Consider the following 72,089-nt stretch of genomic DNA (forward strand, 5'->3'; position numbering starts at 1 on the left):
GGGGGCTATACAAAAAAACCAAAGTAAGGAGAAACAAGGAAAAGAGGAAAGAAAGGTAAATCTAACTAGTAAAATACAAACATGAACAAAATGTAACTATAGTACAGTACAGGGGTTACCTATTTTCAATTTGAAATTTGATAAAGCTTCATATCTTGACAATTGTAGGTTAGAGGTAGCACTTCACCATCTAGATATGCCAATTTAAATGAATTATTTTTGAACTATTGATGAATAGTGAATGGGCCTTTCCACAAAGTATCAAATTTCTTATGCATACCTTTTGGAGCTCTTTGCTTATCCCATAGTAACACACTAGCTCCTATCATGAATTTTTGTGGTCTTGTCTTTTTATCAAACAAGTTCTTTGCATGCATTTGCTGTTGTGCGATGTGATTTATGACTTCTTCTCTTTGCTCTTCAAGTTTTCTCAAGTAAAAAATTCTCTTTTCTAAACCATCTCTTTAGACATCATCTTCAATTACTATTCTTGGTTTACTCGTAGCTAACTCCAAGGGTAATGGAAGATTAGCTTCAATCCCATAGACTAATTTGAAAGGAGATATACTAATTGCTCTCTTATAATAATCACTCTCTTAGGCATCATGCTATCTACCCATAGTGCCTTATGGATTTTCTTGTGCCAAGTTTTTTGATTATATGGCACTAGTTTCTTGACAATATTCATCAAATTTTTGTTACTAGACTCTGCTTAACCATTTCCTTGTGGGGAATAATCAGATGAATGGCTGACTGTGATGCCATGCTTGAAACAAAACTTGGTGATCTCAACTAAAGAGAAATATGTTGCATTATCCATCACTAGTTTGATGGGAACAAAAAATCTAACTAGTATGTTTTCTTTAATGAATTCACACACTACTTTAGAAGTAGTTTTCTTAGTCTCCTTGGCCTCCACCCACTTGGTAAAATAATTAGTCATAGTTATAAGATATTGGTGACTGGTGCTTGATATTTTGTTGATTGGACCAATCAAGTCAAGACCCCATTGTTGGAAAGGACCTTCAATGATGACAAGTTTGAGGGGTAGGGTGGCTAGTTGAGGTCTCCCAATGAATATCTTATATTTTTTATAGTTTCATACCCAAGAGTAGGAATCTCTAACATTCCTAGCTAGTAGTAACATTGTTTCATTATTTTGAAAGCTATGACTGAAGATGAGAAATTTCCACCACACACTTCATCATGAAAGGTTCTCAACAACTTTTCCTATTGTTGTTTGTCTATGCATCTAAGAAATGTACCATCAATATCCTTCTTAAACAAATTGTCATCCCAATTTATGTATTTTGTGGCTTTCAACTTGAGATCTCTTCTCTGTTTCACCGTCATGCCTTCTAGATATTCTACTTATGCTAGTGGGTAAGTAATGTTTTCAAACCAAAGATCTTGCATGCCTATTGCTAACACTAATTGCTTTTCTCCTAATTCCTATGGCTCTTCTGAGATCTTACTTTCTATGATTGCTTTGCATAAGGCATTACCTCTCATTAGCTTAGTAGGCTTGATTTCAATGTCATACTCTTGTGTTTTTTCTATCCACATTACTCTTGCATTGCACCCTATCTCTTGTTGTGTCAACACATGTTTCACTACTGCATCTAGTATGTAGACCATAGAATGCAAGTCCAAGATATAAAACTTGAAATTCTTGAGTGCCTTAACTACTGCAAAGGCATTTTTCCAATTTGTGAGTGTTTCAACTCATGATTTTTTAGAGGTATACTCATGAAGGCTATATGGGCTTGTATCCCTTCTTTTTTATCTTGAATTAGGATAGCTAATAAGGTGTGTTTAGAGGCATAACAATAAATGGTAAAATCCAATTCATAATTTGAATGGCTAGTACTAGAGCATTAGCAATAGTAGTCTTTATATTCTAGAAAGCCTGCTTCCCCACCTCATTCCATTTGAATTTCCATTCATCATATCCACAATAAACTTAGTAGTTTTTTCTAAATCTAGTACAAACCTTCTAAGGAAATTTGCTGGCCCAAAGAATAATTTAACTCCTAATTTGTTTTATTGTAGGCCCAATCTTCAAATACCTTTAACTCAATCAAGACCAATTATGATAACCTCCTAGGAAACTATATGACCAAGAAGCTTTCCCTCTATCACACAAAAAATGGAATTTTTGGGATTAAGTGAGATTCCGTGTTCTTGACACCTTTGTAAAACTTTTTTCAAATCTTATATGTAGTTTTTTTCTCTTCTTTGAAAACATAGTGAGGTCATCTAGGTATACGACTATAATCTGATCCTTTAGATCTACAAATATTTTACTCATGCATCTTTGAAATATGGCACCAATGTTGATGAGTCCAAAGGGCATTCTATGATATGCAAACATACCCCAAGGAGTGCTAAAAGCCATTTTATTTTGATCCTTCTCTTTTACTTTTACTTGATTGTAACCTAAGAACCTATTGGGTGGTCATTATGCACAAGGTCAATGGCAAGAATCCATTGCACAATTCCTCTCTTGAAAATCTAATCTTTAAAGGAACAACTCCAAGGTTTAGTATTTTCTTGTGACATACCAAAATCTACTTAGTTGAAGATAAATGTGATTGTTCACGAGGAGGCCTTTTCTGGTTCTATTATGATCTTGGAATGAAATAAATCTATTCGTTGTCTCAAAATAATACACAAAAGAACAATTTTTTTGTATTTTTTGGTTTTTCAATGAATGCAATTTTAACAGTGAAACTAAAATGAGTTCTTATTCTAACAAGGGGTTACCAAAGAAAATAAAGAAACTGAAAGAAAATAACATGAAATTGAAATAATTGAAATTGAAAACCTAACAGACATAAGCTATGAAAAACAAAATGTTGTGAGTTAAACTTTCAAAGAAATTGATAGAAAACCAATGGAAACAGGAGCAGCACTTCCTAGAATCCACTGATGCAATCATCGGTGAGAAACTTTAACAATCATATGATATTCCACCTTTTATCAAATTTTAAGGCCATAGAAAGTGCACTCATGTGAGACAAAAAGTTATGCAAGCACAATTTGATGATCTCTTCTCAAGCTAGATACATCAGAAGAATTTGTAGATCTGTAACAAACACTAGAACTAAAAGATCACATAACCAAAAAAAATCCAATAAACCTTTGGCTCAATCACAATCTCATGAATAAAATTCACAAAAAAATGACACATTCAAGAAAGAATCACTACACTCCAAATGCGAGTACCAAAAGCATAATCTTAGTGCATAATAACGGTGGCCATTGTTACATTTTACAATGGGGTATTTATAAGAAATTGTCTCCTCAATTTGTGTTAAGAGTGAGAGAGATCTCCATGCAATAAAAAGATTTTAAGACATTTTAAAAAACTAAATATATAAACTAATAATTAGTCTCATGCTTAGAGGGAATCCATCCATATTTTATTCATTAATTGGATGCATAAACCCTTTACATTTCAAAAATAAAGAAAATATGAGAGAGAAAGTAGGAGGAAGCCTTCAGTCAAAGTAGGAGCATTTGGAGGTGCCAAAAATAGAAACTAGACCTTTACTAGGTGTGTGTCAAAGTTAAACTATCATCATAATGCATTTATATTGCATAAAAAGTGCTATTTTTGGAAGAAGTAGTTAATGATAGGTGCCTCTCTAAATTGTGGAGCTACAGACCTATGCACCTGCGAAGCTGTAGAGCTACAAACCTCGACAGGGTCAAAAATCTCAAAATGTTACTAACTGTCAAAATTGAAATTCTAGCATATGGGTTTTGTTCTTCTTTATCCTAAAGCTATGATTTGATGTTTGCCCTTGAATTTCTCTATCATCTTAGTAATCTTAGCCACATCCAAAAGATCTAAAGCCTCATAATTGTCTTTTACCTTCTGTCTATAATTTTCTACCTCAATTTAGATATCAACAAAATCCTCGAGTTTGATATCCAATTCTAACAAGGCTTCTTCAGTCCTAAAGGCTTGTCAAATGTCCTCATCATTAGAAATCTCCACAAAAAACTTCCTAAAATTCTCCACTATTGTCTCTATAGGTAAGAACTTTTCTCATTCCTCATCTTCAAAAATATCCAAGCATGCATCAATGTACTATCTCTCTACTTCAAAAATTCACTCTCAGGCTTGGTCCTTGAGCTGATGAATCTCCTCATGTAATGTTTCCATTAGTTTATTGCTATCCACTATCTTCTCTATCCAATCATTGATCATATCTAATTCTTATCTAGTATATACATCAATCAAAACCTAGTATCTTTGGCCCTTTAGGGCTTGTAGAGTCTACAAATACTTACTCCAAGCTCATACCTCATCCATGATACTAAATTCTTGCTTCAAAATTGTTATGATCTTATTCACATTCTCCTACATAGCATGCAATAACTTCAAATTCTCTATGTTAATCTAGATACCTTTCTCCTCAAATCTTTGTTGCCACTCCTGACAAGCCTTCAAAAATGGGTCAAGTTGTACACCTCCCCCTTCTCTAAGTACATCATTCAAAGTTTTCTTAGGGTGTTCAGGATCAAGAGGACCAATGACTTTGGCTAGATATCCCTTTAGGATCTCAACCCACCTTCAAAGTACTTGGAGTTCAATATCCTCTTGTTCCATGTACTTGAGGACCTCTTTGACTCCTATAGTCATCATTTGTTGGGTTGAATTCCATGTAGGTATTCCCAACATAACCTTCTTTAATTCATAATCCTCAAGGCTAAGGCCTTCTACATCTATGCCTTCAGGAGGGAGAGCCACTTGTGCAAATAAATCTAGGTTCCTTATGTTGGTGAAAAATGCCAATGGAGTTGCCTCGTCTAATGGAGATTCCAATTTATTCACAATCTCTACAATATCAAAAATGTCTTCCTCGAAAGCATGAAATTGAGGCTTAGTACTCCTCATTATTTCCTTTCATATCCATCTAGGGATGTGTCGTATCAAGGACCTAGCTCTTGATGATGAAGGAGTGTGTTCTGCTATTTCCTTCCCCTTATCACTTTTGCTGGGAGTTGTATCCTATTGGGAGGGTTCTTCTTTTGTAGCCTTAGTCTCTGTGGATCCTATGGCTTGAACCTTTATTTCTTGGGAAAGTTATTGAGAATATTGCACTATTTGTCCCTCCTTCAACACATCATTAGTCATCATTTGTTCTGGTTGCTCCTCTAATGATGGCTCCTTTTGAATCTATTCCTCCTCAGACCTCTAAGGTGGAGGAGTCATCGACCCGTATTCTACCTTTGTAACTTAGGGTGGAGATGATGGAGTAAGATTAGGATCCTATGTATCTAGAGGCATTTGCATCCAGTCTTCCTATTGAGGTTCACCTATAGGGGTGTCCTTGATCTTATCCCCAATCAACTCTATACCTATGGTCATGAAATCAAAATATGACATTGAGAAAACATCATCACCCTCTTCACTTTGCTCATCCACCCACTACTATACTTCATCTTCTAAAGAAGAGAGTTCTAAGGGTTCTACTTGAGTGGATGGTGGGGTACCCATGGCACTCTTTCTCGTTTACAACACTGTGGCTCTAGCTAGCCAAGTTCTTCCCTATAGGGGCACTTGTTCCTCTTCCTCTTCTGATTCTTCTTCCTCTTCCTCTTCATCTCCCTCTAGAATACTTTTGGAAATAGATGGATTAGGAACTAATCTTCTACTGATCCTTTGCCTCTTCTTCATCCGAATCTTAATTATTTTTTTCTATTTCTTGGAGGTAGAAGGAGAAGCACGTTCATCTTACATAGGAGGAATGGAGACTTAGATAATCTCTCCCTCTTCTAGTTGGCTAGGTACAACAAGAGACAATTGCAGTTCATCCTAGACTTGAGCAGCTCTAGTGTCTTAGGACCCTTGTGGACTCTATTCCTACTAATGGGGAGGCACCTATTCTAAAAATTGTTTTGCCTGAATCCTCAAAGGAGAGGTTCTCTTTCTTTTGTTCTTTCCTCTCCTCTTAGGAGGGTGATAATATCCAACTAGGCGATCAAGCTAGTATACTATTTTTAGCCTAATAGGAGACTGAGTTGTGAAGGTAGGAATTGTGACTTTCTTTCCTCTACATCTTTTTGGATGAGCATGTGTGTGGAAGATCACTGTGTCAAGAATTGGACCAAGTGGAAAATTTTTCTTTATCCAATCCTTTTTCATTCTGATGATATGCCTCACTTGATGATTAATATCATCAGCCACCTCCCTATCAACCTCAGAATTCATAATGGTTCTTTCACCAATTTTGTCTACATTGAACAAGGGGTCCTATAACTCCTTAGAATCTTGTTGCTTTATCTCCTCTAGGATATTCAACTGGAGAGCCTTTTTTGCTAGATACAAAGTCATCCTACAATAGTCCCTAATGTAGACATCGTAGTTATTTATGGCATTCATCCAGTGATCTTGAACAACATCCTAATAATGGAAGTCCTTTCCTACTAGACTCTCCACTCTTCTAACATTATTAAATTAGGCTGAGGAGAGTTGTATTCTTCAAGGGGATAGTTCTCCCATTCCCACTCAAAGAACAAAATATATTTCTTCCTCTTTACCTAATATAGTCTAATGACCAATGGTCATACCCAACAAGGTCTCTGTTGCCTCTTTATCTTCTCATAAGCTAACTCAATATTTTGAGAAATCTTTAATAGTACCATTTTGTCACTTAGATATCTTGGGAGCTTCTTAGGATTGATGGATGCACCAGCTACCCATACATAGGTGAAGGTTTTGAACTAGATGAAATAGGCTCTCAGAGTTGTGACTTGTGCTTCAGCTTCATCAAATAACCTCTTCCCATAGTCTCCCTCAATGAATCAAATGATCCCAAAGATAAACACATCATTCACAATTATGTATTCCTTGCTCTACACTAAGAGTTTCTTCTTCACCAACTAGGGGTAGACTATGTATGGTCAAGCATTGGAATCATGCATACTATCTCTCTTGTACAAATCAGGATAGTTTTTCACCCTTACTGCAAGCACGTATACCATGTAAGAAGTTTTTCACCCTTACTGCAAGCATGTAAACCATGTAAGAAGTCATGTAAAACCTCTTCTTATCCTTCACTGTCCTCAATTGCTCACACAAGTTTTCACTTAGTGTGGTGGCCCAATCCAGTAGTATCTTTGCCTATCTAGTGGTGTTAATGAAATTGATCATGAATGTGTTGAGGTGACCCACTATGGGTAAGCCCATGACTCTACTAAGAGAATGATAGAATATCCAATGTCCTCTTTCATGTATCCTCAAGTCATGTCCACTTGTCCTATTATCTTTCCCCGAGGGGGCTTCTTAATGAGGTAAAAGGGCTGAATGATGTTAATTGATTCATGCTAGTGTTCCCTATACCATCTCTCAGTTGCTTCATATGAAAGCCTTATGAACTAATCCACTCTTGGTAGGTGGAAGACCCTCTCAATGTTGTTGGGTCTAAGATCCAACACAACTTCCCATGTGATGCTCTTGACCACCCTTTCATTAGGAACAAAATTTTGTGATAGGGCCACGATTAGTTCAACTAATTGTACTGACATAGGGTAAGACACTACATTTACCAATCTAGAATAGATCAACGTGGATACCAAGGTTGATCTCTGTACTAGCCTGTTGCAAATTCTCAAGAATTGTCCTAGATCCTTGTGCCCTAAATCAGTATCTCAAATTTTTGTGTGGTCATCATAAAATCTTGACTTTGAGGGTACAACTTAGAATTTAAAGACTACAGGTTTGGGTACTACTCCAGATGTGGATGCCATTTGATCACTTGCATGTCATGAGAAAAAAATCATTTATTACTCAAAAGATAAAACATAAAAAGTGACTATGAATTGAAATAAGAAAAAAGAAAAAATGCTCAATTTTGGCATTTTGTTTATTTTCTTATTTTATCCCTTTTTATTATTTTATTATATTTTTATTTGTTTAAATTTAATCATTTTTATTTGTTTTTAAAATTTAAATTTAAAAAAAAATGTATGTGGAGTTTTTGGAAGGCACACGTGGCTAAGTTTTCAAGGGGCATGGCCAAGCAAGTTGTGCATGGGCATGAAGCACTATCACGGGCACAAATTCCCACCATGGGCACTCATTATTCTTAGGCACCACACACATGAGTTATGGCACCATGGGCTTTGTTTTTGGCACTGCGGGCGCTGCCCTTTTGTGGTGCCACAAGCACTTTTTTTTTTTGTTGTATAGTGCCATGAGCTTTTTTTATCGTGCCACTAACTATGAAGTGCAATGGGTACATGAGGCACCACCACCACGTGAGTGTAATGGGAGGGCACGATGTGCTATGGTAGTAGTTTTGATAGTTGTGCTATATGTGGAGAGTGAAGGGCACGAAGTGTTGCAGTGACAATTTTAGAGGCCACGCTATATGATGAAAGAGGATGGCACAAAGCACCACAGAAAAATAAGTTTTGATGCCACAAGTGGGAGCACCATAGGCACAAGTGTCACTGATGTGAGCTTGGTTAGTGCCATGAGTGTGGATTACATTATGCACTAACTAATGCCCCAATGAAAATAGAAAAATTGTTTGAGTGTTTGAAGATAGGTATGGGGTTTTATAATCCCAATGTTGGGTGAGGTGCATGGCTCATGTACTCCACTCGCGTGTGCATGCTTATGCACAAATTGATTTTTTTTCACTTATAAAATTTTATAACTTTTTTTTGTTTTTCAATTTTCTAGTAACTCTAACAGTTTTAACTCTAAAATTTTTCTCTTGACTCTTGAATTGTGAGTCTAGGAGTTTTTTTAAAAGTATGGGGTTCCCATTCCTAGTGAGGAATGGGGCGTGTGTTATGGACACCACAATAGAACCCATTAAGCATGGACATCATTTCATCTTCAACCATTTTTTGTAGTAGGTAATCCATATAGGGAAGAGAAAAATTGTCTTTCAAGGATGCATGGTTCAAGTTCCTGAAATCAATGCAGATTCTTCTTTCTCCATTCTTTTTTCTAATTGGTACTATATTAGCTACCTAGGTGGAGTGATGAATAGGATAGATGATCCTTGCCTTCATCATCTTGTATACTTCCTAAAATATAGCATCTACTACCTTAGGATTGTAATTCCTTTGTTTTTTCCAAAAAATTAATTGCATCAAGTTTTAGGGGAATTTGATGTTTTATCTTTTTTCCTTTATAGCTTTTCGAGTCTTCATAACTCCAAGAAAATACATCTTGATATTCTATGAAAAGTTGCTGATCAACTTCTTTCTCCTTTGGGAACAACACTTTCCAATATTGATCATTTTAGGATTATGAACATCTCCAATATTCACTCCTTCATACAATTTTTCCAAAGATACAAAGTATGGGGGAATGATATTGCCTCATAATTGGACTTCACTAGTTTGATCTTCTTTTGGCTTATGATCAAAGTCTCCATTATTGTCTTCATTAGATTGATGTTTGCAAGTAGCCTTGTCATTTCCCAAGAACAACTGCAAACTCTTGTCATCTTTAAAGACTTACAAAAAATTTGCATTGTTAGGAACAAAAGCTTGATATATGATTTTGACCTAATAGTACTTATCTTTGAATTTTGGATGAGGTAACAACAAGGCAGCAGAAACAACCAATGAATCTACTTTGGCATTCATATCTCTTGGTACTTATTCAATAGAAAAAGCATCAAACCCTTCTATTTCATCCCAAATTCTATTTCTATAGTTTTTCAACTTGTGATTCTTTATTGATTATTTCCCTGTAATTTTTCTTTCAATGAGCTCTACATCATCGTGACCTTCAAGATCTTTAGTCCTTTCTCCTTCACTGCTATTATCCCTAGTATTAGGGCTTCATACTATGTAGTGTTATTTGTATTTCTAGACTCCACTTTCAAAGCCATGGGTTTTGCTTCTCCCTCAAGATGTATTAACACCACACCTATGCTAGATCCTAATGAACAACAACTTCCATCAAATTCCAATGTCCATATGGATGATGACTCTTTTTCCTCACTAGGGGCTTTTATTTCTAAATCTTCAATTTCTTGCTCATTTAGGGTATCTTTCATTAAATAGCATGTAATTGCCAAACTTTAGTTCTTGATAGAGAATTTTGGCCTTAAGGTCATTTAACTTCAAGATAGTAAATTTTTCCTTCTCCACAGCTTCCAATTTGATATTCTTACTCCCTATAGGTATGACTACTTGAGACCAATCTAACTTTTTCTCACCACCTAGATCTCTACAAAAACTTCTGCTTAAGAGTAGTCCATAGCTTGCCAGAATACCTACAACCAGAATAATCAGTAATAGTTTCCTTTTTGGATGAGAGGCTAGGGCTACTTGAGCATCTTTAATTTTCCCAAGTAATAGGACCTACTTAGCATCCATTGAATAACATCTTCCATGGACTTTAGTAAGGGTGAGACCCAAGGCTTTAGCCACAGAAAAAGGCATCACATTGTTAGGTGCACCTGAATCAATTATGCAGTTGCTCAAGTTGCACCTATTAATATATAATGAGATGTAGAATGGATAAAGTTTTTGATATGAAAGGTTGTCAATACAAAGGAGTCCTCTTGATTAAATAGATTAGATGTCAAAGGCTCATCTTCTTCCTCTATGGTGACATTATGATTTAAATCTAAAACACCTCCTTTGCAATGATCTACTAATCTTTTCAACTCAAAAGGATGGGATGTCAAATAATCTAAAGGGAAAATTTGGATCTTTGACTCTTTATAGAATTGAATAAAATCAAAAGGCTTCTTATCCTTACCTATTTGATATGTCGAAGTACCTTGAGCAATATGAGTGTTATTTGATAGACAGGTGGGATCATTTATTGGAACATGATTTGAAGATTGATTCTTGAGCTTTTGACTTTGGGTCAATGTTGTGTATGAGGTTCCATGAATAGTTGCATAGCATTCACCCTTAGGTTCAGAATTTGACTCATAATCCAAAAAATAAATTTCTAAAGTTGCCATTTGAGTATGAATCTGACTCCAAACAAGGAGTTATAGTATTCAATTCATTGGTGGATAACAACTGCATCATACAAGTAGTTTTTAGATAGCTCTCACTATCATGATCTATTTTCAAATGAAACACATAGATGTTTCCTTTGTTTGGTGTAGTCTTAATTTTCAACCTTGGTTACAAACCTTGTAGAAATTTCCTAGCATTATTCCTTCCTAGCAGATTTTGATAGTTTTGTTGGTAAGGTTGATTAAACCTAGGCAATTGTCTCTTCACTACCACCAACCCATTTGATAGCTTTTGAATCATTTCATCATATGTGTTGGAAATATGTCCGATCAATTAGATAAGGTAAGTCATAGTCATCATTTATGGCAACATATTTCTTTTGTAGATTAGCCCTATTCATTTGCAAGAGAAAATTGTCTAAGTATTAGACAATATTATAGTAGTAGGATAGTTTTGATGATAAAAAAATATTCCCTTAGAATATTCTCTTGCATAGTTAACCAAAGATGCATGATGTCATAATGATGATGTATACCAATGTGCATGTCTGTACACTAAACTAAGTTTGAGTTATGAAGGAATTAATGATGCAGTGATGACACAACATAGAATGGAGCATATCTATAGAATGTGTTAAATGACTTGTTTTAATGTATAATTCCTTATTGAGCTGACTCTAATGATGTTATGTGAGTTGACCATGGAATAATTTACTAACATGTTCTATATAAGCAAAGAACCCTTCTTGTGAAGTTAAAGTGAAAGAAAAGGAGAAGAGTGAGATATGATTTTATTGATATGTGATCAATAATTGAAAATTTGATATGATCTTGTGAAATGACAGTAACAAGTGAATATGACTTTTTGATTTATGATGTGAAGAATTGTTATGCTTAATGTAATGCAAATTAAGTTGTGTGTAGTCACTCTTGTATGAAGAATTTTCAATCAGGAGATTTGCAAAGTACAAGAAGTATCTCAAAACTATATTTATACTTATTTCCTAAAGTTCTCATTGTATAGTTGCATCTTAGGGCAGTGGGCTCTTTTTGCATAAAATTGTATATGATCCACAAACACCTAATAGGGTTGAAGCAACTCCTAGTAGAGTTGAGGCTTCTAACAATGTCTAGTCTCCTAACAAGGAATCGAGACACTATACATGCTTGATAGACTCCTAATAGGGTTAATATCCTTAACAGATTCCTTTATATATAGTGAATCATCTTTTGGGTTTCATCCCCACTAGGGTTTTCCCTTGGCTAGGGTTTCCCTAGTTAAAAAAAAATGGTGTTATTATTTTTCTTTGTGTATGGTTGTTTCTACTATTCACCACTATTGGTTTAATTTTTTATGCATGTGGTAAAGTAATTAATAATATTTAGTTGTGAGTAAAAATATTGAAAATATTGATTCACCGCCCTCTCAATATTATCTATTTCTAACTATAGACGCTAAAAAATGGTTCGCATCTACAATTTCATCACTTTTTCATACTAATTTGCCCCATTTTTTTCATTCTACTAACTTTGATCTTTTGGATAGATTGACCATATTTTGTCATTTGTATCCTCTTTCACATCAATTTCATGTCAACTCAGAATCATATCAAATCAACTCAAAACCATTTCAAATCAACTCGAAATCACCCCAAATCAACCTAGAATCACTTAGAATCAATCCTAATCAACTCTAAACATATCAAACATCTCAAATCAATCATAATTTATCCACTCCTAGGCATTGTTGTGGCTTTTAGTGCTTTGGAAACCTATCAACTTATCAATCTTATCAATCTGACCTTAGTACTGTCATGGCTCTTAGTGCTAGGTCAAACTATCATTCATGTCATTCAATCTTTGACATTGTTGAGAATTTCAATGTTAGATCATGGCATCATTGACCATTTTAATAACATTGACAATGTCTGTCAATGTTATTATGATCAAACCTTATCAATCAATTTCAATCCTATAGCATTTACAATGTCGGTTAAATGTTACATATCAACCAATTCATGTCATGTGTCCTTGGCATGTTATCAACTTTAATCAATCAATTTTACCATGTCTTTGGTCTACCTTTTCATCATCTTATTTGATATCCATCATCATCATATTTTTATCAAAGGATACGGTCGCATTCATTTAATCAATTTGGCCAATTATCTACTAATTTTCTCTATAGGATTAAATAACCCATAATTTAATTCTATTATTCTCACTAATTATTCTTCCTAATTATCATCCTCAATTAATTAATTATATTAATTAATTGTTTCATTTTCTGCAAACCATGGAAATTTTTAATTTCCTAAGTTCCATTTTCCATCATTAATTCCATTTTTTACTAATTCTTATTTTGTGGAATAAGAGGATTTTTAATTCAAATATTCCATAAATTACTGCATCATAGTGACACTTGGATGTGACACCTCATGGATTCTCCTTTGAGACTTGGCTGAGATTTTTCATAATCAAATATTATTACCTCTTACACACATCCCTATTTGGCTTATTTGTCATAGATTCCTGTCTTTAAGTGGGTTGAGGTGTCTTATGATGCATCATAGATTCTCTTCTGCATTTAGCCAAGTTTGACTTTAATGTGTCATAGAATCTTACAATTGGCATATTCTATCATATGCGTCATAGGAATCTCTTGCCACATCACATATCTATGGGTGACAAATCCAATGCTCTCACCCTCCATGACAATTATAAAATGGACACTCTTCCTCTCATTTCGGATCGGAATGCTTAAGTTTTGAAAATCCAAATCTTTGAGTCTTTGAGTCTCTACTTCTTTGCATTTTGCATTCTTGCTCTCACATTAAATCACACTTCAAGTATTCTCATGGATTTATCCCTATCATAGGCTTTTGCTTCAATCTTGTGTGCACTATAGTCAAATTGGAGCTACAATCATTTGGAGAAGAAAGAAGGACATGGGAGCTACAAACGGAAAAGGGAGTTTTTTTTTAATTATGTTTGCTTTCTTTTGATTAGTTTGGCTTTCATGGTAGACTAGTGGGTGCTAATATATGATTATTGAGTTTTGTGATTTTCTCATAGTATGTTATGCATTTAACCCATTTTCTGGTCCTACACTAACAATTGGTATCAGAGCTTAGTTATTTAGAAGAGGCTTAACAACTTGAATAAGATCCCTATGGATATGGTACAACTAAAGAAGAATCTTGAAGAAGCACTTAAACAAATTGATATTCTTAGTAATGAAAGAGATGGCCTCAAAGATAGATAGAAGAATGCAAAAAGCCTACATTGGTGAATTAAAGGACACAATAGATGACCTAAAATAGAAAGGACCTTATAATCAGACCAGTGATGATGAAATTGAAGATCTAAAGAAAGAAAATTAGATCTTAAAACATGTGTTAAAGATAGTTGAATTTAAGCTGAGTCTTAAGAAAAATGGAGGAAAGATTGACTCTAAAATAAAAGTTGAAAATGTAGATCTAATATCCCAGTTAAGCAAAGTAACATCTAAACTAGAGTCTATTAAGTTAGGACATGCAGAATTAGAAAAAGACAATAGTATAAGTGGTTAGAAAGAAGATTGCACTGGTATATCAAGCATGGAGACTCAAGGAGACAAAGCTTGAGAAGAGGACAAGTTATCAGAGCTGAAGAGATTAAAAAACTAGGCAAATATTGTGAGTTGCAAGATAAGTTGTGAATTATAATTAGGTCAAAACCCCTTATTGTTACTCTCTAGCAATTGTATAAGTTAGGGTAAAATCTTATGGAATTAGGTTAGTTTAATAGCCATTTGTAAATCATTTAACAAGGTGAAATTCCAAGTGAATGTTCTAAAGTCCTCTAATTAGGCCCGCTTCTAATAGGGTGGTTAAATCCTCTAACCAAGTCACATTTAATAGTTTGTTGTAGCCATTAATATTGTAGGCCTTTCACAGGGCATCACTTCAGAAGAGTGAGAATTGAGTAGCATGTTACTAGTGATTTTTCCCAAATTAGGTTTCCACATAAATCACTATGTTATGTGTTGATCTTTCATATTTTATTTTTTCATGTTGATTTACACTAACTTGCTAAGTAGGAAAAGTTTAAGCTTGGATAAATGAGTAGTTGGATGAGCTTACTACACTTAGTGAAAAAAAAAGTTTTTTATGACATTTGGACCCTGAATAACTGATTCACCCTCTCTCAATCATTCTAAATATTTTCAAAAAATTGGTATCAGAGTCATATGCTGATTTAGTTTAAAAGTACTAGAAGCAGGAAGATCAAGATGTCCAAGAGAGAAGTTCCCAAGCTCGACATAGATAACTTTATTGCATGGAAAAGTCTAATCAAGTTGCATCCTGGATCAATAGATGACTATGCAAAAAGCTCAATTGCAGTGGAACATGTAGATCTAGTTGGAGCACTTACTACAAATGATTTGAACAAAAGGAAGGAGCGCAATCAGGCAATTTTTTGAGATTGCCTCTAAAATCAACTATGTTGAATTTGATGACATCAAGGGATGTGACTCTACATTCAAGATGTGGAAAGCCCTAAGAGATATCTATGGAGGAGATTAGAATGTTCAAAGAGAAAAAAGAGAAAGCCGTAGAGGTATGTTTGATGACATGAAAATGGAGGAAGGTGAGAATGTTGCTCAATATGCCTCCAGAATGAAAGTAGTAGTAAGTGCAATAAGAAGTTTAGGTGGTTATTTGGAAAATGACATTGTCAATAGAAAATACTTAAGAACCTTTCTCCCCATCTATGCTATTAGAGTTTTAGCCATACAAGAATTAAGATGTGTACTAGGGAAAACACTAACCTTTGAAGGTATAGTGGGAAGACTTACTACATTTGAGTTGTCTAACTTTGATAACTATACACCTAAGAATTTTGAATCTACTTTCAAGGAAAATGTGACATTGAAAGACACCAAGGAGGTGAAATCAAAGAAGAAGAGGAGAAAATGAAAACATACATCCACTGACAACAACACAGATGAGGAATATGTGGAACAATTGAAAGCATTTTTGGCCAGAACATTTCATAGAGGCAAAGGTAAATTCAAAGGTAAGTTGTTTATCATTTGTTGTAATTGCAATGAAGTAGGACATATTGCTGGAAGGTGTGCATAGAAGAAGAACTTCAAGGAAGGAAATAAGTACAAAAATAAAAGAGAGGATGATAGTAGAGATTACAAGGACAAAGGAAATAGATGCTACATTTTTGAAGAGGATTATGATGAGAATGATGATGATCGATGTAGCCATGAAGGATAAATTAGATGAAGATGAGACAATAGCACTAGTAACCTGTATGAACAAGAATGACAAGTGGATCATAGACAATGGATGCTCACATCACATGATAGGAGACAAAAGTAAGCTTGTTACCTTTACTCAATATGATGGAAATATTGTTAGATTTGGTGATAATGTTCCATGTCAAATCAAAGGAAAAATTTCTATTAAACTTACAGAGAAAATTTCATGTGATAATGAATTCTATGTTGAAGGATTGAACTACAATTTGCTAAGTGTATCATAGTTAGGTAATATAGGTTGCAAAGTAGAATTTGGAAACAAAACTACCAAAATCTATGATATTGATGGAAATCTAGTAGGAAAAGGTCAACAATCTAGAAGTAATCTATTTTACCTAGATATGGAAGATGCAACCTGTCGTATTGTAAAACTTGATGATGTGTGGCTATGGCACAAAAGACTATGTCATGTTAACTTTGGAAATCTAATTAGCATCAGCAAAAAGAAGAAAGTTAGAGGTTTTCCTAAGCTAAAGAAGCCTAAAAATACAATGTGCAAAAAATGTCAACTAGGAAAGATGACCAATTCAAGTTTCAAGAGAAAAACCAACACTTCCAAAGGAGTATTAGAGCTAGTCCATACAGACATATGTGGTCCAATAGAAATACAAAGCTACCAAGGATATATATATATATATATATATATAGTTTTTTGTGGATGACTCCTCTAGGATGATGACTACCATGTTCTTGAAGCAAAAATTTGATGCATTCCAAATGTTTGAGTGGTATTTGGCCAGGGTTGAGAAGGAAACAAAAAAGAGTCCAAAGTGTCTGAGATTAGATAGAGGAGGAGAATTTACATCAAAAGAATTTGAGATATTTTGCAATGATAAAGGAATCAAGAGACAAACATCAGTACTAAGAACTCCACCTCAGAATGGCACTGTAGAGAGAAGGAATAGATCAATAATAGACTATGCTAGAACATTAATGATGGAGAAAAATGTTGCTCTGAAGTACTAGAGAGAAGTAAGTACTATTGTATACACCTTGAATAGTTACAAGTTAAGAAAGGTACAAATGCAACACCTTTTCAACTATGGTATGGTCACTCACCCAATTTAAAACATTTCAAAATATTTGGCTATAAATGTTATATTCTTAAAGATATTAAGAATGGTATGTTTGATGCAAAAAGTGATGACAACATATTCCTTGGATACTCCACTAGAAGCAAAGCATATAAGTGTTTGAATACTAACACTCAAAAGATTGTGGAGAGTGCAAATATAAATTTTGATGAGCATGTAGAAGTCAAAGTTGATGAATCTAGGAAAATAGAAGATTATGGATCTCTTGTATACTTTTATAAAGGAATGCCTACTGAAGATGAAGCTACCAACCAAGTTGGGAATCAACAGCAAGTTATAGTATCAGTTGAGTCACAACTAGTGAATGTCAAGTTGCATTCAGAAGTTTAGTTATAGAATGGAGAAAATGCACACTCTAATTATGAAATTAGTACACATGAAAGAGATAAAGAAATACCTAAAATAAAAGTGTATATTGACTCTAAAGCTAAAAGATCAATCATGGAAATAAGAACAGAACCAAGACTATCAAAGTATGTGAGAAGACATCACCCTGTAGAACAAATCATTGGTGACAAGGATGCCAGACCAATGAAAAGGAACAGATTAAGGAATGAATCATGTTTGTTGAGCAAGATTCATGATAGAATTAATAAGTTTTGAATAAAGTTTTCTTTCTAGCATTTGATTTATTGTTTTAACATAGTTTGCATTTTGATGACTCGGTTGATCAGTTTGGGTTTCCATCAATGTCAAAGAGGGAGATTGTTGGAAATCTGATTGAACAGATCACTATCAAGGAGGGAGATTTTTGCAAAGAAGGAAGATGGTTGATAAAGAATGTTTTCAATCATTTTTTTGGCATTGCTATCAAGCTTGATATTTTTTGGAATGATAATTTCTTATAAGATCCAAGTACTATCACTTAGTTGATTAATGAAGAGGATTTAATCAACAAGATGTAACAAAGCATCCAAGGGAAAGGTTAAGTTATGGTTTTGTAATGAAGTGCAAGAATCAGTTAAGACAATGGTAAAATGATGTATTGACAAGATACTTGAAGTTGGCCACACACTTAGAAATACTAAAAGAATAAGTTATAACAAGGTTAACTGCAAAGCTTAACTAAAGTTCATTAGTGAGTGTCAAGCAAGCTAGTTAGATCCAAGCAGATCTTCAGTTAGTGCCAAGAAAATGCAAAATCTAGTGTGTGTCGAGTGATATAGAATGAGTTGAGCATGTTTAGATGCCAAGTATCAAAAAATTTAGTGGATGCTGAATGAATTCACAGTAGGTGCCAAGCATCAGTAAAATGTAGTTGATGCCGAGTAAAATAGTATGTGATGAGCACCCAAATTTCAACAGTGTCAAGTTGCTGCATTATTTGAAAAGTCAAAGATTTGCCAGATCTAAGCCAACAATTTTGTTACCTTGAATTTTGTGAACTAGATGGAGGATAACGATGATGAGTTGGTGACATAGAATTTTAGGTAAACCATTTTTGAGTGAATTCAAGAGGATTCTTCATGATGTTTTTGGAAGGAACAAGATATGGGTTAGATTTAATGAATCCTACCTAATCCATTCAAACTAAAATTAAAGGAGGGAAGAATTGAGCATAATTTTTTTTTTCCAAACTTCTATTTAAGTAGTCACAGGCCAAGAAGCAAGAGTTTCTCTAGGTGCCAAAATTGTGAAGTGGTTGAAGGGTGTCAAGGAGAAGACATCAAGAGCAAAAGAAGAACAAAGCACAGAAGCTCTGCTTCTATAAGTGGTTAGAAAGAAGATTGCACTAGTATATCAAGCATGGAGATGCAAGGAGACAAAGCTTGAGAAGAGGACAAGTCATCAAAGCTGAAGAGATTAAAAAACTAGGCAAATATTGTGAGTTGAACAGAGATCTAAAATTTGCAAGATAAGTTGTTAATCGTAATCAAGTCAAAACCCCTTATTGTTACTCTCTAGCAATTGTATCAGTTAGGGTAAAATCCTATGGACTTAAGTTAGTTTAATAGTCATTTGTAAATCCTTTAACAAGGTGGCATTCCAAGTGAATGTTCTAATGTCCTCTAACTAAGCCCACTTCTAATATGGTGGTTAAATCCTTTAACTAAGTCACATTTAGTAGTGTGTTTTAGCCTTTAACAAGGTAGGCCTTTCATAGGGCATCACTTCACAAGAGTGAAAATTGAGTAGTATGTTACTGGTGGTTTTTCCCAAATTGGGTTTTCACATAAATCACTATGTTATGTGTTGATCTTTCATGTTTTATTTTTGCATGTTGATTTACAGTAACTTGCTAAGTAGGAAAAGTTTAAGCTTGGATGAATGAGTAGTTGAATGAGCTTACTACACTTAGTGAAAAAAAAAGCTTTATTAGGACATCTAGACTTTGAATAACTAATTTAGCCCCCCACCCCCCAATTATTCTAAAGCTTTTCTAACATAAATCATTCTACAAGGACCAATTGTGTTCTGTAACTTCAATGGAGATCCATAAAATTTAGTCTTTATTAAAATGAACATAACTTACAAAAATATGAATGAAAATAACTCAAACTAATTGGAAATAACCCTTGGTTCATTCAAATTTGATCATTCCAAACATTTTAGTTTGACTATAGTTGGGCATCCTCAAATTTGCAATTTACAAGCTTTGCCAAAACTTTCACAACCTCTTCATTTCTATATAAAATAAATCCAAACCAAAGCTAAAAGAAAGGTTATTCACTAACCTATCAAAATATGCAAAATTTACATGGTTTCCAAGTTGTACATGGCCATACAAGACTTGGAACCAACACTACAACTGAAAACCCAATCAAAACAATAGTTTAGAGTATTACCAAATTTCTTTCAAAATGTATCTCTTCCTTTCATTAATAATTTGGTTTGACCATACATCCATTTTTAATAGATTTTTTGTTTTTTTATAACTTCCAAACCACCCTTTAAACTGTCTCTTAACATTCTTTTAATAATTATGCAACTATGACAACATTTTATGCGTTTTTGCATTACAACTTACATACAAACCCAACCTAGACCAAAATTATGACTCAAATGACTTTATATGGATACAAATAGATCAATTCACCTATAAAATAAACATTTTGACATTATTTATCATATTAAGACCTCCTCTTACAATTTTGACAACTTAATACAAATGGCTTCTCTAGCCTTTATATCTTGACTCAAAAGACTCAAATATATAATAAATGGATCACATTAATTCAACATATGACTTAATGACTCTAAAAATATTTGTTCTCTTGAAATTTAGGTGCCTCTAAACCATACTCCCAACCTTGAAAAGTTTTCAAGTCCCTTGGAAACATGGAATCAATAACCTAGAAGAAAAAATATTAGATCAAAATCCTCGTCTTTACCTTCATTTGCCTTTGCCTCTTCATGCCTTTATCACCATCATATTTTCCTTTAAGGACACAGGACTACCCTCAAAATCACCTCAAATACTCCTATCAATGGAGCATTAGTGGTTTTCATAAGAAGGTTCCATAAATCCACCATTCTTCTTGCTTCTACATAGCAACCAAAACTCATCAACAAAACAAATACCAAATCTCTAAGGTCGTAGTGTGGATTGCCTCCCTTAGTGCTCTACCCACACACTCAAGATCTTCAAGATTTAATACCAATTTGATGTAGTGCATCTACAAATAAAATAATTAGTGGGATACATGTTGATCCCTTCAAAATCCATTAGATAATTCCATTAACTAGAGGCATCTCATAAGGTGAAACAAAGCATTTTCAACAAAAAAATATCAATTCTTCTCCATTTGCATATCCTAATTTCTATATCTGATTCCATTATTCATAACTTTCAATATTTAACATTTCTTTATGAAACCTTTAGATTAATTGTTAAAAATTAGTAATTCTAAAACATATCCAAAGCTGAGACCAATCCAATGAACAAATTACAAATTATATGTTCTGAACCAAGACCCATATTTGCTGTCATAAATTAGGAGCAAAACCATTAACCCTTCTTAGGGCATCTAAAAACTTCCTCAAAATGATTCCAAGTAACATAAAACCAATTTTTTTCAACCTTATATGAGTCTAGTTTTAGAATCTATAACCCATTAATTCTTACAATTTATAAATCACTCTACATGGACCAATTGTGTCCTATAACTTCAATGGAGATCCATAAAAACTAGTCTTCATTAAAATGAACATAACTTACACAAGTCTAAATGAAAATAACTCAAACCAATTGAAAATAAACCCTAATTCACATATATTTCCAATAAATATAAATTGAGTTCTTGGTTCACTCAAATGGGATCATCCAAATATTTCAATCTGACTATAGTTGGGCATCCTCAAATCTACAATTTACAAGCTTTTCCAAAACTTGAATAAATTTTTTATTTCTACACAAAAATAAATCCAAAATAGATCCAAAAGAAATTTTATTCACTGCTCTATCCAAATATACAAAATTTACATAGTTTTTAGGCTGTACATAGCCATATAAGACTTGGAACAAACACTACAATTGAAAACCCAATAAAAATAATAACTTAGAATATTACCAAATTTCTTTCAAAATGTATCTCTTCCTTTCATTAATTCTTTGGTTCAACCATACATCCTTTTTATAGATTTTTTGGTTGGTTATAACTTCCAAACCACCCTTTAAACCATCTCCTTACATTCTTTTAATAATTATAAGGATACGAATAGATCTATTTGCCTATGAAATAAATATTTTGACATTATTTATCATATTAAGACCTCCTCTTACAATTTTGACAACTTATTACAAATGGCTTCTCTAGCCTTTCTATCTTGACTCAAAAGACTCAAATATATAATAAATGGATCACATGAATTCAACATATCACTTAATGACTCTAAACCTCTTTCTTCTCTTGAAATTTAGGTGCCTCTGCACCAAACAACCTTGGAAACATTGCGAGGAAATGCAAAATACCTAATGACAAGCTGAATAAATAGAAAAGAGACATACCTATATGTCAATTATGTAATAACTTTGGACACACAGCAAGGTTTTATAGAATGGATAAAAGAGACCTAAACAGGAATTAGAATTACCAAAGGAACAATAAAATAAATGTTGATAGTTTGAAGATTGAAATGAAGGAGTAGATAAATGAATTAAAGGAATCATTTGTAAAGTTGAAGGAACTAGAAAGCTCTCGTATAGTTCCAGAAGATGTACTTGACAAGACAATGAAGTCACTTATTATTTGTGACTCTTCTTACCAAAATTAAGCATTCCCAATAAAATTGAGTACCATTTCTTGATAATTGATGTTAGAAGAAGTATCAAAGGTTGCATAGTTGATAGTATGTCGTAGACATTGAGAGAAGTCTACAGTGAAGTGTGCATTTCTTGATAAGGTTAGGATAAGGACATATAAGAAGATTAAACTCTCTATCACATAGACATAGTATACTAAACTAGTGGCAGATATGAATTTATTGCATAGTAAAGATTACAAATATTTAAAGGATGCAAATTGACTTGCATACATCATTTTCTTGTGCAAAGTCTATGTGCAAGATTGAAATAAGATTTGATGAATTTAAGAAGCCCGCAATCATGTGAAGTCATCGAAAACCCTAGTATGCAAAATTGAGGTATTTTCTTAATTATTAATCATAATCTTTCAAGAATGGTAAGACAAGAAGTTTATAATATAAGCAATAGGCCTAGTTATAATTTCAAGAAACACCCATTTGTTTCTTTACTTGATGACCCCATTAGAGTATTTTTGTGAGTTCCAAAAAAATGTTCTTGATGTAGAAAATATAAGAGGATACATTCACTATAAAATTGAAAGCATGGGTGACTTAGAGATTCATAAGGATTTGGAGAAGATGTTCAACAATTATTTATCATTGAAATCTAAACATAGATTTCTAAAACATCTTAACCTAGTTAAGCATATGTTCTACATGGATTTTGAGAATAACGAATGGACTAGGATAATTCTTAGCAGAGTACATGATGATTTTGTATGGCTGGGAGATTCTATTATTTGTATTGACAATGACGTAATTGACAAGGTCATGAGTTTGAGAAATCAAGGCAGTAATCTAGTAAACATTAAGAATGTGCACAAACTCGTTGAGGCAAATCTCAACACATATTTGGATGGGAGAAACATGAAAGTCAACTCAATTCAAGATGATGGTGTGAGACTCATTTGTAAGATTTTGGAATATAAGTATAATCATGGATCTAGGATAGATTTAATCCCTACAGGATTTCTTCATGTAGCTTGCTTAGCAGTAAGAGGTGAAGAAGTTAACATGCATGATATTATCAGAACACAATTGTTGGACAACATATCAAGAATCAAGAAATCAAGGAGTGCAATTTTCAGATTTGAATCCCTATTAACACACATACTTTTCTATGCTACTAAGAAGTTTCTTGGTATCGCAGTTTGGAATGAAAATGAGTCCACAATGCAGAAAATCACTAGAGCTTATAGGTCAAGACCTGAAGCAATAGAGACAATGACATTAAAAAAATAATGAAGTCTTTTCAAGAAAAAAATGAAGCAAAGGTACATGACACCTCTTGTACTTGTAGAGAAGTATAAGGATGAATTATGTTTTATGATTGAGATAAATTTCACATGTATGGAGGTAGTAATTGCTCGAGTGAAATTCATTGAACCTATGGGATATGAGAGGATTTGATTGAAGGGTATACATAAATAATCCTTCATTCTGAAGTTGATTATAATTATTCTAGATGGGAAACATATACTGAGAAGATGAGAGAAGTTAAAACTAGTCAAGTAATGAAGGACTCTAAGAAAAAGGTGGAGAAAGTTAATTATTCTATCTTGAAAGAATCTAGGATGACTAGGAAATAATTTGATGAGGTAAAAGGAATAGCTATGGAAATGAAAGCTAGTGAGAAAATTGAGCTTTTAACCCCTATAGCCATTGTAGTGGCAGGACCTACTAAAGAGGTCATAGTTACCAAGCAAGTGCACAAACTCCTACTATGCCTTATGTAGTATTTAGACAATAACAACCTCCAAGCAAACTAGTAAAGAAAAAAGAAGAATCTACTACAAGAAAGTCTACAAGGATCATAACCCCTCCTAAAAGGAGAGTGAAGAAAACTACTAGTGGCCCAAGAAAAAGGAGAATAAATTTATAGATTATCTCATTTGAATCTGAGGAGAGGACTAGTGATAGACCAGTTGAAGAAGCTAATCAAGAAGCTAAGACATCAACAGGGTGCAAAGCATGGAAGCCTAAGGTAGAAAATCTAAACATGCAAATTATTAATGATAAAAAATTTGTATAGTTGAATAAATAGTATGATTTGTATAATAATGTGGATAGGAGATAGGTAGAAAATGTTTTGTTTAGGAACATGACTCTAAAAGATAACAAATTTGATATTATAAAAGGGTAGATACTTGAAGATTTGTATAATAGATTGCTAAATAGGAAGAGCAGATTTGTAGAAGAAGATAAATAAATAAGAATGAATATGGTGAGAAAGATATGTTCTATAAATAATGAGGAAGATATAAAAGAAACTTTGAAAGGTATAGCACCATTGTTGATACATAAGAAAAGATCCATTCTCCTTATGGGAGGAAATTATGAGGAAGTTAATAAGGAAACTCAAGAGGCTATAGTTTCATTCATGTCTACTATGCCTAGAGATAGTGCGCTAATAGAAGAGGCAAGCCAAATGCCCAAAGGAAGTGTACAACTAGAATAAGCTAGCCAAATACTTGAGAAGAGTGTGCAATCAAAGGAAGATAGTCCTACATTATGCAATCCTCAGCATAGTTCTGAACCAGTAGTGACACCAAGCTCTTCACCACACATCGCTATTGGCAATGAATCTATGCAAATAGATAACACCAAAGTGACAGCTGAAAAAATAAAGGATCCATTCAAGGATTTTGGTGTTAGAATTGTTGGCAATATTGTGGATTACAGTAGCTCTAATGAAGAAAAGGATCAGGAGCCTACTAAAGAAGATGCATAGAAGATGGAGACCGGCATTGAAATAGTTACCTCAAGTGTCCCTCTGATAGTAGTAGTAGTAGTATGAATTTCCACTCCTCCTACCTAAATAGTAGTAGCAGCTACAAAACAATTTGATGAAAAAGATGAAGCAAAGAATCTTATATCTTCTCTGAGAAAACTTCTTGAGAAGAAGAAATCAATCAAGTCAATTGAGAAGACTTTGACTATAGTTTTGGACAAGATGGAGAAGGTAGTAAGCCCTGTTGACACCCCAGTAGATATTCAATAGTGTACAACAATTTTGTGCAAAGCTTTTGATAGTGAGTTCACTACACTCTTGAATGTGGCTACCATTCAAGCACAGACTAAGCACGATGGTAAAATTTTAAACACCATCTACACTAATATGAGAAATGATATAGAAACTTTGAATATATGTATTAAAACACTATAGTAGTGTATAGAGGAAGGAAAATAGGCTTATGCTAAGTTCAACTTAGCATACATTCATCTGAAAGAATTTGATGATTAGATTAAGAAGAAAATGACTGAGCTTCAGACAATCACTGACAACCTTTTGAAGTAGAATCAGAAAGTAAACACCATTGAGCACACAATATAGCTACTTCATGATAATATAAGGGAAATACAAGCAAAAAAGGAGAAACTTCTGAAGAGGTTCACTCTTTTGAGAGAAAACTTATTCCCTCCGATAACATTGCTGGAAAATCAATTGGAAGAATGCTTATCGGAAAAATCTTCATATGACAAGTTTGTGGCTATAGACTTGAATGCAAAAAAATTGGAAACATATGCTTCATGTGCTCTTATCAATGTATTTGATGCACTAAAGGATAGTTGGAAGAAACACTTTCAGCAATTGAAGACAAATTTCAACAACTAGTTTTCCAAATCTTGATGCAGCTACCTAATTTTTTGATAGTTTCTTTGTTAATATCTTTATCACTAATGTCAATGGGGGAGATATGGAAAATTGTAATTAAAATTAATTATAATTGTAAGGGGGAGTAATAAGTTGTAATATGAAGTTATAAGAGATGTAACCACTTTCATAACATGAATAGAAATGCTTTTATTTATGTTATGGCTATTTATTTTGATTGGTATGATAGCATGTTTTGGACTTAGCCAATTTTCCCAAAAATGTTACCATCAATGCCAAAGGGGGAGATTTTTGGCAATATGTCCAAGAAATTAGATAAGGTAAGTCATGGTTATCATTTTTGGTAACATATTTCTTTTGTAGATTAGCCCTATTCATTTGCAAGAGAAAATTTTGTAAGTATTAGACAATATTACAGCAGTAGGATAGTTTTGATGATAACTAAATATTCCCTTAAAATATTCTCTTGCATAGTTAACTAGAGATGCATGATGTCATAATGATGATGTATACCAATGTACATGCTCGTACACTAAACTTAGTTCAAGTTATGAGGGAATTAGTGATGCAGTGATGACACCTCATAGAACAAAGCATATCAATAGAATGTGTTAAATGACTTGTTTTATTGTTTTAAGTTATAATTTCTTGTTGAGATGACTCTAATGATGTTATGTGAGCTGACTATTGAAGAATTTACTAACATGTTCTATATAAGTAAAGAACCCTTCTTACAAAGTTAAAGTAAAAGAAAAGGAGAAAAGTGAGATATGACAATATTCATATGTGATCAGTAATTGTGAAGTCGATATGATCTTGTGAAATGAGAGTAACAAGAGAATGAAACTTTTTGATATATGATGCAAAGAATTTTTATGCTTAATGTAATGTAGATTAAGTTGTGTGTAGTCACTCTTGTATGAAGAATTGTCAATCAGAAGATTTGTGAAGCACAACAAGTATCTCAAAACTATATGTATACTTATTTCCTAAAAATCTCATTGTATAGTTGCATGTTAGGGAAGTGGGATCTTCTTGCACACATTTGTATATGATTTACCAAATCCTAATAAGGTTGAGGCTTCCAACAAGGCTTAGTCTCCTAATAGGGACTTGAGACACTATACATACTTCATAGACTCCTAACAGGGTCAATATCCTTAATAGGATCCTTTATATATAGTGAATCATCTTCTGGGTTTCATCCCCACCGAGGTTTTCCCTTGGCCAAGGTTTCCCTAGTTAACAAAATATGGTGTTATGATATCTCTTTATGTATGGTTGTTTATATTATTCAGAACTATTGGTTTAATTTCTTATGGATATGGTAAAGTAATTAATAATATTCAGTTGTGGGTAAAAAGATTAAAAATACTGATTCACCCCTCCCCCCTAGTATTATCTATTTCTAACAAGATGATTTGACATTACTGGAACTTCCTTTAGTTTGAAGTTCTTGTTTCCATTTTCTAGTCTAAATAAAGTCATCTTCAAATTTAGCTACCTTCTTTTGTGCATCTACCAAATCTATGGGATGTACCCTTCTTAAGTCATAATTGATATCTGGGGCCATTGCACTTATAAAGAACATTTTCAAATTACCATCAGTGGATTTTTCAGTAGTGGGGATTCTACTAGTGATCTTATTGAAAGTCACAACAAAATCCCTCATACTCATGGTGGGTTGTTTTTTAATGGATGTCAATTGTGTTAACAAAATGTGTTCATCTTTTGCCATTTTGAATCTTGTCTCAAAGATTTCCTCATTGTATCCCAATCAGTAATTGAGCCGTCATCAAGATGATAAAACCAATATCTTGCATTTTTTGTCAAAGTTTCTATAAACAATCTTATAGCTACATCTTCATGAGCAACCCCTAAGAGGTGAGTAGCTATGAAGAAGGCCATAATACATTCATTTGCGGTCACTTTCCCATCCCTTGTAAACTTAGGGAAATTCTTTATTGAACTAGTGGGAGTGGGTGATAGTTTGTTACTGCTAATGGACTTGTTGTTGTAGCCTAAGGAGTAGCCATAATTGTTCTAGCAAGGTATGGCAAAAAATTGACAACTGGGGGAGTCGTAACTCCATGCAAGGCCAATACCTAGCAACTAGTATGTGAAGAGCTTTGATTTATAACAAGTGAAGATGGTCTGCTCTAAATTTTCTTTCCACCTTTACACTTACGAAGATCTAAGATGGGAAAACCAAGTTTTATGAGTTTATCAAAAATAGGGTCTTGCCCACCCTGTTCTTTAGTAATTTTGAGGAACCTTGTTTGTTGTGGGGTGTTTTATTAATTTTATCTTTGAGCTTCATGTCTTCACTACCTCTTTTTCCTTTGGGTTTCTCTCCTCTGATAATCTCTTTCTAATTCTTTAGCCCTATGTTCTTCTTCTTCCAATACTTGACTAGCATTCTTGTAGTGTTTGGCATTCCTCTTATTTCTAAAAAAAAAAAAATTAAGAGATGAGATTATGTCTTCTTGGTCATCTTGATAACCAAGATAAGGTTGGAGCAATGGAAAAATGTTCTCATAAGGTAGCACCATTTTTCCCCATGATATAAGCTTATAAGTCAAGTGACTATTCATCTCCCCAGCAGAGTCGTCAAAATTTTGTTGGTAAACAAATTGTTCTTTATGATTATAACTCTTAGATGCCCTACTTCATGAATAATAACTAATTACAATAGTTGGAAAGTTTCTTCTAAAAAGACTAACTTCCCTCTAAATTATTAGGTAAAACTCCCTATTATAGATTTGAAATTATTTTTGTTTATTTCTAAATCTAAATAGGGTATGTTCTTAACTAGAGAATAGGAGAGGTAAATGAATCCAAACCTATACAAGGTTCAACTTAGGCCAGAAATGATTTATAAAGTTAATTAAGTTTATGGACTCACACATCTTATGAACTCATAAAACCTAATTATTCAATGGTGCATGTTAGCTAATGCCAAACTAAACTAATTAGAAACATAAAATGAAAAGAAAATAATATTAACATGAAGGAAAAACACGTAAAGGATCTCTTTCAACCTAAGATGAAAATACTTATCATGTTCAACTCACTATCTCAAAATAGGAGAATGAAGCTTTGTTCACTCCTTGTTTTAATCCAGATAAAAGAGAAAATTAACAATTAATTACTAATAGAATAGAATAGAAAATAATTGATACAAATTACCATTCAATTGAATCTCCAACATCAAGTACATCACACTAGAAACTAGCCAAACTTTTATTAATCTTTCATTTCAATACATATAAGATTCTGAGGTGACCATTACAATGGAAGTTTAATCGGTTCATCTCCTCAAAAGAATGACAAATAGTAAGGAACCAATTTGTCATATTACAATGATTATATCAAAATATGAAAGAGGTAGAGTATGAATCATTTTTCCTTCTTTCCTTTTCCTACATTTTCTTGATAGGCCTTAGCAGTTACAATAATTGGAATTAATTCTTCATGCCTTTGTACATGCACATTAGTATATCTCAAGAGCTATCTAGAATGGCCTCTAGCCAAATCTTTGACAACATTCAATCTATCTTGCAATTTCTCCATGGACATGTGTACTCATCCACCAAGTTTCTAGAGTTTAGAAACTTTGCTCTAGTGCCCTAATGATATGCTTGTTATACTATCTATAAAATTAGACACATTTGTCTCCATGAGAGTTATCAAAATTATTCCTTTTCCTTGCCCACTATTTTGTGAATCTATATGCAATCCCTTCAAGAGTTTTTAATCTATATCTTGATCTTTCTTTACCTTATCTTCAATCTCCTTTAGGCTTTTTCCTTCCACCAAGATCATTTCAAACTTGAATTGCATGCTTTGTAGCCACTCAAACAAAGGCTCATCTCCTTTGGGTAGAATTTTAGATTCAACAACCTCCTTCAGTTTCATGTGGATGATCATCGTCAATAGAGATACACAATCATCACTCTTAGTTCTATCTATGGCTAGGGTATTTCTCTTAGATGAAATGTTATCTTTCTCTATTTCTAGTCTTAAGATAAAATTTCCAATTTGTTTTATAATGGAGAGCCCTTCTAACTTAAGCTTGTCACTCCATTCTTTACCAATCTAACCAAAATGCTTATCTTCTTGAAGCTGGGAGATAAGTGCTTGAACATCTATAGTAGTAGGATTACTAATTATGAGCATCCCAGAGATGCTTGTTAATGGAGTGTCCAATTGTCTAATAAAACCATTCAATTCTTGTATCTCCACCTTCATCCTAATCTTTAACAATTTGAGGTTCTCCAATTGTCCTTCAATTACCTTGCCTGTTGACTTCCACAAGCCAACCTTGGTGTCATTTCTAGCTTCCCCAAGATCTACTAAATGTAGAGTAAAATCATTGATAGACATATCTTCAATTCTTCTATCTTTGGTGGGTTTCACAATCTCCATTTTTAGGTGCCTTATTTCTTGGTCTCGTCCAAGAATAGACAAGGCCTTTTCCTTCTTGACATTACTTAATGAAAATCTAGAGCGAATTGCAAGAGATAAGGTATTCTTGTTGGGAGCCCCTTCATCCTTTCTCTTTCTCTTCTTCTCTAGAGTGTCCTTTAACCAATAATTAGTGCCTATAACCTTGGAATTCATTCTGAGAGATTCTATGCTAAACATCTTCTTCTTGATCAAAGTAGCTACTTTTTCCATCAAAGAGAAGGGATTCTTAGGAGTTTGTGAAATAGGCTTTGAAGAGTCTTGGCCTTTCTCTACTTCCACATTATTTTTGGTTACTTCATATAACTTAGTGGATTCACTATCACTACTTCCTCCATCTCTTAAGTCTACTAGCTGCACATGAGGGCTATTGGGGAGGAGAAGTGCAATGCTTGTAGATTGAATTGGACTACTATGAGGTGAGGGAACTAAAGTAATAACACTATCTTTTGGTTCATCCACCTTCTTCTTTGCTTTTGGTTGTGCACAAATCAGTGGGAGGGAGCCATCTTGGCAAGACTTATCCATAGGGATGTTTTTGTCTAGAGGTTGATCACCTCCATCTAATGGTTGACCTGGTCCTTGAGTTATTTCCAAGGTTACACCTGATGTGCCACCTTACGAGGAGGATGTGCTTTTACTTTGACTTCTTCTTGATATGGTCCATTTGACCCACTTCTCAGTCTTTTTGATGATTCTTCCCATCATGACATCTAGCTTATATCTAGCATCTTCACAAGGCTCAAAGTTGATAGGAGTGACTCTTAACTTTGTTATATATGTATTACTATACATATTTTTCTCATCATCTTCTACACCTTCAACATCAATATTAATTTGATACAATTTCACTTGATCCACTATGAATCTAGAAAAAGCACAGTCTCAGCTCTCAAATTCATCTTTGTAATCTTCTCAGCAATCTTCAACTATGGTTATGTATTTGATCAACCTCCCAATCTATAACACTTCCCTTGCATTCTCATTCGGGTCAAACATAGGTCTTAAGACCTCATACATCTCCAATTTGTATTTTATCTCAAATGCCTTTAGCATGTTCTTTGGATTAGAATGAGACTCACAACTAAAAGCTCCCACCTTCATTGGAAACTCATATCCCTTCTTCTTCAAACTCCTACTCAGCATGTTCACTTGGATTACTTGCCTCACGATCTCGATCAACACAATCATATCAATTGGATATCTTGATAGTTTTAAGGGGAATCCATTGAAAGCTACAAGATACAAATATGAAAAAGATGAGAATTGGATGAAATAGCTTCCAAAATGACTAATAGCCACCATCACTTCTATATTGAATCTCCTCTCTAGGAATCCTTAGAGCTCCTTGCAAATTCTCATTGTAAATGCATCATTAAGATGGGAAAATAGGAGAGGTAACTCAATCCAAACCTATACAAGGTAAATTCTTAACTAGAGAATAGGAGAGGTAAATGAATCCAAACCTATACAAGTTTCAACTTAGGCCAGAAATGATTTATAAAGTTAATTAAGTTTATGGACTCACACATCTTATGAACTCATAAAACCTAATTATTCAATGGTGCATGTTAGCTGATGCCAAACTAAACTAATTAGAAACATAAAATGAAAAGAAAATAAGATTAACATGAGGGAAAAACACTTAAAGGATCTCTTTCAACCTAAGATGAAAATACTTATCACGTTCAACTCACTATCTCAAAATAGGGGAATGAAGCTTTGTTCACTCCTTGTTTTAATCCAGATAAAAGAGAAAATTAACAATTAATTACTAATAGAATAGAATAGAAAATAATTGATACAAATTACCATTCAATTGAATCTCCAACAGCAAGTACATCACACTAGAAATTAGCCAACCTTTTATTAATCTTTCATTGCAATACATATAAGATTCTGAGGTGACCATTACAATGGAAGTTTAATCGGTTCATCTCCTCAAAAGAATGACAAATAGTAAGGAACCAGTTTGTCATAATACAATGATTATATCAAAATATGAAAGAGCTAGAGTATGAATCATTTTTCCTTCTTTCCTTATCCTACATTTTCTCGATAGGCCTTAGCAGTTACAATAATTGGAATTAATTCTTCATTCCTTTGTACATGCACATTAGTATATCTCAAGAGCCATCTAGAATGACCTCTAGCCAAATCTTTGACGACATTCAATCTATCTTACAATTTCTCCATGGACATGTGTACTCATCCACCAAGTTTCTAGAGTTTAGAAACTTTGCTCTAGTGCCCTAATGATATGCCTGTTATACTATCTATAAAATTTGACAAATTTGTCTCCATGAGAGTTATCAAAATTATTCCTTTTCCTTGCCCACTATTTTGTGAATCTATATGCAGTCCCTTCAAGATTTTTTAATCTATATCTTGATCTTTCTTACCTTATCTTCAGTCTCCTTTAGGCTTTTTTCTTCCACCAAGATCATTTTAAACTTGAATTGCATGCTTTGTAGCCACTCAAACAAAGGCTCATCTCCTTTGGGTAGAATTTTAGATTCAACAGCCTCCTTCAGTTTCATATGGATGATCATCTTCAATAGAGATACACAATCATCACTCTTAGTTCTATCTATGGCTAGGGTATTTCTCTTAGATGAAATGTTATCTTTCTCTATTTCTAGTCTTAAGATAAAATTTCCAATTTGTTTTATAATGGAGAGCCCTTCTAACTTAAGCTTGTCACTCCATTCTTTACCAATCTAACCAAAATGCTTATCTTCTTGAATCTAGGAGATAAGTGCTTGAACATCTATAGTAGTAGGATTACTAGTTATGGGCATCCCAGAGATGCTTGTTAATGGAGTGTCCAATTGTCTAATAAAACCATTCAATTCTTGTATCTCCACCTTCATCCTAATCTTTAACAATTTGAGGTTCTCCAATTCTCCTTCAATTACCTTGTTTGTTGACTTCCACAATCCAACCTTGGTATCATTTCTAGCTTCCCCAAGATCTACTGAATGTAGAGTAAAATCATTGATAGACATATCTTCAATTCTTCTATCTTTGGTGGGTTTCACAATCTCCATTGTTAGGTGCCTTATTTCTTGGTCTCATCCAAGAATAGACATGGCCTTTTCCTTCTTGACATTACTTAATGCAGATCCAGAGAAAATTGCAAGAGATAAGGTATTCTTGTTGGGAGCCCCTTCATCCTTTCTCTTTCTCTTCTTCTCTAGAGTTTCCTTTAACCAAGAATTAGTGCCTATAACCTTGGAAGTCATTCTGAGAGATTCTATGCTAAACATCTTCTTCTTGATCAAAGTAGCTACTTTTGCCATCAAAGAGAAGGGATTCTTAGGAGTTTGTGAAATAGGCTTCGAAGAGCCTTGGCCTTTCTCTACTTCCACATTATTTTTGGTTACTTCATATAACTTAGTGGATTCACTATCACTACTTCCTCCATCTCTTAAGTCTACTAGCTGCACATGAGGGCTATTAGGTAGGAGAAGTGCAATGCTTGTAGACGGAATTGGACTACTATGAGGTGAGGGAACTAAAGTAGTAACACTATCTCTTGGTTCATCCACCTTCTTCTTTGCTTTTGGTTGGGTACAAATCAGTGGGAGGGAGCCATCTTGGCAAGACTTATCCATAGGGATGTTTTTCTCTAGAGGTTGATCACCTCCATCTAATGGTTGACCTGGTCCTTGAGTTATTTCGAAGGTTACACCTGATGTGCCACCTTATGAGGAGGATGTGCTTTTACTTTGACTTCTTCTTGCTATGGTCCATTTGACCCACTTCTTAGTCTTTTTGATGATTCTTCCCATCATGACATCTAGCTTATCTCTAGGATCTTCATAAGGCTCAAAAGTTGATAGGAGTGACTCTTAACTTTGTTAGATATGTATTACTGTACATATTTTTCTCATCATCTTCTACACCTTCAACACCAATATTAATTTGATACAATTTCACTTGATCCACTATGAATCTAGAAAAAGCACAGTCTCAGCTCTCAAATTCATCTTTGTAATCTTCTCAACAATCTTTAACTATGGTTATGTGTTTGATCAACCTCCCAATCTATAACACTTCCCTTGCATTCTCATTCAGGTCAAACATAGGTCTTAAGAGCTCATACATCTCCAATTTGTATTTCATCTCAAATGCCTTTAGCATGTTCTTTGGATTAGAATGAGACTCACAACTAAAAGCTCCCACCTTCATAGGGAACTCATATCCCTTCTTCTTCAAACTCGTGCTCAACATGTTCAATTGGATTACTTGCCTCATGATCTCGATCAACACAATCATATCAATTGGATATCTTGACAGTTTTAAGGGGAATCCATTGAAACCTACAAGATACAAATATGAAAAAGATGAGAATTGGATGAAATAGCTTCCAAAATGACTAATAGCCACAATCACTTCTATACTGAATCTCCTCTCTAGGAATCCTTGGAGCTCCTTGCAAATTCTCATTGTAAATGCATCATTAACTCTTGTATATTTTGCATAACTATTTTATAGTTGCAAACATGGGTAGAACTCATAAGACTTTACATCATCAAGGAAATTTTCTACCCCTGGCAGGCCTAGCCACAACTGTAGAGAAGATAACAAGTAAATGAGAAAGGAGGACATATAAAATGTGTTGTAGAACTTTTTATCACAAAGTGCATTGGACATATTCTTACTTACCTCATAGGCCCAATCAATGTATTGGTTATCAAAACAAATAACTTGCACCAGGAAGAAGTATTGTTCAATAAAACTCAAAGCTTCTACCTCACCTTTCAACTTGTGCAAAAGGACCAATATGTTGACGATCTCAAGCTTGAGATTAGTACCAAATAGAGTCTTAGGGATCTTCCTCTTGGTGTCTTGTGGATTTTGAAACCATGATTGCATGATCTCCTTTCTCCAAGTCATCTTCTTGGTAGAGAATTTAGAAACAGGCTCCTCTAACTATTAAATCTAAAATCTCCTCCCATTCAGAAACTCTGAGGCAATTTACCATAGTTTTCCTATCAATGGATATCAAAACCATGTCATATGTTAATACAATCTATCTACTATCCAAGTTGTAATGATTTATGCATTCGTAGATCAATTCCAAAGCTTGGATTACCATTGGGAAACCAGCTACCTCAACTAGCCTACATCCTTAGAGCTTCTTAGTTATAAGATGAATTTTCTCTGATCTCACTCTCTTCAAAAATTCTTGCATATCATAGAAACATAGAGAGGTGTCAATGAAATTCTACAACATAGACTTGATTCCATTTACTCCATCAAAACCTAAAAATCTAAGTTCCATTATGTTTGGAGGTGAATATTGAATGTAGGAAGCCAAAGGAATAGAAAATTCAAATATACTATCTTTTGAAAAATTTGTGCAATTTAAAAAAATAACAGTTTAAGAAAGAGCAATATTTTTTGTAACTGTTCATGTTTCCATGTATATAGAAACTTCAATTCATCCATTGATCTCCAAAATTCATGCCACATGAATAAATTGAAGGAGAGATTCATTGAAATAGTAAATGTTGGTTTTAATAGATATCTTGGTGTCTTTTCATTATTTTTTTGGTCCAACAATAACTTTCTATTCTCTCATACTTACTTTTCTGTTTCCCATTAAGTTTCAAGAAGTTATAAATAGAGTACTCCATAAGAAAATATTCACCAAATTGAATTCTACTTAATGTATCTTTCCCAAAATGGTTAGATTATTTCCATTATCATCTCAAGATGTTTTGTTTACAATTTATTGGTCCCATCCACTTACAAACTTGATTTTCTTTAAAATGTAGAGAATTGTCCTCATGGGTTGAAAACCTACTGAGGAGAAGACAATTTTCATTTCTTTGCTTAAGCTTTCCTTTTGACTTATTTCTTCCTTTTGGTTCAAAGATGTCCATAAGGAGTGTTGAGCTTCTTTAGGGACCCACCTTTCATTTCCTTTCCTTTAGAATTTCTTTTGGCAGAAAATAGACTTCATGGGTTGAAAACCTACCAAGGAGAAGTCAATTATGAGTTTTTGGCGTAGGATGATTTTGAGAACTATGATGAATCTTTAATACTTCCTACGGTAGATAATCATAAAATAAACATGAATTTATCATAAGGTACCTCAATATCTTCTGGTGCTCTTCGTAGAAAGTGACCTTCATGGGTTGAAAACCCACCGAAGAGAAGGGGAAGTTTAGATTTCTACAAGCTTCTCTTTTCATGGAGAAAATGATAGGATGCAAGTAAATATAACTCTTGTGAATGATCTTTGCATGTTTCATGAATCTCCATCAGATTAGGTACAAGACTACTTGTAACATCCCTTGACACAAAGGAACAACCATCTCGCCACAAAATGTGGAGAAGGGGAAGATGAAAAATCTGATGAAGACTCCCTCCACTTAAGGGGACTTAGACTTAGAATTAGACTATACCTATGACTTTGTTAAAGAACAAATTTCCACTTTACAAATTGATTAGGGGATGAAAAGTCAGGCAACACAATATCTACCTTTCCTTTGCTTTTTTTGAACTCACCGCTTAGTGTCTTTGATCTTGTTGGATAATTCCTACTTATGTGACCAATCTTTAAATAGCTAAAACATGTAGTTTGACTAAACCATCTTTTGTAGTCACTTTTGGAATGTGTTCTTATGTAATTTTCAGCAACATTTCCATAATCATAACAATAGTGACAACTATACCTAGTATTATAATCCCAATTATAAGAGTTGACATTGTGCTTTACCTTTGTCTACTATTTTGATGACCATTTAGGCTTGGATATGCACTCATATTCTCTATGTCCATACTTCTAATATTTATAGAAATATACTTCAAATATTCATGTACCTATGGCCTTGGTGATGCATTCATGTGTCTGATGTCCTTGTTTGTTGAATTTGTGTCAATGACCCGTGAAATTCTACTTAGGATTTTAATTTGCAATCTTTCTCTTGCAAAAATTGATAGTATGACATATCTTACCACAATTATGACAAGTAGGTTTGGATTTCTTACCTTTGTTACTTATTTCTTCACCAATTTTGGATGATTCTCCTTCTTCAGTACTAGCGTAACCCAATCTAGAAGTTTCAGTGTTAGATCTAGGAGATCTCATCAATTGCTCAAAATAATTGATAGCTTCACTAGGTTTGTTGAATTTTTTAGCAAACTCTTTTTCTCTTTTTAGATCATTTCTCAATTTTTCATTCTACAACTTGAGTGTTGTGATATTAATATCATTTCTATTCAGTTCATGATTAGCAATCATCATTTGACTCAATGTTTCCAATTTCATGTTAGTAATCCTATTTTTCTCTAATGTTTTTTCTTCTACTTTATTGGTCAATATCCTTTTGTCATCTTCAATCATGACTTTGTCCACTTCATCTTTCTTCTTTTGCTTAGTCACCTCACATAACAATATTGATTGGACTTATTTTTATCTCTTGAGATTCCTAACCTCTTTAGTTAGGGTTCCCTTATTTTCATTAGATCTACAACTACTACATCAAATTCACTTTATTTCCATCTAGAAATAATTTAGTAGTGTTAATCTCTTTTTAATTCATGTCATTCTCTTCAATAGCTATTTCCTTCTCTTTAATAACCACTTTAACTCATTTCCTTTTTCATTCAACTGATGTAGAACAAATTTTATTTCAATCTTCTGGTTCTCAATAGTCTTTCCCAACTTGTAGACTTCAATCTCCAAGCTCTTTCCTCAAAATTGAAAAACTTTACTTTTAGAGAACTAATCTCTAATACCAATTGTTTGAAATATAATAAGAAAGTAAACTCTAGGGGGGTGAATCAACACTTAAAACTTCAACCTCAAAATCATTCACCACACATCCATCTCACAATCTATCCATATAAACTAAAATACCAAATTAAGCATAAACATCCATAGCATGAAAGTAAAACATACAACACATGTATGACACAAGATATTTGGTTACCCAAAAATCATCAAAAGAGAAGGTAAAATTGGGATGCGGATGACACCCAAAAATCTCTACTACTGTAGTAATAAAGTGTATCCAATGAAAGTTACAATATTTTGATCATGAGACATGATCTACCCTGTGAAAGGTCTACCCTATTAAAAGCTTACAAGATTTTAGATCTTACTCTGTTAAAGGATTTTAACACCTTGTTGTAAGTATGCTTGGTAAAAGGACTTTAACTTATAATTAAGCAAGCATCATGTTAAAGGATTTACAATAGCTTGTTAAGACTACTCTATTAACAGATTTAACTAATTCACCTACTAGAATGTCTTATGAATGATCCTTTGGTTAGCACTCTATTTTTTGATGATATATCACCTCTTTCTTGATGTGTACTTCAACCTTTCTGATCAGATGTATCTTTATTTTTGTTTTGTTTTCCCTTTCCTCTATTCTCCTCTAACTAATTATGCTATGTATCTCAAATCACAACTCCTTAGTCACCATGAATGCTCTATTTTTTCATTGAAACTTTTCTCCATTCTCCTTACACATTCATAAATTTTTTAGGGTTTATCCTCCTTAAGAAGACCTAGGTGACTTTGGGTTAGTTATGAAACAACAATTGTGATTCACCCATATTGTTATTTAAACCTTCCCTTTTCTTGATTTGATGCATGTAATGCATAAGGATTCATAATACATATTCATCCTTATCTTCTAAGCAAAAAACAATCCTTAAGTTAGCTCAAAAATGATTTACATACAAGTTTGTACCATTATAAACAACTATGTCAAAACTATATCACTCAGCACTTGAAGTCCCTAATGTTGGTATCAACTATAACTTCAATGCTATTGTTGGTCTCAGATTGGTTTTGACAATCGAGTTTCAAAAAAATTCTAAGGTTGATGCCAAGTATAATATAGATGCCAAGCTATAGTATGTGTTGAGCTAGAAATCCAACAGGTGCCAAGTGAACTTCAGGTGCCCAGGAAGTTTCAAGTGCCAAGTGACAAGTGATTTTGAGTCACTATAGGTTCTGAGAAAAGTATAGATGTTAAGTGAGACAAAGTTACTATAGGAGCTGAGCAAAGTATAGATGTTGAGTGAGACAAAGTTACTATAGGAACCAAGAAAGATAGAATTCTATATGTGCCAGGCATCAGTAATTATTAAGTATCGAGTAACATAGAATCAACATATGAGTTTGTGCCTTCACAAACTCAAATATAAACTATTTTTGAGCTGACTCAAGATGAATCTCAAAGGATCTAAAAGATAAGATTGAATCTATTACATTCCCTATGCAATTAGCATGCAACCAATCAAAAAAATGGAGAAAGCATGCAACCTATAGGAAAAGTGTAAAGATTTGAGCAAGAAAAGATGGATGAATATTGATTGTAGATTCATACCTAACCCTAATTCTTCAAAGCCTTTATAAGGAGGTCGAAACCTCATAATTTATAGTTGAGAAGTGGAAGAGAGGTTGACTAGAAGATCATGTGGGAACGCATAAGAAAATGCTAGCAAATTTTTAAGGTTTAAGGAGTTAGAGGAGGAAAAACATTACAAAATCTAGTTGGTCAAGAACAGAGCATCAGCACAATGAACAAAGAGTTATCAGATCAAGAAGGATTCAATTAGATTGAGTAGAACAAGGATCTAGAATTAGCAATTAAAGATAGTAAGTCATTAGATCAAGACATTCTACTATACTTTCTAACCATTGTATTAGGAGAATGAAAATCCTATGATGATAAGTTGGCTTAACAACTATATTGTAGATCCTTAACAGGGTTGTAAATCCTTTAACATGGTAACATTCCTAGTGAGTGTTTGTAAATCCTTTAACCAAGTCACTTATAAAAGGGTGTAAAGCCTTTAATAAGGAAGGCCTTTAATAGGGAAAACCATTGTTGATGGTCAAAATTTGTAAGCTTAACTAGTTACATATTGCTATAGTGATAAGTTATGGGTGTCATCCCCACCTCAATTTTACCTTCTCATTTTGGAGGGTTTTTGGGTGACCAAAATCATGTTTTATCTATTTTCATGCATGTTTTTAATTTAATTTTATTATAAGATGTTATATGTATGTGAATAATCTCAATTAAAAGTTTTAGAGGTTAAAGTTTGTTACTTTTGATTCACCCCCCCTCTTAGAAGTAAATCTTCGCACTTTTAAATTCCAACAATTGGTATCAAAGCCAAGTTCTCATAAGGAGAAGCCTTGTAGCTTGGAGAAAAGATCTAGAAATGGAAGTCTACAAAATTGGAAAGATCATAGAAAACCAAGAAATTGAGATACACCTCATTCTACATTCTTTAGAAGAAGCTAAAGAAGAATTGAGGAAATCCTTAAAGAGAAGAAGAGAGATTGACATAGCTGAGAATGATACACAATACAAGGAGATTAACACCTCAAAAGTATTTGCAAATGGAGATTCTAAAGAGTTTGATGTAGTAATAGTAGATCTAATGGAAAAGAATAAAGCCCAAGTAGAAGAGATCAGAACTCTCAAGCTTGAACAAGAATCTCAAACCATGATGCTTTGTGAAGTGACTGAACAAAAGAAAAGAGCCACTAAAGATAAGGCAATGATACAATATGACAAGAGAAACCTTGCCAATAGATTGGAAGAAATTTTAGTTGAGCTTGAAAGAATTTCCAATATGTAGCTAGATGATGAATGCACATCATGAACTAAATGTCAAGGACATTGAGATCTCCACACTAAAGATGTAAAATGAGCAACTGCAAAATGACTTGAAAAGAGAGAAGGAGATTGCAAAGAGCTTCAACAAACCCAATGAAGCCATCAAGTACTTTGAACAACTTCTAAAATCAACAAGAGCCATCAATGATTCTTTAGGACTAGGATACACTAGCACTGAAAAAGGAGAATCATCCAAGACTGCAAATTAAAGAAGTAACAAAGGTAAGAACACTAAACCCACTTGTCATTTTTGTGGTAAAAAGGGACATACCTCTAATGTGTGTAGGAGTAAGAACACCTCTCAGCATGCCAAACCTAAGAACATGGGTCACTGTTATGAGTGCAACAAGCAAGGACATCAAGCACATAACTATAGGACTAGAACTATCAGGCCACCAAAATTTGAAGGTCACTATTACAATTGCAAGAAGTATGGACATAGAGATTTTGAGTGCAGATCAAAGCCTATGTGGACACCTAATCAACTAGAAAAGTCAAAAAATTATGGACATCACTACAATTGGGACTACAACACTAGGCATAGCTATCACTATTGTCAGGAATATGGAAATATTCCTAAAAAATTGCATAAGAACACATTTTAGTGGAAGCTACAATAGATGGTTGAACCAAACCACATGCTTTAGTTGTTTAAAGACTACTCATATAAGAAAAAATTGCCCAACAAGGTCAAAGGAACCCAACTTAGAGTTCAACAAAGGAAAAGGAAAGGTAGAAGTCAAACACATTAGAGGAGAAATGAATAAAATATGGAAAAAGAAAGATGGAAGTAGCACATCCAATGAAGGGATCACTTCACCCAAAAGGTCAAGTGGTCACACTTCATCCAACTAAGAAAAAGAATGTATGTGGAACTGATATTCAAAGTTTTATCATACATCAATTCCTAGATAAGTAAGTACTGAAAAGGACAAATCAACTTGAATTAAGAAGTAAAGTTAAAACTTCAAATTTTCCCAAGTGTTGCTAAGTGAGAAAATTTACCTTTAGATGCCAAGTAAAATCCCAGTACATGTCGAGTTGTCTACCAAGATCAGTAGAAGTTGAGTGGTTAGTTGTAGCTAAAGTTAGTAGTGGATGCTAAGTGAAGGGAAATTCCAGTTGAAGTTGAGTAAGGGAAACTCCAGTATATGGCAAGTGGCAAAAATACAATGGAAGTTGAGTAAAGAAGAATTGCTTAAGGAGCCAAGTGGGTAGCTATAAATGCACTAAGCATTAAATGCTATGAAACAAGGGTATATGATCATATTTTGAATCATTTTTCCCCATCACAAACAAAGATCAAAACACAAGGAGAAAGTGACATAGCAAGGAGGGCTAGTAGAGAAAAAGAGGAGAAAATATGTGGCACCTCCAGAGTTAGATGAGGAAAGGACAGAGTTTGATGACAATGAACAATTTAGAGTGGTAAGTCACACAACTAAATCTAACTTAGAAAATATTTGTGACAATATTAGGGATACTGCAGACTTGTCTCGATTGAAAACTCTTGATTTCAACAAGTTAAGTAGAGAGGAGCAAAACATAGTGGAAGAATTAGTCTACACTATGATGGCCAAGTTCAAGAATACTCCACTTGAACTAGATAATACTATGCCCAAGGAGCTACAATCCATTGTAGAAAATATATGGCATTATTTCCTAAACATGGAGAAAGAAATAAGAGATTAAACTTTGGCTTGTGTGATGCCTGACCTCACAAAAGGTCAAATAAGTAAGCCAAGCAAGAAACATGGGAGCAAATTTGTACCAAATACAGAGCATTCAACATTTTGCAATATAAGATTGAGGATGTTGTGAAAAAGTCCACACAAAGATTTATGGGCTGACTATAGTGAAGAAAGGACAAGAAGATCTCTTTGAGGGAATAAATAATGATGAGGAAGAAGAGGAAAATGACAAGAAGGAAGAAGGAGAGAAAGAAAAGGAAGAAGTTACAGTGGAGAAGGAGACACAAAAAGGTGATACGGCAGAAGTTGAGGAGCAGCAATAGAAACAAAGTGTGCAAGAAACATAATTTCCACCACCTAGTCCTCCACATGAAACACCTACATTTGCAAAGACAATTATTATGAAGGATGTTCCTAACACCTCTGGTCAGAACATCAATCCACTGACTATAGAGGATCTCAAAAATATCCTTCATTAGACCACACTACAAGCACAATTATGTAAAAATCCAATTGTGGTGAGTGTAGAGGAACTATAGAAGGTAGTAGCTAAGATAGCCAAGGAGAAGGTGAATCCACAAGAACCACCTTCATAAACTCCAATAGACACAACTAGACTACCACAAGAGCAACTAGCACAAGATGCATTTGCTAAGGTTGATTCCACAGTCATAGTAACTTCAATTGTCAAGGAGCAAGCAAAGGAGAATATAGGGAAAAAGCATACCTCTTCTCCTACATCATAAAGTCAAGGTGTACCTCCTCTTATTACAATCATTGATCAAGGCAGAACTAAAGAAGACAAGGAGGAGAGCCCTAAGGAGAAAGAACAAGAGGCAATCCAAACATTAGTTAATTTTCCTACTAAAAGGAATCCTATTGGAACTACACAGAAGCTAAGCATTGATGTAGTACCATTGTAAATTTTAGCACCAGGCTTGAGTTCTACCAAGGTAGTAAGGGTACTTCACAATGGAGACCCTACACTTAATGAGGAGATAGTCATACCAAGCTATGACTATAAAACAATGAGCATAGCATAAATCAATGAATTACAAGAGGCACTGGAGAAGAAGAAGAAGCAAGAGATACTCAAGAATGAGTATAGGAAAAGGAAATCATTGATAGAAATCAAAGATATCTTTCTAGATGCTTTCAACCTATAAGTATCTAATGAGACAAAGCCCATCATGGAGCAACTGTCCAACATAGTGGACTAGGTACAAAATGAAGACCTAGACACCAATGCTAAATTACTTGTATGGTCTAAAAAGAAATTCTAAATGAAGGTAAATGAGAAAATATCTAGTGAAATAGCACTATCTCAAGTAGAACTAGATAAAAAGGTTGAAAAGGTGAAAGCAGTACTTGAGAATATATTCTCATTGTACTCCAAATTGTGTGATTCCTCATACTTCACACAAGAAACAAGCTAGAGAATATTGAACTTGGAAAGGAACCTCAAAGTATCTAGCACACAACTACCAAAGGATCCAGCTCAAAGTGAGTAGAATTTTGCCACAACACTTCACACTCAAAAGGAATTAGATGTACTCATAGTAGATGAGGCTAACACCAAGGCCAAATTGATACAGATCAAGTCTTCCATAATCCCTCACGTGGAAGATTTTCACAAAGAAATGGCCTATCCAAAGGATTTTTTGAAGAAATATCTCAATATTTCTACATTGGAAGGCCTGGTACACCTTGTAGCAGAGACAGACATCCAACTTAAAAGTAATGGAAATTACATTAGACAATTGGGATGCTTCTCTAAAAATCATTATGGAGGTAAATAAATATTTTTTTGGCTAAGTATTCAATTCATTCATAGAACCCTTTGACATAAGTAGCAAAAATGGGGAGAAATACATTTTGAGGTAGATAATAAAGGGAGAGATACTCAAAAAGGGGGAGATACCCAAAAGGGGGAGATTTAATAAATTGGGGGAGATAATAACCCTAAGGGGAGATACCCAAAGGGGGAGTTAATAAAATTTTAAGTTTTGAGGAGAAATAAGGAGATAAAGCCAAAAGGATACAAAAATTGCAAGGGAAGATGTGAGAAAGGGGGAGTAGAAATAGAGTAGACAAGGAAAAGAATTACAAGGTAGAGATAAAGAGTATCAGATTAATCAGCATGAGACAAATCTAGCATAAGGAGTTTTGGGCACATGAGCTCAGGGGAAGTTACAAGTTTTTGAGGTATATAATCTTCTAGAAAATTTTCAACAAGTTTTTGAAGTTTTGTACATATGTTGAACAAGATGTGTATTATACTTATGGAGATTAGATTAATAATGTTTAGTTAAGTGTTTTTGACACTCATGTCAAAGGGGGAGATTGTTGGTCTCAAATTTTTTTGACAATTGAGTGTCAACACACTTAAGAAAATTCTAATGTTAATTCCAAATATAATACTAATGTCAAGCTACAGTATGTGTCAAGCCAGAAATCCAATAGGTGCTGAGTGAACTTTAGGTACCGAGCATGTTTCAAGTGTTGAGCAAAGTATAGATGCCAAGCAAGATAGAGTTACTATAGGATTCAAGCAAAGTATAGATGCCGAGTGAGACAGAGTTACAATAGGAGCTGAGAAAGACAAAATCCTATATGTGTTGAGCATTAGTAATTAGTAAGTGTTGAGTATTAACATATGAGTTTGTGCCTTCACAAACTCAAATGTAAACTATTTTTGAGCTGACTCAAGATGAATCTCAAAGGATCTAAAAGATAAGATTTAATCTATTACATTCCCTATGCAATTAGCATGTAGCCAATCAAAAAAATAAAGAAAGCATGCAACCTATAGGAAAAGTGTAAAGATTTGAGCAGGAAAAGATGGATGAATATCGATCATAGATTCATTACATAACCCTAAGTTTTTGAAGCCTTTATAAGGAGGTTAAAACCTCATAATCTATAGTTGAGAAGAGGAAGAGAGGTTGAGTAGAAGATCATGTGGGAATGAATGAGAAAATGCTAATGAAGTTTTAAGGTGTGAGGACTTAGTCAAGGAACAGCATTGTAGAATCTAGTTGGTCAAGAATAGAGAATCAACATAATGAATAGAGAGTTATCAGATCAAGAAGGATTAGATCAGATTGAGCAAAATAAGGATCTAGAATTAGCAATTAAAGATTATAAGTCATCAAATCAAGACATTCTACTATACTTTCTAACCATTGTATTAGGAGAATGAAAATACTATGATGATAGGTTGGCTTAACAACTATATTGTAGATCCTTAACAGGGTTGTAGATCCTTTAATAGAGTAACATTCCTAGTGAGTGTTTGTAAATATTTTAACTAGGTCACTTTTAATAGGGTGTAAAGTTATTAACAGGGCAAGCCTTTCACAGGGTAGACCATTGTTGATGGTCAATCTTTGTAACCTTAACTAGTTACATATTGCTACAGTGATAAGTTGTGGGTATCATCCCCACCCAATTTTATCTTCTCATTTTGGAGGGTTTTTGGGAAACCAAAATCTTGTGTTATCTATTTTCATGCATGTCTTTACTTTCATGTTTATTAGAAGATGTTAGATGCATGTGAATAATCTCAGTTAAAAGTTTTAGAGGTTAAAGTTTGTTACTTCTAATTCACACCCCCCCCCCCCCCCCACTCTCAAAAGTAAATCTTCCCACTTGTAAATTCCAACAGATATAACTCGGCCTTTGAATGGCTCAGCATCCATTGATCACTCAACATCTATATAACTTAGCACATACTATCTACTTGGAATTTGAGTGACTTGACACTTACTAGTTTCTCGACACATACTAAATATCTCTTTCTCAAAATATACCAACTTATTCTTGGCATGTATTACTTGTTCAGCATGAAATAAGCAAATGACTTAAGTATATTGTCACTCATATGTCAAAACCAATATAAGATTAACATAATGAACATGTACTTGAGACTCAACTAATGAATATAAACTTTTAAACATGCATCAACATGAAGGAACCCTTCAAGATTGAAATCTATATAGTTTTCATTTGTGTAAATGTTGTGTTTGTGTATATATTTCTTATGTATTGTTATCTTGTGTTGTTTAAAATTTTGAAAAAATAGTGTAGTAAACATTGTAACATATTTGGTTTATTTCTCTTGGGTTCTCAAATGGGGCATTACAAAAAAGGATATAATTTAGATAGATCATAATCTTTCGATTGCTGACAATTTAATTGACTTAGCAACAAGATTGGAATTGTAGATTCATGTTTTGGAATCAAATAGGACCACATGGGATCATGCTCTTTCCACTCACGTCAAAGGTGGAGATTGTTGGCATCCCTAAATCTTATTGTTTATTAGTGTCAAACTCTTAATAATATATGACATATAGTTAGTTAGTCATCACTATGACCAAGCTACTCTGTAGAGGTTGAATCATGTGGAAGACTTGTAAATAAACATGTATATGTCAAGCTCTATAGGAACTAAGAAAGTCTTTCCTCATTGAATATTTCTAGTACAAGTTGAGCATAGTGAATTTTGATTAGATAAAGAACATTGATGTTGAGTTATACAAAAGGTGGAGAGTACAGTTAAGGACAAGAAGTAGAACAAAGAATGACTATGACTAAGTGTTAGAGATAAAAAATTCCAAGTAACATAGAGAGCACATAAACATCTAAAATGTTACAAACATTGGGGTAAAATATTTCAAGGAAACATGGAAATGATATTTAATAATTATAGAGTTTTTTTATAGAAGCTATTATGCATTTATGACATGAATAACTAATCCCTATGAAAAATGAACAACCAATTAGATGAAGAGGAAAAATAGAAGCATCTAGAAAACTCTTTAGAAGTATTTAAATAGGTAGATCCAAACCTTATTTTTATACAAGTAAGGAGAGCTACTAGATAAGAGATTTTAAAGTGCTTGAGGGAAGGAAAGGAGTTAAATTTTGAATGATGCATGCATGAGACATTTAAGAATAATAGAGTATAGTGACCATATGAAGTAGTCAAGGAGTAAGTAAAGATATATTAGATTGGAGATCATATTAGAGATTGGAAGGAGGAGATCTGTAATTAGAAATTATAGTGCAAACAAAAGGATCTAGTACAGAGACAATTCTAATAGATTGAATTGGGGATAATATATTAACAAAGTGGTTTTAACAGACCTTTTGTAAATCACTTAATTGAATCCTTACTTTATTGAAGTGTAAAATCCTTTCACAAGGTAAGTCCTAATAGTCTTAACATCCTTTAAGAGGGTAGGTAACTCATAGGGTAGATTATCAAAAGTGACAAAAATTATAACCCTAACAAGTTAACTTTATTACTACAATAGTGAAGCTTTGTGTGTGTCATCTCCATGCTAGTTTTACCTTCACCTTAGAGGGTGACATTTAGTAACTTCAGACATGCTCAACATACAATATCACTTAGTCAAAACTGAAGTACTTGGAAACTAAAGACCTACTCGGCTCAGACCAAAATATGAACAAGTCTTTACACATTGCTTGACCTTTATTGGATGGCTCAGTTGTAGTGATGAATGCCCAACTCTACCTTGGAAATGACTAACTGTTTAACATTAATAAGAAACATGGCTTAGAGATCAACAATCTCCCCCTTTACCATTAGTGGAAAAAAAACTTGTTTATGATGTATATTTACATCCAAAATTACAAAATAAGTACCCTTATGAATGTGACTTGGTCTACATACATCATATCTAAATATCTCCCAAAATTATTTATCCAAAATTAATACAATTTATTTCCCCTCTATTTTGATTTGTTATCTGTATCAATTTCTCCCTTTTCAAGTTCTCCTTTTAGCTAATCTATTTATTTCCCCCTTGATTTTTACACTTATGGAAGCTAGGGTGTTGGGGTAAGATTATATTTGTCAAAAAATATCTTATGAGTCTATAGAATCATTACAAATGCATTATCCTAAATATATTGGACTGATTCCAAAACTTGTATCTTAATTTCTAGGTGAGTAGCTAGATCAAACAAACTATCAAATATAGAGGGATGATGATCTCTCTTTACCAATTCCTGTATAGCTAAAAGTTTCTTTTTCATCACCTCTACATGAGGTAGAGACATAGGCTAAATGGAGAGAAATTTGTCTCTTATGTTATAATATTTAGCCAATAACATTTCTAATATTCCTTTGGCAAAACTGATTCTATTGAAATGTAAAGAGATTGAACTTGTGTCCATGTTCAGGGAATTTGAAGTCGAATTCAAGTCTAGTAGAAGTTTGTAAATAGACTATTGATTTTAAAATGTGAAGAACTCAACATTAGAAATATTATTATATGAAGAATAAATAATCTGAAAATTTGCTTCTAAATTATTAGCAAGTGTTGAACATCCAACCTATTTTATTGCTATCTATGTGGAAACTTTTTCTAAAACTTTATGCTCAAACTTCTTTTTAGACCATCCCATGAATTTCTCATTAGCCTCAATGTCCTTGTTATTAACTCTCTTAACAATATGAATTAATTAATCAATTATTAGTTTTTGTTCATTAATAGTATGAATGTCAAATGCATCTAGAAAACTATCATTTATTTTATGCAATAACTATTTTTTTTGTCTATCCCTATGTAGTTCCTCTTGTTTGGTTTTCCTCTATTGGATTTCTTGCAAATTTTGCATTTTTTCAAAAGTAATTATTTCTAGGTCATACTTTGGAATCACAATGACCTTGTCTATTGTCAATGGCTTCCCAATTTTCTTCATCTTTTTCTTCATCTTCTTACACCTTAGTTTCTTAATCAGTCATTGTATATGTTGTCCTTTAGTAGCAATCTCCTTCATAGTAGGTATTACCTATTGTACAAGTTTAGAAATCAATGTTCCAATAAATACAACCATAAAACTTGGCAATTGGACTAGATCTTGTATTGCCTCATTTAGCTTATAAGACTCTTCAATCTTCTATTGCTCATCCTCCTTTGTTCCCTAAAGTTTAGGTCTTAAGGAATATGTGAAAATGTATCTTCTTGTTATTTCTCTTCTTTTTCTTCTTTTTTAATAAAAAGAGTCGACATAAGGGTTGGATATTGAATCATAATGAGAGCTCATCCCTTTTCCTCAACAGTTACATCTTGTTATCCTTTCTCCTCAACTATAATTGATGTGACTTGATAACCATCAATTGTAGGCTTCATAGTTGGTGTACTCTTGGAGTAATCCTTAACTTGCATCTAAATGAGATCAGTGTATGTTAGAGGAGTATTTGAGGTTGCAATTATTGGTGCTACATTTTTAATTGCTTCTCCAGTCAAGACATTTAGATTTTTTTGTGTTTCATCATGAGTGTCTTCAATGGTGATAAAATATTTTTGTCCACTCTCCTCTTCCTTTCTTCTTGTCTACTCTTTCATATTGTTTGGCTCAATTTTTTATGTTTCTTCTTCTTCCTCTTCTCCTAGTGCTAGAAGAGCCAACAACCTTGCAAGAATTTATCTTAGGGAAAACTCATCCAAGATCAAAGAACTCAAGCACAAGCACAACTATAGAATAAAAAGAGTATGATCAATATATCATAGTATGTTCTTATAAATCACTATATTCAAATGAGTATACACATTAGGAGTGCCTATATATAAAGGCCTCTAAGATGCATCAAGAATGTCTCTAGATGGTGCTAGGAGATAAGCTTGACAACTAAGCACATGTCTTATCCATCATTCTAGATGATAGGATAATAATGATGAGGTGTATCTCAAGTGGAGATGTTGTAGACACCATGTACTTAATTAGTATGCTAATTCCTATGTTGTAGACACCATGGCATAAAAGAGGTACAAACTCCTATGTTTTCAACATGAAAACTCACAAGAGTGCACATACTCCTAGGTGACTAATAAATAAAAATCAAAATAATGCATTAACCTAAGTAAACTTAAGTAAGTGTAAATAGTAAATATCTATTTACACCAAAACCCCTCCTTAAGTGCAACTTAGGGGAATTCCCTTAAGCTTACAAAAAATAGGATGAAATGAATGATGGGTCCTAGCTACTAGGCCATGTTAGGTACCCATGTACATAATGAAATGCAATCTCTCATAAAGTGAAGAAAGAGGGAAAATATCATGGGAAAAACTCTACCCCAAAAAGAGAGATGTGAAAACAAGATGCATGGATGGATGGAGTAATCAAGACCACCCCCCCCCCCCCCTGCCCCCCCATTATGACATACATCAGGTATATACAAAAGAGAAGAATGAGAAGAACAAAACCTCATAAGAGGAAAAAGTCCCCCCATGAAAGAGAAGAAGAAGGAGACAAGGTATTCCCCCCCCCAAAAGTAAGGTGTTCACCAATGAGAAATGCTCCAATGTAGAAGTTGATCTATGAATATTGAATGATGTTCCTCCCCTTTAGAAGAAACAATGGAAGAGGTATTGGTGAGATGCATCCCTTGTGTGTGGAAAGAGTCTCAATGATGAAAGGTGTCTTTGAAACTTGTTCAAGTGTCCCTATCTCGATACTAATAGTAGCTCCTTCCAAAACTGCTGAGAAGAAGTGAAAATCTAGTAAGGATAGTTGTAGAACCTATTTCAAATAACCAACAATCTCCTCAAATAATAGAGTGACCTCCTACAACTATTGTACATAAGGATCCACAATCACATCAGCTTGTAAAGAGTGATCATGTAGAGAATGGACATAAAGGTTAGAGTGAGCCCTCGCAACAACTATAGAAGGATTGTCCCCATCAAAGAGAAGTGGTATATCAACAAAGAAGTCTCCCAAATTAACTATGTGGGACTCCACAAACAAACCTGGAATGCCAGTCAAGAAGTCATCACCTAAGGCTAAAATTGGAAGATAGAGTATACCTTGGTGTACTAAAGTAAATGAATCTATCATTGTGAAAATAGATGAAGAATTCAGCTCAAAGAGAAGATGAATATCATCAATAGTTTCTCCCACATATTCAATGTGAGACTCCACGAACATGCCTATAATGGCAGGAAGGAAGTCATCACATGAAGGTAAAGTAGGAAGACATAAAGGTAAATTTGAAGCATCTATGGCTAGAATAGGTATAGTAGGAGCAACAGGAGCATTTGGAGATGTGATCTTATCTAGAGTTGAAGAAACCATAGCTAGAGTGATTGGATGTAGAATGTCCTCTGGAGATGGAGGAACACATGGATTTCCATATGCTTCCTAAATAGACATCCAAATATCATGAGGAAAACTATCCATTCTAAGATGAGCAAAAGATTCCTTACTCATACTATTATATAGAAAGTGACAAAGTTGCACAAGATGTGTCCAATTAAAATGTGGTGGCAATGAATAGAGATAAGGAAGCAATTCTTGATGGTCTCTTAGATGATCAAGTATCAATGCACTCCATTTGTGATACTTCCTTATTGTCAACTGTGGTCTAATACCAAATTGACATATCTGACAAGACTCCATGAGATCAATCAATGAACCTCCCAAAATGTAAAAGAAATCAAAGACCCCCCCCCCCCCCCCCCACCAATGTATGATTTGGAACTTAGTGCAATAGCCACATGTCAATTTAGGGCTTATTTCTAAAAGTAGTATTTTTGTCCATGAAACCTATAATTTGATTGTAGATCTAGAAAATAGACCCAAAAAAATGCACTTCCAAATAAAAAGAACCTGATTATGTGTCCAGATGAGCCTGTACGTAGCATTTGAAGTGGAAAAATTTGAGATTTGCAAGTTGCAAAAAATTTTTGGAATAGAGATGTCAAACAACCTCTATTGTTATTTTTTCTGAATCGCTACAATCACAGCTCCAAAATCAAATGGCTCTAGATTTTGCCTCAAATGTTTGATTTGGATGAAACAAAATCTAATTTAGGGGTTTTTTGACCTTCTGAATGTGATGCACATATCTGATTTGCACTAGTAAGCTTCAATCTTCACCTACAAAAAATCTCTCCAACAGGCCTGATAGCCAATTTTTTTGGAAAAAATAACATAGATCCAAAAAAATTGTGGAGATATAGATTTTAAAAATGCAGAATGTATAGATTTAAAATGATCATACCAATTCTACAAATCAGGGCCTCTGAATGCCAATTTACAAAAAAAAATACCTCACAATTGACTTTGGCCTAGGGTAGGCAAATTTATAGATGATTTTCATGAAATCAACATTTTGGATGCAATGGAAAGGTTTGCTTTGGCTCTAGATACTCCCAATGACTGTGATACTCTCTAGGTTGAGGTGTTGAAATAAGAATGGTCTCGAATGGCTATGTGAAGAAAATTTCTCCAAGCTCTAATACCATGTAAGAATTTTCTTAGGGAAAATTTACCCAAGATCAAAGAACTCAAACACAAGCACAACTGTAGACTAAAAAGAGTATGATCAATATATCATTAGAATATCCTGATACATCACTATGTTCAAATGAGTGTACACACTAGGAGTGCCTATATATAAAGGCCTCTAAGATTCATCTAGAATGTCTCTAGAAGGTCCCAAGAGGTAAGCTTGACAACTAAGCACAAATCTTATCCATCATTCTAGATGATAGGATAAGAATGATGAGGTTTATCTCAAGTGGAGATGTTGTAGACACCATGCGCATAAAAGAGGTGCAAACTCTTGTGTTGTCAACATGACAACTCACAAGAGTGCACATAATCCTAGGTGAATAATAAATAAATATTAAAATAATGCATTAACCTAAGTAAACTTAAGTAAGTGTAAATAGTAAATACATATTTACACCAACAAACCCAAATGCCTTTTTCCACACTAACATGCTTTCTTGCACAAATCCTTCTACCATATTTTTCAACATCTTATAAGGACTTGTCTTAGGCACAAATTTATTTGCAAAATATTTTAGGAAAATAAACATGTGAGCCCTACCTAAATCTAATATTGTTTGGGCTAGAGTTGTCTCTCTTATTTGTCTTTCTATAGACAATGCCCATTTCTATGTTTTTTAGATTTATTATACAATTCTTCTAGTATACCTTTTCCTAATTCTATAAGCATATATTTTAACTTTGTCATCATATCCAACATAGTTTTTTCAATATTTTCTTTATTTTCTTTATCTAAAGAATCATAATCAATATCTTTAAAACCAAAAATTCATGTCGAATTTCTTATACTTTTACATACATGATCAACTTTCTTAGGAGGTAGTTTGGGAATTATTTGCAATTTTCTCAGATCTTTAGACACTATATCCTCTCCCTCATCTAGTTCATCCTTTGGCATTACAACTAACTTGCTCCTTGATTTCTTTTGTTAACCCTACTCTAACCCTTCGGTAACTTTTTTTCTCTTTGGTGTTCCTTTTCCCTAAATTGGTTTGATTATCATTAATTTTCCTTTATTTGGTATGAATTTAGGAGATTTTTCTTTAGATCCTTGTCTTGATATCCTTGTTTTAAGTGTAGAGGTGGGAGGTGCAACAATTTTCTTCAAATCCCTCTTGACCTTCGGATCTACTATCACAATTTTATTTTATTTTTTTGCCTCAAGCTTAGAAACCACTAATTTTTTTTCTTTTGATTATTTTTTTTCTTCATATTAAGATTCTTCATCTTCTCTTTTACCTTTAGTAATCTGCAATGGTCCTTCACCAAGTTTTTTGTCAAGATCAAAAATCATCTACTTCCACTTTCTATCTATCTTTGGCACTTTGGTTTGCATCATCATTTTTATTTCTCTATCTCATATATGTTGAATGGCTCATAAATCTTGTCAATCTCTACTAAAAATAGAGCTATCAAAGATGTAGTTATCTCATCCACATTTATCTCAAATTGTATAGACCTTAGCCATAAAAGCCTTGTTAGTATAGCTTGTGTATATGTATAGTCAGTGTCCTCCATGAATAAAATATTATCATAATAGTGATCAACCAATTGGCTCAAGAATTCTCAATCTATTTCTCATTCTTCATTTGAACTCCTCAAAATATTAATCCAATATTTTCTCAATATTTTATCTCATTTGTTCAATAAAGTAGTAAATTTTCTTAGTCACTACTCTTTTTTTATCCCACACTATAGTACCTAGTGTTGGAAATGAATTTTGTACATTAAAAAAAAAGTACAATAGGAGTGATCCAAACTTACAATATGTATTCTATTCTTTCTTGATTGCTCCAAGATTCTCAAATAATTGTTGTAGTTGTAGTTCAACAAGATCATAGCTCTAATCTTTCTTAACAATTTTGTGCCCTAAGTCCACTACAATGTATGTCATGTTATTTAGTCATCTCAACTAATATAACTTATGTGAAATCAAACATATTGTAAATTCAATAATGGGATCTTCAATGTCATCCATAGACATGCCTTAATCATTACACTTGGCCTTATTTCATTCTTCAATAACATTGCTTGCTGAGCAACGAAGGTCTTCACTCGATCTAGGGTAGGATACCCTATCACATGATGAAATTTTCACTTGATTATTTTTTACTAGACCACCATATAGACATAATTTCATATCATGAACCCTACTTAAAATGATTTTGATCCATTCAAATTTAAAAACTTTAGGAAAAGTTAGGTTACAAGTAAGGCCTTTTTTGGCAAAAACCTTATTTCCATCCTTCAACACTCCATTTTCACACAATCAATCATATGCATCTCTAAGTTCATAGTCTCCAATATCCTCTATCTTGCACATGTAGCATGAGAGAATGATTTTGAGAGGAATTGACGATAAAGCACCTAATGCATCACTAGTCAATGCAATATCAAGGTATGCCTTGAATTTTGGTGGAGGGTATTGATCATTCCTTACAATCTATGCATTGTTATTCTTCAATATTTCCTTATGGGTACCATATGTACATGATGTCATTTTGGTACTAGGGTTTTTAAAAAAATTCAACAATTTCACAAAATAACTCAACTCAGTTCACAATCCTTACTTCACTTTGAAATTTTTCAACAACACTATGTAGAATCATAGGATCTTTCAAATAAATCACTCTTTTGATCATGTTTGAATCACACCATGAGATCAAAATCATCTGGTGAATGAAAATGAACTTCAAAATTTGATATATACATTCAATCAATTGAAATATGTTTTCAATAAATGCTTTGTACATGAGTAGGTGCATTAGAATTGTCCTTGGTCTCAACACAATATATTTCTTTCATTGCTTGGTTAAGACCATTACTTGGTCACCATTAACATTCTCATACATGGCTTAGTATTTATATCAACCTAGTTTATATAGGAGCCAAATCCATATAGTGATACTTGATATTTATACACACTAATACTAATACTCGACATTTATTATGCATATGATTTCTTTTGCTCAATTCTTTCCTCAAATCTATCATAGTGCATCTTGATTCATGTAGATATGGAATTTAACATATCTTATGTTAGGAATTGATATAAAATGTACTATTCAAGTATATAGTTCCTTACATACCTTTTCTATTTATTTTGAGGTGGTGTAATCACCTAATCCATTAGATTGTATGACCTTAGCTTTACTGATTTCACTACTTCCACCTTCTTCATTCCTTCTCCAAGTTTTATTCATCTCCTTGCTTGTATGTTTTGCATCAACCTTTCTTTTTCCTTTGATGTGTTCATTACTTTGTTTTGGTGCTCAAGTCCAACATTTTTTACTTACATGTCCAATTTTGTGACAACTAAAGCAAACTAAGCTTCCATTTAACCAACTCTTGTATTTGACTCTGAAATGTGTCCTAATACAATTTTTTTTTATGCGACCATATTCTCCACAATAATGATAATTATACCATGTGTTATAATTTTAGTTGTAGGAATTACCTTGTGTGGATGCATTCACTTGCTTCTTGGTTGCCTAATTGGATTTTTCTTTGGATTTTCATTCTAGAGCTCTATGTCCATATACCTAACAATTGTAGCAATGAACATCAACTCTAGGTGCAACTTGTCTATTTCTATCTTTTTACATGCATTCATGTGCTTAGTGTCTTTTTTTGTTGCAGTTAATACGATGCCCATTAAATTTAGGCTTAGTATTTTTCATACCATTATTGCTCCTATAGATATTGGCTATATGTCTAAATTTTCCACAGTGATGACATGTAGGTTTGTTGTAATTTGGCTTTGCATTCCTATTATTAATTCTATGATGACTCTCCCTCTTTAGTGGATGATAAGTTCTTGGAATATCCTAGTCCAAAGGTGTCACTAGTTGTTCTTGCTGATCTCATAGGCTCTTCAAAGTATCGTATGGCTTCATTAGGTTTGTTCATCCTTTCCATTAGTTCCTTTTTCCTTAGCTAATTATTTTGTGATCTCATAATTACAATCTACATATCCATTTTGTTTAGTTTATAATTTGCAAATATCATTTGATTCATCATTTCTAGCTAAATTTTTGTGAGCTTCTGCAAATTAGATGTTCTTTCATCAAGTCTGGTAACCATTTTCTCTTGTTCTTTTCTCCCATGACTTTGTCTTACTCATCTTTCATTTTTTGTTTCATCACCTCACATAACCTTATTGATTGGATTTCATGTTCTGTCTACAATCCTCTAACTTCTTCATTCAATATTTTGTTAATCTCTAATAGGTTTTCTATAGCTGTATCACTTTCACTAGAATTACCATTGCCAAATAGTCCTTCAATGTCCTCTTCTTGATAAAGTGTGTCATTTTGTTGGATATCAAACTCTTTCCTTTTCTATAAAGATTTCTTTAACTCCTCTCTTGCTGCTTCAAGCTACTATGTATGATCTAAATGTCAAGCACCTAATTCTCAATGATCATTCCCAATTTGTAAGTCTCCATCTTCGAGATCTTAACTTTGAAGCTATTAGAACTCTTCTCAAATAATAAAGCTCGCATACCAATTATTTCAATTCTTATTGGGAAATGAGATAGTGAGAGGGGGATGTGAATTAGGATCTACAAAACTTTACCCATCTCATGTCTAGATCACTAAACTATTAGAAATAGGGATTACTAAGAGGGGGTGGTGAATTAGTAATCTAAAAACTTTAGTCACCAACTTCATATTATTTCTTACTTTAAACCATGCATAACAAATCAATAAAACAATGCTGAATATTAATATGAATAATGCACAAAGATAACTCATAATACCATATTGTGTTAACTAAGGAAACCTTGGCCAAGGGAAAACCTTCATGTGGATGATACCCACTAGATAATATACTAATATATAAGTTCCTTGTTAGAGGATGGACCCTATTAGGATTCAATGAGAAAATTCAGTATAGGGAGTCCCTATTAGGGCACTTTGAATCCCTATTAGGAGATTCCAACCTTGTTAGGAGTTGTGGTACAATAGATGCAAGATGAGCCCACTGCCCAAACATGCACTTCTAATTACAAGTAGAGCTCACTAATTAAACAAGTAATTAGACTTCTAGAATAGGTATTGTATCTTCTTCCTTGACTAATATCTAATATTTAGATCAATCTTGGATCACAAAATAGCTCATATAAAACTTCACATATATCACTTTCACCAAAGTTTGCATATAATCACAATTACAAGATAGAACTTGCAATCACAATCGCTCACATTCTCATTGCAGGACGTTCTTTGCATAAATACCATGCCTTTACACAAATTTTTGTAGGGTTGGCTAAGACCACAATCCACTTTTCCAATTTAGAGTAAACATCTAGGATATTAGTCCTAATTGGACAAGTAATTATAACAATTCTTTCCTTGAATTTCATTGTCTTGTTTTGCTTCAAACATGATTATCTCTATTCTATACTAACTTCCAAGGTTATACATTTCATCACCAACATGTATATTATCTCCATTTAACTTCTCTAGTCATAATATGAGGTCAGCAACAAGTTATAAACAAAACAATGCACTATTGTTAAACAAATTCTATACTTAGATAATTTTTGGATTACCAAACACTAAGTATCTTTATTTCTAAGGTTTCGTGTAAGCATGTACATAATTTGTTTCCATAAATGACAACAATTACATATCTCTATTAGCCAATTTTCAACAATCTCCCCCTTTGGCATTGATGACAACAAAATTGGGGAAATTGGCTAAATGACAAAAACTTGACACAACAAAAATAAATAACACCTTACATTACATGTATTACAATTTGTTTAACTTTTCATAAGCTCCCCCTTACAATATACTTCACAATATTTGGAAACTAATCCCAATTTACTACAACTAATAATTTTTTGCAACTACTCCCCCTTTGACATCAATGACAAAGGTCAAACTATCAGAAATCTATCCAAAAAAAATATCTGAAAATGTTGTCCATCCTTACACTGATATGATCTTCATGCAATCATCAAAGTTTTCCTTTAGACTATCCATACCCTTAGTCCATGTTTCCTTGGTAGATTCAGCTAAAGTGAAAATTTCACATAAAGCATATGATGCAATCTCAACTACATTAGGATTTGAATACAAAAAGTTAGAATATGTGTCCTTGGCCTTGACACATTCCTCCGACTATTTCTCAACAAAAGATAATTTCAATGAAATAGATTCTTTGAAATTTGATACAATCTTCAAAAAAAATTCTCTTTGAAGTTCCATTTTCCTAATATCATTATGGATACAAGCCTTTTGTCCTTCAAAATCATCAAATTTGCAAGATGGATGCTGGATTTGGCCGGATAAAGCCTCTAGCTCACTCATCTTTCCTTCTATCTAATTGTTGATGTCCTTAGTTAGCTTATGTGATAAATTACACTTGATATATAAAGTTTTCCCATCCTATTGGAATTTTTGAAGTTCCTTTATAAAAGTATCAAGATTAACCAAATCATTCTTGATGTTTTGATAGATGGTGCTAAACAAGTTAACATCATGGGAAATTTATGACTTTACTTCTACAACATTTAACAAATTGGTAAACACTTCATCAAATGATCTCAACACTTCTTGTGTCCTCTTATAAGGATCTAATTCAATGTGTTGTACTACCAAGGTACTATACAGTCTATTAATAACTTCCATTAAAATTCTCTATAAGCTTTTCACTTTCCTATTCTTCTTAATAAGCTTTGTTAGGGATGAGATCAAATCTATTTGATCATCATCATCAATAGCTAAACTAGCACAAGAGAGTAAAGTAAATGAACTAGATGGTTTAGTATTATCCTTCTTTTGTTTCTATTCCTTTCTATTCTTCCTCTTTCTTTTCTCTTTCCTCTGTTTCCTTTAATCTCTTCTCTTCCAATCTTTTCTTTTCATCTTCCTTAGTTTGCTTCCTTGTCTCTTCTTTTTCTATTTTCCTCTTTTCCTCTTCTTCCTTTCTTTTATTTTCTTCCTCAAGAAATTTCTTCTTGGCTTCATCTATTTTCCTCTTCCATACTTCAAGTAGCCTCTTCTCCTCTTCAATCTGCCTAAACTTGTCCTCAATATCCTCAGTGTTCAGTTCATTAGATTTAGAACAACCAAATGGATTGGTATCATCAATGTTAATGGTAACATTGGCTTGATCAATTTTCATAGTGTCACTACTCACTAACACTTTTGAGCTTTTAGTTGTTGGAGGAGATGTTTCCTTTGACTCCATCAACATCTCACCAGTAGTTGTCATATTCTCATTTCTTAATTTATCCTTTTCACAAATCATAAATAAAAATGTTCTCAATTTATTCCTTAAGTACAGTGCAAGGTTATTCAACAATCTTTTAATCTCTTCTTCATCATTAGTCTTGCAAATAGTTCTAAAAATAGACCTACAAAGTTTAAGACCTTCTTCCCTTGCAGGAACCTTCTTCTGAATGAGTCTTTCATATACTTTTTAGTTAATTATGCTCTCAAGATCCTTCAATTTCATATTGTTTGCTATAATATATCTTACAATAGATATATGAATCTGATCATTTTCAATACTATTTTCCAAATCATAAAACTTGTTCATCTGAACAAAGTTACCTTCATTATTAATAGTTTTATTAATCTTTTCTATCTTCAACTTCCAAGGTTGCTAAGCTTTTCCTACTAATTGCTTTGATGGAGCTTTCTTTATCTCTAGTTCTTCATCTTCATCACTTGAATAAACAAATGTCAACAATGTTTTATGTCTTTTACCTGGTTCAGTGGCTTGTTATTTGACTCTCTTTGTTTTAGTAGTTAGTGCTTCCACAAGTCTTTTAGGTTTTCTTTTAAGTTCATGATATAAAAGGCCTATGTGGACTTGTAACCATTCGTACTGTGAGGAACTTCCCAAGTGTGTCTACAACAACCATCAAGCATCTTCATTAGGATCCTTCTCATTGATCCCATCAACTCCTCTATCAGAGTGCACATACAATGTCTTGTGCCACCATAGGTTCTACATCATTGTAATCATCCCAATGTACCTCCATCCAATCACTATTTTCCTCTTATCCCCACACAATACATATTCCCTTCACAAAACTTTCACAACAAATTCATGAAGGAAATTCATCACAAACTACCATGTCATTACCCCTTACATAGACCCAAACTCAGACATTCATAACTTTTTACCCTAATCAAATTTCTTTTATCGCTCCATTTAGATTTGGTGTAACTTGGCCCTCTCCAACATATTTAAATCAACTTCAACAACCTTTTATCTCATGGCTCTTATATTATTAAATCAACTTTATGAAGTCCTTCTAGGAACCAAACCAATCTCTAAACACCTTAAATCACTCTAAAAAACCCCTATGAGCCTTCTAGGCTTTAGTTTGCCAATTTTAGGCAATTACATAGTTTTGGCACATTTAGTGCATTTGATCTCACATATTAGCTCTATTGGTCATATTACAATAATTAGGACCTTTATAGGTCATTAAACACATTATCAACCTTAAGATCCACAAATGACCCCCAAGGTACATTTTAAACCCAAAATATCATTAAGGCTTACAATATTTGATCTCAATACAAAATGATAAAAACATATCAAAACACATTTAATGGACCATCATTAGTCTTATTACATCAAATGACCCTTCAAGGTCATGTTCATCCTTTTCTCCCTCCTAGAATCTATTCAATGATCTTGGTTCCTTTTAGGCCTTTATCCTTGGCCCTGGAGCTCCTGCACCATACTCCATAGCTTTCAAACATTTCCAAGTCCTCTTGGAAACCTATAAGTAGACAAATGTTAGTAAAAAATTTAAGGTCTTCATCTTGACCTTTGGCAAATATAGATCCTCATGGACCCATGCAACTCTATGCAACTTCATCTTGGATCTAGGCTTGTTCTCCTTCACCAATATGAATATCGCTTGCCCATGCTACATCTTCATTCTCATCATCATATAAATCTTCATTTCTGATCCATCTTGTCCCATATCCATGCTAGGAGAGAAAATTTTCATTTTTTGAGCCTCCTCATGGCCCATCTCTACAAACATAGTGCCCTCTTTGAATGCTTCTCCTCATGTGCCTCCAAACTACCTCCATTACCTTTCCATTCTTCAACTATAGCAAAAAACTCATTCCATAAATCCAACTCATCTTCAAGATCTTCTAGGCCTTCCTCTATGCTATCTCTTCTAGCATCTACCAAGACTTCTTCACAAGCCTTTACACCTCTCACCATGGGTGTATTCCGCACTTCAAGAGTACGTATCCTAGTACACTCTTCCTATCTCTTCATCCTTGCTATTGCAACTACTCTCTGAATAGACCATTGTATCCTCTTCCTCTTCAACCTTAAGTTCCAACTTGTAGCTTCATTGAGTATCTCCTCAAGTCTCTCCAATATTTCTTCATCTTCATCCAAGGGTTTCTCTAAAATCTTTATCTTTTCTTTTCTCTCTTCTTCCTACTCTTCCAAAATCCATCTTAGTCTTCTCAACTCTTCTTGCCTCATCCATTATATTTCTTTCTTCCTTGCTTCTTCTTCCCTCTTCTTTCTTTTTCTTTCTTCTCTCTCCTTCCTATCACCATATAGATACTCCTTCAACACCTTAACAATTTCTCTTTCACTCCTTCTCAAATCCATCTCTTCTCACCAGTCTAGGATTAATTAGAGCTCTAGCCACCATTTTGAAACACTCAAGGAGGATATTTCAACTCTAATTATCAACAAAGGGATTTCAATCCTCCAAATCCCATACCTTTCTCTCACTCTAATACCACTTGATGTAGAGGCTCTAGGTGGACTTGAAACCATTCATACTGTGAGGGACTTCCCAAGTGTTTCTACAACAACCATCAAGCATCTTCATTAGGATCCTTCTCATTTATCCCATCAACTCCTTCACTATCAGAGTGCACATACAATGTATTGTGCCACCATAGGCTCTACATCATTTTAATCATCCCAATGTCCCTCCATCTAATCACTATTTTCCTCTTATCCCCACACAATACCTATTCCCTTCACAAAACTTTCACAACACATTCATAAAGGAAATTCATCACAAATGGCCATGTCATTATCCCTTACATAGGCACAAACTCAGACAGTCATGACATTTTACCCCAATCAAATTTCTTCGATCGCTCCAGTTAGAGTTTGTGCAACTTGGCCCTTTCCAAATATTTCAAATTTGGCTCGATCCAAAAGTTCATTAGGAAGATATATCCCCTGCACTGAGACTGATTTTTGTATGACAATCATTCCTCAACTTTCTTCAACATTGTCTAGTCCTCTCTTCAATCTCCCATCCATCCCTGCATACAAACTCATACTAACACATATTATACAGGGTTTAGACTCTCCCCATAAGTCACATTAGCCATAGTAGGTGGGGGAGTTTAAGATATCATGGAGAATTCAAAACAAATTGTTGGATGTACTAATTAATGACAGAGGCAGCCAACGCCAACTTGATGTTTCCTTTCTCAAAAATTATCAAAAAAAATCTAATGCTTTCATAGAAATGAGATTAAATCAACCCAACATCAATAAAAAACATGTCCAATCAATATAACATTGGAAGAAAGAGTTTTAAACATCCAAAATACTGATTGTACCCTTATGGTAGTGAGTAGATAGTTTTCAGAGAATTAAATTTTATTACTTTGAAATTTTTTTTACATTGCTTCCTTTCTACCCCAAAGCTATTCCAAAAATATTCCCTACTGCTCTCCTCTATCTTTCTCACATCCACCAATACAAATAAACTATTTCCCAAACTGGTTGCAACTTCCCAAACCAATTATTATCAGTTATTTGACTGTTAGACATTAGTTTATATTGTCAAGTTGACAACAACTTCAACAACCCTTTATCCTATGGCTTGTATATTATTAAATAAAATTTATGAAGTCCTTCTAGGAACTAAACCAATTTCAAAAGACTTTAAATCACTCTAAAATCCCCTATGAGCGTTCTAAGCTTTAGTTTTCCAATTTTAGGCAATTACATAGTTTTGGCACATTTAGTGCATTTGACCTCACCTATTGGCTCTATCAGCCATATTACAATAAGTAGGACCTTTATAGGTCATTGAACACATTATCAACCTTAGAATCCACAAATGACCCCCAAGGTACATTTTAACCCCAAAATGTCATTAAGGCTTATAATATTTGATCTCAATAAAAATGATAAAAACATATCAAAACACATTTAATGTACCATTATTGGTCTTGTTACATCAAATGACACTTCAAAGTCATGTTCATCCTTTACTCCCTCCTAGAACCTATTCAGTGATCCTTATTTCTTTCAAGCCTTTGTCTTTGGCCCTGGTGCTCTTGCACCAGTTCACTTTGGTAGACATCTAACACTACTACATATAGAATGTTTTGTTCCAAAGATGTTTCTACAATGGATACTAACAAAGGTTGAATATTTAGTATTCCTTGCTTCATCATTTACCTTATAGCCTCAAATTCACTTTTTGTCATTCCAACCTCTGATAATGCCTTCATCATAATAGACTCTATCTTTTTGTGTGATTCCTTCTCTAAGGTTGCTTGATGAGCTGATTGTGTGATCTCATCATATATACCAAATCTGTATTCTACTTTGTCTCTATCTAAATTCAAAAATAAATCAATATAACCAACTACTATATCATCATTTAATTTATAACTCAAGGGATCAAGAAATGTTTCCTGAGGTTCCACTGCTTGATTATAGGTATAATCTATATCAACCAAAATAAAAATGTGTTTCTTAAATCTATCAACAATTACAAGTGCAATTCTAAATCTCTATTTCATTTCATTCTAAAATGTTCTCATTATCAGATTTCCACTATCCAATATCTTATCTACAAGATGCCTTCTGCATACTTGTGTAATCTTTTCCATTATGCATCTATCACTACTCATTATGTTTGTGATTGATAAATAAGGAAATATTTTAAGTACATGAAGGAATATGTGATTGATCAATGACTAGAATCTAAACACGCCATTCTTTGTTCTTTTGATCTTTTCTAGGTTTTATAAGAGTTAAATTCTCATAATTTCACTAAGATTCACTCATTCCTTCTCTACACATATCTTATATGTTGCATAGATGAATCCTATTGAAAGTTCATCGATCTTTAAACTTGCACAAATAGAATAGCTAATAATTGTACTTAAAAATCTTACATCATCTTTCTTGGTGGTGTTGATTACCATAGCCTTTCCACTATACACTGCTTTAGTGTAGCTTTCAACTTTCTTCTTGACCAATTTCTCACCTAGAGGTACACTACCTTGTTTACTAAGATCACTTACCTCATGAATAAGTTCTATAGGAATATCAATTACATTATCTTGCATCCATAATTTTCCATCATGTATCCTACTCATTATGATCTATTTCCATTCATATGTGTCCAACTCATGGCAGAAGTGATTTTTGAATAGGTCTAGTTCCTTTAAATGTTCAAATCTAAGCTTCACAGTCATGTTGTGATTGAAAACCAATTCCATATCTTTGTTCGTGAATTCACTACCAATCAACTCAAACTTGCTATTCAAATAACTTCCTACATCTTCAAGATATACTATGTTGTTCAAAGTGATAGACAATGTTGAATTAGGGTTTCCTTCAGTAGGTTTTATAGAAAGAACCTTCAACTTAGGTCTATACTCATTTTCAATATTGTGCACTACTAAAATATCCATGATCTTATCAATTCTAAACTTTTACCAAACAAAATTGTAGAAAAATGATAAAATACCTCTTTCCAAAAATAGGGTTTTCTTCAAAATCACTTTGATAAGTCACTTCTGAGTGCTCTTTACTTTTGATGTGTTCACAATGAAGTGAAAATTAACTTTTTATTACATTTATCCCATTAACTTGAACTTGCATTAATTATGTACTTTGCAAACATGAAAAAGCTATTAATTATGTTATGTAATCAAATAACTACTCAAGATCATCTATTCGATCTTCAAATGTCAACCAAGGTTTTCCATAGCTAGTTTGCATCATGATAAAGATCTAGTAAACTCTCATCATGAAATTTTTTACAAAAACATACTTTTCATCTTCTGCTACAAGATTAGCCTTTATTGTAATACCAATAACTTTGAATTTCTTCATAACTTGTTTAGATGAGCTTCAAATTAAAAGAAAGATTAGGTACCATCTAAACTTATCTTAGTACACCTTTTCAAAACTTTTTTGCATATAATTTCATCTCTACATGAAGTTCTCAAATTTTGATGCTATGAACAAGCTTAATTCAACTTAGTTGAATCAAACTCAACATTGAATTTGATCTTCCTATCTCATCATCATTTAGCTTTTACTTTGAGATATCTACACGTTTTACAAATTTCTCATTAAGTTCTTCTTGAAGTTCACTAACAATGTTTCTATGTTCTTCATTGTCTCTATTAGTTTTGGAGTTCCTTTTATGGTTCCTTCTATCATTATCAATGTTCTTTCCATCATTCCTTCTATTGCCAAAGTTTCTTTCATATTTCCTTCTATTTCTAAAGCTTTTGTACATTCTATAGTACTTCACTATGTGGCTAAAGTTGTTGCATAACTAACATATAGGTTCTTTGCTTCTAGGATTTTACTAATCATCAGGTGCATGACAATTTTGAGCAATGTGTCCTAAGTTATTACACTTATAACACACAATTTGTCTTCAATCTTCATAAGATCTTCCTTCTCTCAATGCTCTTTCATTAGATCTTCTTCTATCTATAGGGTTAGTATTTCTAGACATTTTAACTATTTATTCTATCATTATAATACTTAGGTTTCCTATAATCAATTGCATTATGACCAATACCATGAAAATTATGACAATAAAAGTCCTTAACATGATTGAATGACTTATTTGTACAATCTCTTTTCATATGACCCATTTCATTACATAAAAATCACTTACCTCTAAATTCATACCTAGTTTCCTTAGGAGATTTCATATGCTTTGGTTCATCCAAAATTTCAACTTCCTTGTTTTGCTCAATTTCTTTAGATTTATAAGAAGATTTCTTAGATTCAATCTTATCATCAGATTTGTCTTTTTCTTTCAAATCTAATCTAATCTTAGGTTTCTTTGTACACATGCTAATTAGATAACCAAGACCAGTATTATCATAAGTAGGTCTCTATATTGACATTGAATCATCAAGATTTTATCTATTAGAATAAAGCTTCTCAAGCTTCTACTTACACTGAGTTAATTCCCCTTTCATAATAGTATTACTTATGGAGCTCTTCATGATCTTCTTTCAATGTTTCAAACTTAGATGTTGTCTTTGCCAAACTTTCTCTCATATCTACATTTTCAATCCTCAATTAAGATTCAACTTTGCTAGGATCTTTCTCAAAGTCAACTTCAGATTTGTAATCTTCAGTTCATCCTTCAAGATCTTGTACTCTATCTTCAACTTTGAATAATCATCATCACTAGTTCTAGATTCAGAAGACTAGAGCTTGGATTTTAGATGTTCAATCTTTTCCTTCAATTGACCAATGTATACTTTGGATTCTTCATATATGTCCTTCAACTTATCTCTTTCTTCAATAAGGAGATCAATTTTTTCAAGAGCTCTTTCAAGGTTCTTCATCAAGTATTCCATATCCATAGGGATCTTACGCAAGTTGTTAAGCCTCTTCAAAGTAACTACGCTCTGATACCAATTGTTAGAAATAGGGATTACTAAGAGGGGGGATGACTCAGTCATCTACAAACTTTAGTCACCAATTGGATATTATTTCTTAGTTTAAACCATCCATAAAAAAGCAATAAAATAATGTTTAATAGTAACAAGAAAAATGCACAAAGATAACTCATAATACCATATGTTGTTAACTAGGGAAACCCTAGCCAAGGGAAAACCCTGGTGGGGATGATACCTAGTAGATAATATACTAATATATAAATTCCTTGTTAGAGGATGGACCCTATTAGGAGTCAATGAGAAAATTTAGTATTCCCTATTGAGAGACTTTGAATCCCTATTAGGAGATTCCAACCCCATTAGGTGTTGTGGTACAATAGATGCAAGATGAGCCCATTTCCCAAACATGCACTTCTAATTACAAGTAGATCTCACCACATAAACAAGTAATCAAACTTATGGAATAGGTACTGTATCTTCTTCCTTGACTAATCTCTAATCTTTAGCTCAATCTCGAATCACAAAATAGCTCATATAAAACTTCACATATATTGCTTTCACCAAAGTTCACATATAATCAGTATTACAAGATAGCACTTGCAATCACAATCACTCACATTATCATCACAAGATGTTCTTTGCACAAGTATCATGCCTTTACACAAATTTTTGTTGGGTTATCTTAGACCACAATCCACTTTTTCAACTTAGAGTAAACATCTAAGATGTCAGCCCTAATTGGACAAGTAATTATAACAATTATTTCCTCCAATTTTGTTGTCATGTTTCACTTCAAACATGATTATCTCTATTCTATATAGTTTGTACTGACTTTCAAGGTTATACACATCATCACCAACATGTATACTATCTCCATCTAATTTTCTAGTCATAGTATGATGTTAGTAAAAAGTTATAAACAAAACTATAAATTGTTGTAAACCAAATTTATACTTAGACAATTTTTTATTACCAAACACTAAGTATCTTTGTTTTTGAGATTTTCGGTAAGCATGTACATTATGTGTTTTCATATATGACAACAATTATAAATCACTATTAGCCAATTTTCAACATAAACATATAACTATTATTTTGCAGTAGATCTAAGTATGCATCATATTCATAAAAATGAAAGTAAATATACACACATAACACAAGAAATTTGGTTACCTTGAAACCCTCCAAGGTGAAGGTCAAGCTGAGGTGAGGATGATTCCCACAAATCTTCACTAAAGCTATAATAAAGTCTAGCTATTAAGGCTACAATATTTGATAATTTTTTATGATCTACCTTGTAAGGAATCTGTCTTGTTAAGAGCTTACAAGAAATATGCTATGAGATTTGGATAGGCCTATTAGGATGAATCTATTGAGAGATTTACCCTAATACACTCATTAGAATGTCTTAGTACCCAATCCTTTGGTTAGGACTCTGTTGTTAGATTATAAATTTTCTCTTTCTAATCTTGATTTGATCTCCTTATTAGATATATTATGTTCTATCATTCACTTCTTTGTTTTGCTACTCTGTATGATATATTTGCTTCTAATAAAAAAACCTTCTTTGTTGTCACTTCATCTCTGCTTGCATCCTTATGATTTAGGGTCTAGGTCCATATTTAAATAAATAATTGATGAAACTTATAGATCAAGATCAATAATCTAGATTCATCCCTTTTTATGTTTAGTCCTTACATTTTCTAGTTGGTTACACTACCTTTATAGGGATTGATGTCCTCTAACAAAATTCTTAATTGCATCCTTAGTTGTATCCATAATATATAAATTAATTGGAGAAGTTGGCCAAAATGGTCTACATAAGTTTTTGTGCCATCACATGTACATATGTCAAAACTTATTTACTCGACATTTAAATATCCTAACACTTGGTTCATAGTGATATACATGTTGTCCCTCCACTTTTGAATGCTCGGTAGTAAGTGTCCCACTCAAAATAAATGATCTCTTCTTCACTCATCATACAATTTTGCTCAATCCAAACTAGAGTACTTGGCAACTACAAAACTACTTGGCTGAAACAAAAATGTGAACAAGTCTTTATGCATTGCTTGACCTTTTTTGGATGGCTCAATATTAGTGATGACCAACCAAATCTTCTTAGGAAGTGACTAAGTGTTTAACAATAATAGGAAACATGGCTTAGAAATCAATATAATATATCAAGGTATTAGACTATAGATGGGAAGGGGATTAATGTCAAGTTATCCTTAAAAAAATTAGATTGATATCAAGTTTAAGAGGGAGTTCAACCACATAATGATTATATAATAAATTTCATAATTTCAATCCAGCTTAGGACCCAATGACCCTTTTGAAAATTCAATTTAAACCATGAATAATAATTAAGAAGTTGGAATATTTAAAACATGAAATAATTTAGGAATATGAGTCATCAATTTCATTCTCATGGACATGATATATTTACAAGAGGTAATCAAGGTTTAAAAATATTGAGTATCGAGAGATATTTTATTTTTATCAAGGGATACCTTCTAACTATTGAGAAATGATTATTTCTAGTTTTAATATGTAACTTGTTAGCATAAATGTTGATAGTATTCCTTTGGGGGGTATCCTAAGTATTGGAGAGACTATTTATGATTCAAATGTTGCATACATGATTGTTTTTTTTGTTGATGTCAACATAATATTATTTCTGTAAAGACTAATAAAGTAGTAGATAGAGAACGAAGTTGTATAGATTGTGTATTGATGATTAGGTCAAGTGTAGTTAAGGATATATTCTACACTATGTCCTAATTCCACGGACAAGTGCATGCACATAGAATCAAAGGCATATAGAAGATATTCATGTTTTATAGTTCAAATAGTGAACACACAGAGTACATTATTAGTAGTTTCTAATGATTGATTCATATCTAGTAAATCAGATAGAATCATTATTAGTGAATTTAGATCGTGACAAAAGATAGTTTGATGATGACATCAATGAGTGCACAAGATTAGAGGTCACACATGTGAGAATTTGCAAAGATTGTGAGTCGCCAACAATATGTAATTGTAAAATAATTGTAATATGTTATTAAGGCCCTATTGTAATTAATTGGGAAAGCCTTAGCACTAACTCAAGGAATTATTTTGAGGATATGGAATAAAGGAAATTTATTTTCCTTCTAATGTGATATGTGATATGTAAGTAAGTGTGAATTGTGTAAGTGATATGCAAAGTTGGTAAATGTGAGTAAGTGATCCAAGGGATTTTTTAGATACAAACTTGGTGATCAAGTATTGAGATCAGAGGAGGTTTTGGTTTGGTCATGAGGACAAAGAAGGATATGAGGTTATTAATTTCTATTATTCTGAAAAAAATAATACAAAGACCAATTGAACAATGAGTTCATTGGTCTTGCCTCTGAAGCTATTTGAATAGTGCATCCATCAGCCTTCTACAACTCCTAACAAGGTTGGAATCGGCTCCTAACAAACTCCATCCTCTTGCAAGGAAATTTTATATTAGTATATTATTTTGTAGGTACCATCCCTAGTTAACATATCTAGTGTTATTTTGCATTTATATCTTCTTATGGTTATTGATTATATTATTCACATGGTTAAGGAATAATAAGGTTGATAAGTTTTTTATTATTTGGATAATTGATTCAAGCACCCACCCCCCCACCCCCACCTTCTCATTTATCTTTGTGGACTTTACTTTCTAACAATTGGTATCAAAGCATCAAGTCCTTAACAAAAGAACTTAACAACTTACGGAGATCAATGATGGGGCACTTCAGAAAATAAAGTCATAAATTTGATGGAGTTAACTATGATAGTTGGAAAGAAAAGATGAAGACTCATTTTCTATGTATGGATCAAAGATATTGGTTAAGGACAAAGGATGAAAAGAAGATTGTGGAAGAAAGCAAACTTGAGGAGTGTAGTGAAGCTAAAAGAGATTTCTTTATGTGCAGTATGCTTGCTAGATAAGATTTATTATCAACTCTTCATGAGAAAAAATACAGCCAGATAAAATCCTTGGAGACATCTCATGAAATTTGGAAAG

This window comes from Cupressus sempervirens, chromosome 9, assembly GCF_028749045.1.
Source record: "Cupressus sempervirens isolate cs-2001-9-10 chromosome 9, ASM2874904v1, whole genome shotgun sequence".
NCBI classification, from domain to species: Eukaryota; Viridiplantae; Streptophyta; class Pinopsida; order Cupressales; family Cupressaceae; genus Cupressus; species Cupressus sempervirens.